The sequence below is a fragment of the Hordeum vulgare genome, chromosome 1H (assembly GCF_904849725.1).
Source record: "Hordeum vulgare subsp. vulgare chromosome 1H, MorexV3_pseudomolecules_assembly, whole genome shotgun sequence".
Lineage (NCBI taxonomy): Eukaryota > Viridiplantae > Streptophyta > Magnoliopsida > Poales > Poaceae > Hordeum > Hordeum vulgare.
This window is the reverse complement of record NC_058518.1, coordinates 399,462,213-399,534,301: the sequence shown is the minus strand read 5'-3', so window position 1 is coordinate 399,534,301 and position 72,089 is coordinate 399,462,213. Positions and strand designations below refer to the sequence as shown.

General features: G+C 46.9%; 1 protein-coding gene and 1 non-coding gene across 2 annotated transcripts; one reads left to right on the top strand and one right to left on the bottom strand.

Moving 5' to 3' along the window:
- The first annotated feature begins 44,726 nt into the window (after nucleotides 1–44,726).
- LOC123440378 (26S proteasome non-ATPase regulatory subunit 14 homolog) lies at nucleotides 44,727–47,327 on the top strand. The gene is made up of 6 exons (XM_045116952.1): nucleotides 44,727–44,968; nucleotides 45,076–45,253; nucleotides 45,627–45,708; nucleotides 46,414–46,590; nucleotides 46,680–46,847; nucleotides 46,954–47,327. The coding sequence occupies exons 1-6, from the start codon at nucleotides 44,839–44,841 to the stop codon at nucleotides 47,143–47,145; spliced, it is 927 nt and encodes a 308-aa protein (XP_044972887.1). The 5' UTR covers nucleotides 44,727–44,838; the 3' UTR covers nucleotides 47,146–47,327.
- A 4,846-nt stretch (nucleotides 47,328–52,173) lies between these two features.
- TRNAN-GUU lies at nucleotides 52,174–52,247 on the bottom strand. The gene has a single exon. It is a non-coding gene; the product is annotated as a tRNA-Asn (tRNA).
- Between the last annotated feature and the right edge of the window lie 19,842 nt (nucleotides 52,248–72,089).

The following is a 72,089-nucleotide window of genomic DNA, read 5'->3' as shown; positions in this document are numbered from 1 at the left end:
TTTCATTTGCTCTTTTATTTTTGAGTATTGAATTTGCACTAATGTCCGACTAAGTCCTTTCTGAATGAGTTTTTGTCGTGGTGGTGACACTTCGACCACCTCACTCGACCCCAAGGCTCCGAAGAAGGGCCAAGCAGAAGCTGATGTCACATCTTCCAAAGGTAACCTTCGCACTTGGCTTGATTTCACTTGACCATAATGTTTCTTCAATGGCTTTGTCCGAGTGACATTCCACTTTAATTCGTTGATCTTGACCTTTTGCAGGACTGCTTGAGGTAATCGAGCTGGACGGCGACGACAAGGCCGACCCACAGAACCCTCTAGCCGACAAGGACATTGTGATTTGGAACGCCTCCCCTTCCCGAGTGATCAGGGACTCTCTAGATAAGACTCCAGCCCCGATCATTGATCAGGGAGATACTCCGAGGGCCGGAACGGCACTCGCAGCTGGTTTGTTGGCCCCTTTATCGGTCTCTGCTTCTACCAGCCTCTTCATGCCGCACTATGTCCTAGAGGATCAGGTGAGCGCGAGCAAGAAAGCCCTGATCCAAGTGGAGTTGATGAACGACCGATTGAAGGAGGCATACGATATCAGCGAGGCTTTGAAGAAGAACATCCGAGTAAGTACCCTTGTAAGTACCAACTCCATTCGGGAAGTATGACTTGCATGTAGTGTAGCTTGCTTTTTATTTTTGGTCCTCGTTGGGTTTGCACGGGGCACACCCAGTGGTTGTTCTCGAGTTCAAGTGGGGGTGTGCTGAGCGCACCCACTATGTGTAGTACTCGACACTACCGTTGATTGTGGCAGTTAGCGGGAGTCTTAGAGTCTTTATATGCTCGATGTTGACCGTCGGGGTGTCGAACATGTTGCTAAGCTTGCAGAAGTATCTCATAGAACCCTTGCCGAAGTAGCCAGAGTGGTACTTTTCGAAGAGGATGCGGTGATGGTGCATGGACCAAAGCTTCTCGACATTGACCGCCGTGGTGTAGAACCTGTTCCCGAGCTTGTGGAAATGCTGCATGCGTACCTTGCCTAAGTAGCCGGCATGGCACATGCATCTTGACCATCTACCCTTCCAGTGAGGGCACACTGAGCACACCCACTAGGTGTAGTCCACGAGACTTCCGTCGACTATTGCAGTCGATGGGAGTCTTAGAGTTATTTATTTTTGTTTCACTCAACTGACCGAATAATTTCTTTCTTCATATCCGACTCACATTGTTTGTATCTCTTTGTTTCTCGTTGGCATAGTGTCTGCAAGCTCGGAGCTTGGTAGAACTCCGTGGAGAAGGAGATGTGAGACTTGAGGATCAGCCTGTAGGCCGATAAGGCCAAGAGCATGCGTTTGGAGTAGGAGACGGACTCACTCGGAGGTAAGCACATCTCATGTGACTGCCCCTTGGATCCCGTTTTTTCTCCCAATTCGACTGAACTTGCCTCGTTGGTTGTTCGTAGTGAAAACCTTCAACTTGTTCACATGATTAGGACTTCTGTTTCATTAGATGCCATGAAGGAGGACCTCGATTAGAAGGACACGGAGTTGTCATTTGCATGGAAGGAGGCCAATTCCAATACCAAGGGGGCCAAGGACAAGCTGAAGTTAGTCGGGAAGCTTGAGGAGGAGAACAAGACCTTGAAGGTTGCAGCGGAGAAGATTGTGGAGGACCTTGCTGAATTGAAAAAGCACTACGCTGAGTGGGAATCCAAGTACAAGCTGATTTCTTCCAAGGAACTCGAGCTAGAGCAATATGTTGAGGAGTTCGGCAACGAGATGAGTGAGAAGGTCACAGGTAAACCATCTACCCGAGTGATTTCTGCACTACTTTGGCATCTTGTTCATTACTGATTTTATTCACTCTTTCTTTTTCAGAATTCTACATCGACATCGAGTTTGAGACCGAGAGGGTTGAGAAATAGTTGGATCCATCTCGGAAACTCCTCAAGGACGGCTTGGCCCTTGTTGCTCCCCGATTGGAGGAACACATCGAGTTTGTGCTTGGCTAGCTTATTCATCACCGATGGGCCGCCATGAAGATTGACCAAGAGATCATCCCTAACGAGGAGCTTCCGAATGACTTGGAGTCCACATGGACCGATTGAAGGATGTTCCGAGCCGAGTGCAGGCATGAAATAAGTCGTCATCTCGTGTGGGATTGTGGGGCCGACATCGCCCTTTCCGTCGTCTGAATCCATTGCAAGGGCATGGAGGAGAAGAAATTGAATTCGCTCAAGGTCGCTAACATGAAGCATTCCAAGTTTGAAGACTTCATGGAGACGTTTCTCGAGGCTACCACTCGAATTGCAGACGGCATCGACCTCGACACCTTCGTCGAAACAACAGCTCCCCAATCATCCGAGTGATCCTCGGGAAAAACTTCATATTTGATTCGCCTAGGATGCTGAGTTGTTAATGTAACCGGTGAACTTAAGTGAGCCTAGGGCTCCTGGTATTTGAACTTTAGCTTTGAACAATATGCAATTTGCTTGCTTCATTTTCATTCGGCTTTTTCAATGTCTTCCACTCATCCCGTGAACCAGTTAGGCCACGTCCCTTGGTGAAGGTGAGACCTCATTCAGAGTATCAAGTAACTTAGGTGACCGTTGGACCGCGGCTAAGTCCTTGAGTGCGAGTTATGTTCGCACTCAGGTCGATTAGGACTTGGGCAACTTCAGGTTCACGACAATGTCTCCTATCAAGGAAGTCTTTCTCGCTCACATGTTCTTTTTTTGCTTAGACGACTACGGGATCGCGGCTAGGCCCCCGAGTGTGGAAATCTTCCACACTCAGGATTTTATTACTTAGACGAAGTCAGGTTCATAGCTAAGGTTCTTGAGTGAAGAAATCTTCTTACACTCCGAATGTTTAGAGCCCATGCGAAGTTAGGTTCATAGTGGAGCCCCAGAGTGAGGAAGTCTAACTCGCTCGGGACGTTATTGCTTAGACGATATCAAGGTCGCAGCTAAGCCCCAAAGTATGGAAATCTTCCACACTCAAGATTTTTTTAACTTAGCCAAAGTTAGGTTCGCATCTAAGGTTTCTAAGTGACGATATCTTCTTACACTCGGAACATTTAGAGCTCGGGCAAAGTCAGATTTACAATGGAGTCCCCGGCTGAAGAAATCTTCCTCACTTGGAGCATTATATCTTAGATGACAACAAGGTCACACCTAAGCCCCCGAGTGTGGAAATCTTCCACTCCCAAGATTTTTAAACTTAGACGAAGTCAGGTTCGCAGCTAAGGTTCTCGAGTGAAGAAATATTCTTACACTCGGAACCTTTAGAGCTCATGCGAAGTCAGGTTCGTAGTGGAGCCCCCGAGTGAGGAAATCTTCCTCACTTGGAACTTATAGCTTAGACGACAACAAGGTCGCAGCTAAGCCCCCGAGTGTGGAAATCTTCCACACCTAGGATTTTTTTTTAACTTAGATGAAGTCAGGTTCACAACTAAGGCTCTCGAGTGAACAAATCTTCTTACACTCAAAACGTTTAGACCTCAGGTTCGCAATGGAGCCCCCGAGTGAGGAAATCTTCCTCGCTTGGAACGTGATAGCTTAGATGACAACAAGGTCGTAGCAAGGCCCCTGAGTGTGGAAATCTTCCACACTCAGGATATTTTAACTTAGGAAAAGTGAGGTTCGTAGCTAAGATTCCCGAGTGAAGAAATCTTCCTACACTTAGAATGTTTAGAGCTCAGGCAAAGTCAGTTTTGGAGCAGAGCCCCCGAGTCAGGAAATCTTCCTCACTCAGAACCTTATACCTTAGATGACAGCAAGGTCACGGCTAAGCCCCCGATTGTGGAAATCTTCCAATCATGATTTTTTAACTTAGGTGAACTCGGGTTTGTGGCTAAGTTATTCACCCACTCGGGACAATGCGAAGTATGTTATGGAAATCAGCGGAGTGAAAAAAACTGAACTTTTGACAATTTTTGACAAAGTACAATAAAGGTGGACTTTTTATTCATCAAAATCACTTTGAAACTCATTAAATAAATGAAAAAGGGTTTTGTTATAAGTGAACTTACACTGCAGGTCCGCGTTCCAAGCTCGTGGCTCTTCCATGTCTTTCTCGAAGTTGTTGAGCCGATAGGCTCCATTGTTAAGAATTTTGGAGATTGCGAAAGGCCCATTCCATGGAGGCGTGATCTTGTGAGTTTTTTCTTATCCAGTCAGAGGACGAGATCACCATCCTGGAAGGTGTGTCCTCTGACCTGTCTGTCGTGGTAGCGCCTCAAATCATGCTAATAGAGTGTTGACCTACTGATGGCTAGCTCCCTTTCCTCATCCAGGAGATCAAGGTTGTATTGTCGTGCTTCTTCAGCTTCGGCTTTAGAGTAAAATTCCACTCGGAGGGGGGGGGATTGTGCAAGAAGTCACTCGGTAAGACGGCTTCACATTTGTACTCCAAGAAGAAAGGGGTGCGACTAGTGGACCGATTCGGGGTCGTTCACAAACCCCATAGTACCGATGGAAGTTCTTCGACCCAGGCTCCTACAACATACTTCATATCTCTCATGAGACATGGTTTTAGTCCTTATGGGATCATCCCATTCGCCCGCTGTGCTTGACCATTCGACTGCGAGTGAGCCATGGAGGCATAATCGACCTGTGTGCCTTGGGTAGAACGAAATTCACGGAATTCATCTAAGTCAAAGTTAGACCCATTGTTTGTGATGATGCTTGATACTTGTGCTCCTCGCCGGGTTTTCCGTGAAGAGGAACGGGTTAACACAACACAAAATGGGTAAGTATTTCCCTCAGTTATGAAACCAAGTTTATCGAACCAATATGAATATCAACCATAACCGTTTTTACAGAATGCACACAAAAGAACAAACAACTTGCACCCAACGCGGGCAAGAGGATTGTCAATCCTCTTGTCTTGTTATTTGCAAGCAAGTGAGGTGTATAGATAATTGTAGATGGTAAGATAAAATAAAAACAAGTAAATAACAACAAGGTAATGAAGTTTTTATTAATATTTTGTGAATAGACCCGGGGGCCATAGCTTTCCCTAATGGCATCTCTCATGGAAAAATAACATACAGTGGGTTGATGACGAGTTGATGGATATACTTCTCGCCCCTCGTTGGTTACCCCAAGTGGAAGGTGGAGATGTAGTTAGCAACAGATTTCCCTTACACGGAGACTGTAAGGTTTATCGAACAAAGAGGGCTCCTAGGCTCAACAAGTAGGTGTCTTCCACCCTGGCGCTAGCAGAAGACGTGGACCTACACACACAACAAATAACTTTGCTCCCAACGAGTACAGAGACGTTGTCAATCTCTCCGGCCTTGTAGTTTGCAAAGGATCAAAACACAAGCGGGAAAGTAATAGTGATTGCAGCGGAAAAGTGAATGAAAGCAGTAAATGGTGGAGGTGTAAACAATGATGGTGATATGGACCGGAGTCACATGATGTTCACTAGTGATGTCTCTCTCCCAAAAGACGATAAACAACTATGCTTGGGTAAACAAATCACAGTTGGGCAATTGGCAGAATTATGATCGCACCGCAATGCTGATTATGCTACTTGATAGTTAGAGGTTCAATAGTAATGGGCAGTACACCAAGACAAGTAGACCTCTTATTCATCATCATCTACTTACTAATCATCCACCTTGAGATATCTATCCAGAACATCTCGCCGGTATTAAGTTGCGAGCCCCACCCAAAGTGTAAACTCAACGCAACGGACAACTGCATTAACGAACTATGCATAAGGTAAACAATCCTTGCAACCATGGTCAGAAGCACCGTTGTTTTCTCCCTGGTTGTCGGGACGCCGATCCTAAGCCATAGGAATCCAGCCTATAACACATCGCATCTCTTTGCGGTCTCACGCACGGGTAACCCCACGGCTGCAGCCTTACCTTAGCCGGGACCGTTTGCGCCTTTTGACTCGCGTATGCAATTGTGTCGCTAGCAATCCAATGACAAAGAACCCGGATCGACATGTCTAGTCATAAACCAAAGTGGCAGTTCCGCACAGGGACAGGCATACATGACCCAGCAAAGCAGGTTTCGGTCACCAGTGAATGTAGACGAGTCGTAGCAAGCTACAAGGACTCCATTACATCGGTGACATTTCCCTAAAGGAGACAGACACAGCAGCTAAGAAGGACACACGCCGGTCAACCAATGTGTCTGGAGCAGTAGCGAGCTACCATGGCTTGTTGGATCACAAAGGGGCATTTCCTTGTAAGGAATGCTACTAAAGTTTACGGCTAGGTATTCTAACCCCATACATATCAAGTACGACACACGTACGCATGGCATACCGATATGTATAGATACATCGATGGCATCACAACATAACCATAAACATACAAGCTTTATTTAAGAGGCTCAGAAGAGCCACACATATAATATTACACAGTAGGGGTCTCACGACCCATCATAACAGTCATTCAGTTACAAGCCAGCGGAAGTGTTTAAACTGTCTGAGTATAGACAAGTGGAACTAGAAGGCACATGGCCTGACTATACTACAGACCCAACCTAGGGCCAGATCGTAGCTGGGACACCAGCTACTCGTCGTCGTCGATGTCTAGGAAGAACCCTCCATTAGGTTCGTTAACAACCTCTGCAACAATTATTAAACAAACATGAGTCGAAGGTACTCAGCAAGACTTTAGGATAACTATCTACTCATGCAATGTATCAATAAGGAATTGTGGGGTTTCATGCGGAAAGCCAGCATTTGACTCGTGGCTAGACAACTTGCATTTTAAAACAATTTTTGACAACTTGATTTCTCGCTTACGAGTCCACTAACACCACAACAATACTCTATCGTGGAATCATTCCGTCTCCATACGGAAATGCCGTCCACGACACACACGCTTATCTTGACAATTTTATGAGTAGCCATTGTAGTTATCTATGAACAACATATGTCTCCAAGTAGTCCATATTCGCGGACGCGGCTATTCGAATAGATCATAACCCTGCAGGGGTGTACTTCGTCACACACGCTCTCGCCACTTATCGCCATGTGCACGTCATGCACCTCGGCAACCTTCAAGCGGAAGCCCAGCGAGGGAGTCGGCCACGACCGTTAACCACGATAATACTTAGTCCAGGTTTATCGCCTATCTGAGGGTAACCCGCACGGAAGTCCGGCCGAGGTTTCCGCCACGGCCCCAAACGATGTGCGCAGGGTTCCCAAGCCCACCATCCGGGTGCCACTTGGTACACCGTGCCACTGCCTACCGCATCATAGCCCACCTCTCAGGTCAGCACTATGCACGGCCTCCAGCATGACTATAAACACCAGAAACTACTTGCAACTCCTGGACCGAGTACTAAGCGGTTAATAAGTCGAGAGGGTCAATTAAGTATCCCGACGTGTGGTAGTATCTAGTCTTGGGTTACATACACGGAACTCAGTTCCTAAGGACGGTTCCAATGAAACAACCCGCCATGTACTCCTACACAGCCTTTCACCGGTACCTTTACCAAATCAGGTTCAACACACAACCTTTACTTACTGAACGCATTCTCACAATTCTGTTCATCTCCCAGATGACAGACCATACACAACTCTAAGCATAGCATGCATAGCAGGATAAGGCACATCATGGCTCAAGCATCTACCAGGTATGCTAGGTTGCAAGGTTCAGCTATTTACTGTGACAAAGACAGGTCATGCAAAGGAAATGGGTTCAACTAACGTGGCAAAAGCATTTGAGAATTTGATCCTAATGCAATAAGTAAGTGCAGGAGCGAGAACATGGGATTTATCGGGATGATCAAAATGGTTGCTTGCCTTGTTGCTTAGAGGAGGGACAATATCCGTCAGTCGGATATTCGGTGGAATCCATAGGAGCGGAGCCTACCGAAAGGAATGACAACAATCAATAACAATCATGTGCAACAAGATGATGCATGAGCATGGCATGAGGATGCAAGGTGGTATACTATTATGGCTAACATTTATTAGGTTTGAAGTTGATTTGAATTAAACTCAAATATCACTTCAAACGAGGTATTCTCGAATACCATTTTAATTGATTCAACCTGATGCTCAGATCTACTTGTTATTTTACATGCATGGAAATGACGTGTTAAGTTGCTGGTTTGTGATTGAACAATGTTTGACCATATCATTTGAAGTGGAATTCAAATGATTTCCAAATTCCATCTCCAAAGTAATTATAACATTTAACTTATTCATTATTCTATACGTTTGGGTCCAGTAACATTTTCAAACATGTTTGAAAATGACATATTCATATTCCTTGGATTTTTCTGATACTTTTTCATATATAAATTATTTTCATTGGAGTTACAGATTAATTTCTATGATTTTTAGAAGTTTTGGCATTTCTCTGGAATTCTTTTAAATCAGAAATCCATTTATTGCGTCATAACTACATCAGCAATGCGTCAGCAGGTCAACTGACCTGGTCAGGTCAAACCTGACAGGGGGGACCCACTGGTCAGCGTCTCAGGAGCTAATCCCGCGCTGACCAGCCCCTAAGTGGGTTTGACCCACTGCTAGGGCCCACTGTGAGTGGCTGCTTAGTGCTAAACTACCGGGGTTAGGGTGGCCACGTCGTTCCCCGCCGGATACTGACCGGCGGCGACCAGATCCGCGGCGGAACTTCGCCGGAGACGCGCTAACTCGTGTTTTGGTGCTCGGAAACTGTGGCCGAGAGCACTGGGATGATCCCCAGGCTCGGCCTCATCCAGCACTTGCCTCAGGGAGGGCTATGGGTGGCCGGAGCATGCCGGCGACGAGCCGAGGCGGCTGCCGGAGCTCGGGTTCGTCGGTCCAGTGGGTAGGGGGCACGAATCCGAGGGGAAGAAGAGGGGAAATGATCGCAAGCTCATGGTGGAGGTGAAGCTAGGCTCAGACTGCTCGGGGAAGGGCTGTAGCCGGCTATCCACCGTCGATTTGCTGGTGGCCGAAGGTTGAAGACGATGGCGCTGGGGGCGTTGCAGGGCTCGGGGAGGCTTCGGCTTTTGCAGGAAGAACCAGCTCGTCAAGGCGGAGCTACTGGACTACTCGGGAGGAAGTTCCTGCGGCTAGGGGCACGGCAGCTCGAGCTCGAGCTCTTGGCAATGGCGGCAGGAGGTGGGAGGAGAGAACCCGAGAGGAGGGGGAAATGGAGCACGGGAACGGATAGAGACGCGCTTGGGGAGGATAACCCTGTTGTCGCACTGTCCTCGGGGGCACCGGAGGTCACCACGGCGAAGCAGGAGGTGGAGGAGCCGCCGTGGTCGATCTCTCCTCTACAAGAAGGCACAGGAAGAAGACGACCCTGCCCCTGATGGGCTCGGCCTCCTCAGGCGGCAGGTAGGTTTTTTCCCCCATTTTCTCTATTTGGTTTCTGTTTTAATTATTGACATTGCTTTCCATTTATTTTGGCTTCACAAGCAAACTATAAATAGTTTGAAAAATGTTGGGGTGTTAGTTGGAATATTTCCAATCACCCATAAAGTTTTCAGCATTTTTGGAAACTATATATTTTTGAATTCAACTTTAAAACTTGAAACCAGTAGTCTTTTGCATTTATTTAAAATGCCAAAAGTATTAAGAAAATGGTTTTCTTCATTCCTTATTTGTTTTCAAGAATTATCAGAAAAGTTGAACTTTTCTTGAGGCCATTTTGGGTTCATTGATTTGAATAAGTTTATAATTCCTTTGAATTTGAGAAGTGGCTAGGGTTTTTGAGTTTTCCTTCACCACTTGCTTTGTTCTTGTTGAAATTTTCCTAGATGCAATGCAAATAAGATATGAGCACAATGCTAACTTGATTAGGGTTTCAGGGATGTGACACTGGTGGCAACAAGCACATCCCCTAGTATCATGTTTCTGTCACTCAAGCTAGACATCGAGGGGCATGAACCAAAAATCATGCATAACGCTCCCTCTTGGAGTTACAATCTACTACTTGGCCAAAGAAATAAATAGCAACGGAGAACATGCATGAATCACTAAGGAACATAATATAAAAGGATAATCAAATATATAACTCATAACAATCTGAACATAATCTCATAATCCATCGGATCCCAACAAACCGAGCATAGCAATAGCAAGAGAATTACATAGATGCCTTGATCATGTAGGGCAGCTCACAAGGACTAACCATTGAAGCACAAGACTGGAGAGAATACATCACATAGCTACTGGCCATGGACTCATGGTCCAAGGAGGACTACTCACGACACGTCCGGGAAGCGTCCATGGAAGTAGATAAGGTCCCGGAGGTCAATCCTCCCTCCGGCAGGGTGCCGAGAAGAGGTCTCCTAACGCTCCCGATCTCAGAAGTGTTGTGGCGGCGGAACAATGGAGAAAATCGCGATTCCAGAAAGTCTGCAAGGGTTTCTTCTCGGGACTCTAAATATAGGCCAAAGGAGGGCACCGGAGTTGGTGGGACCCACCCAGGCGACTTCCTGGCGCGGCCTAGCGCCTGGCCGCGCCAGCAGGCTGCTTGGGAGGCCCCTCGTCCCCCTCTGGCCCATCTTCGGTGATCCGGAAGCTTCTGTTTCGCTGATTTTTTATATATTTTTTCTGGAATTTTTTGGGCTTCGAAAAATTGGGTAAAAGCCCCTGCAAGATAGACATCAGCAGAGAGAAACTGGCACTGGGTGCACTGAGTTAGTAGGTTAGTCCAAATATGTGTAAAATGATATAAAAGTGTAGCAAAACATATAGCAATGTTGTCCAAAAGATCATGGAATAAGCAGAAATTATAGATATGTTTGGGACGTATCAACATCCCCAATCTTAATTTCTGCTCGTCCTCGAGTAGATAAATGATAACACAATAATTTATGTGGTGATATGCTACACACATATAAGAACTTCAAAGTAAAGCAAGTAAGATATGCAATTCAAGTCAAGACAATAACAAGCAAGACTTTATATCTAATATTGAGTTTAGCAAAGTAAGAACATAAAGGTCCAAGAGCTCTCTCTATCCATGACTCGAATGTCTCCAAATGGTGTTTGCGTGCAAGAAGTGGGAGATGGGTTGAGATCATAAAATATTTTTTAAATTGAGAACTCAATCTACTTAAATTTCACACTTGGTCTCCTTCGGAATCTTATTTTGACTCATCCCCAGACCACTAGTCAGGCACAAGTCAAAATGATCCTCTCCCTTTCGACTTTGAGCACTCATGCAATGGATGAGCGTAAGAAAGATATGTTGGCACTTAGGATGGAAAATAGAATAATGATGGGGAAGGAAGACAAAAAGGTCTGAAAGGCTCACATCAATGAGGACAATCATAGGCGAGAGAAAGCGAAATGATAGATATGATGTGAGGAGTAGGGATTGCCATGTAACGGATGCACATATGAGCTAAGGTAAGCTCTCCAATGGAACTAGTGGGGGTGCATCCAACTTGTTTGCTCATGAAGACCTAGAGCTGTTTTGAGGAGGCTCATCATTAGAATATGCAAACCAAGTTCTATAGTTTAAGGGTCCCCACATAGTTATGCATGAATGATAATATCTATGTAGTACCAATATAGCAATGGAGTAAGAGTGTGGATCTTTCAAAAGGAATAGTAGTGTCGCCCCCTTCTCTCTTTTTATTTCTTTTTCTCTATTTATATTTTTTTGTGGCCTCTTTGGCTCTTTCTATTTATCTCTCATTTGTCCTCTTTGGGATCTTTTGTTTTGTCCTCTTTGGGATCTTTTCCTCACTTAAGGGCAACACTCTATGTTTTACATGAATAAAAATAAAAATCATCACAGTTTATAAGAAGTACTCAACATGAAGACAAGTGAAAATTATCATGGTGTATGCAAATGTATGCCTCTGTCAGTGTAGAAGGATATGCAATGATACTAGCGCGTCATGTAGCAATAATTTGGGCAAGGCCCAACTAGCATGCGGCTCTACGATCAAGCAAAAGCATGTATGACATGAAGATCAAGTCATGATATGGTGGATGTTGCATGGCAATGTATCTCGGAAAGGCTATGGAAATTCCTTAGTAGGTAGGTATGGTGGCTGTTTTGAGGAAAGATATAATGAGGCTTATGTATGACAGAGCGTATCATGTCATGGGTTTGGATGCACCGACGGAGTTTGCACCAACTCTCAATGTGAGAAAGGGCAATGCACGGTATCGAAGAGGCTAGCAAAATATGGATGGTGGAAATGCTAACAATCGAATACTCACATTAATCCGAAGAACTCATACACTTATTGTCAGTAACTCTCTATCTAGTAAGGAAATTCACAAATAGACAAGTACCCCGAGGAGGAGTATTGGGGGGTTTGGTTATCCTTGCTCATCCTCGACTCATGGAAACGTGAGGGTACTCTATATATTCCAACCCCTCCATAGGTTAGCGATCAATTTAGTAGCTAGAGTTCTCAACTAATTTTTAGTTTTTGAAAAACACACGGATTTCCCAAAATACGACACCTATCACTAATAGGCTCAAACTCTTGGCACCAATAGTCCAAACATCACTCAAATCAATACCACAAAACTATTGCAAGTTACTACTATACTTAAATAGGAACCTCGGTTACCTACTCATGCAAGACACACAACTCAGTGCAACGAGCCAACTCTCTAAGCAAGATAAGCATGATAACTCAAGAGAGTTCCAGAAGCAACCTAAATAAAAGCTCTTAAAAATATAAGCATGAAAACTAAGAGATAAGCATGACAGTAGCTACAAAAAGATGAAGAACACACAAAAAGGATAAGCATGAAAGCCTATGTTATGTTCTAGAGTGGAATGGAGCGTGTGTCTCTCCCAAACAAGGTAGGTTAGGTTCCGACTTGTTATGAACATCAAGAAAACTAAAACAAACTAAAAAGTAAAGAGCGATACGATCCAAGCATAGCACATGTCATATGAAGTGATAAAAATATAGCATGGAGATGGACGAACTGATGATTGTTGATAGAGAAGGGGATGCACGGAGGCATCCCCAAGCTTAGACACTTGAGTCTCCTTTGAATATTTGTTGGGGTGCATGGGGCATCCCAAAGGTTGAGCGCTTGACACTCCTGTATCTTCTTTCATCATCTCCCATCGCATACTTGAAAACTCCCTTCATATGAAACTCATCATAAGCTGATTAGAGTGGTTAGTACCCTTAATAAAATAATTCATTACCTTCTGGAATTAAAGATTTTCATGAAAAGCTACTACTTCTTATGAATGCCAAAAGGTTTTTGCAAATAAAAAGCAAGCTTAGGATTTGCAAAACAATGAAAACGCAAAACATGGCACAATATGTGAAAAACAGAACATCAGGTAGTAACTAATTTATTCTGGGCACTTCTGCAACTCAAATAAAAAAACTCAGAACAGATGCCATAAAGGCAATTATATAGAGCATGCTGTCAAAAACTTCACATCAAAAAGATTACCTCGTGATTTTTGGCAATTTTTTCCGTCAAGCAAACATAATCTGTTTCTGGACAGCAATGTCACAATTTTTAAACTTTCTTGCAATCGGAGGCTAAACTTGGCACAAATCTTAAAAATAAAGATACAATGATGTTGCTACAGTAGTAACACATCAATACCACTAAAACAGAAAGTAAAAAAAATTGGGTTGCCTCCCAACAAGCGCTTTCTTTTATGCCTTTGAGCTAGGCATAATGCAAGAAGGAGGATCAAGATTCTCCGAGGTCATCGGAATTATAAAAACCTTCAAACGGATCCCCAACTAGTTCATCCTTATTTTTCCTAGGGAACGGGTACGTACCTTTCGCTTTCCCACGTAAGCGTATGTGTCCTTTACCTATATCAATGAAGCCTCTCATGGACCTAAGGAAGTACCTTCCAAGCACTATATTTCCTTTGTTGGGATCCATGATGAAGAAATCAATTTTTGCATTCCTTTTAGAGAATGTAACCTGGACATCTTTTACCTTTCCCTGGATTTCAGAAATATCACCATTAGCATGTTCATGATAAGATGAAAAAAATTCCATGTCTAACCAGAGAGAATCATAAACAACTTTTGGCATTGTAGAAACCATGGATCCAATATCGCAATAAGCAAGGAAGTCTTGGTTAGAGATGTTAATTCTAACAGAAGATTCCCAGTCATCATCTATTTTCAAAATCGGTTCCTTATCAACCATGGGTTTCTCTCTTTCTCTTAAGTCTAGAGCATCTATTTTCCCTTAAATAGTAGCAAGTCTATCTATAATAGTGTCATAACCATGATTATAAACAAGATTACTAAATAGACCATGTATAATATCAAGAGCTCTTGCCTCATCACACTCTAAAAAAATCTCCTTTAGCTATAATCTCAAGAGAGTGTTCGTGCCATATAAAGAGACCATGATAAAAATTTCTAAGCACAATTTTGATAGGTATCCAAGGCATAATTCTTTTGTGTGCTTCAGAAATTCTATCTCATGCTTCCTTCATATTTTGCCCATTCCTTTGATGGAAATCTAGGACCTCACATTCCTTCCAAGCATCAAACCTTAACATGCTTGACAACTAAAAGCAAAGTAACTAATTTTTTGTGGTTTTTGGTATAAGACTCTAAAGCAAAAACTAAAAAGGAAACTAACAAGACTAAAAAGCAAAGAAAAAGGATAGCGTGCAACTCACCTATCTTGAAGACTCGAGTCCGCGGCAACAGTGCCAGAAATTTTCTTGATGACGAGTTGATGGATATACTTCTCGCCCCTCGTTGGTTACCCCAAGTGGAAGGTGGAGATGTAGTCAGCAGCAGATTTCCCTTACACGGAGACTGTAAGGTTTATCGAACCAAGAGGACTCCTAGGCTCAACAAGTAGGTGTCTTCCACCCTGGCGCTAGCAGAAGACATGGACCTGCACACACAAAAAATAACTTTTCTCCCAACGAGTACAGAGAGGTTGTCAATCTCTCCGGCCTTGTAGTTTGCAAAGGATCAAAACACAACCGGGAAAGTAATAGTGATTGAAACGGAAAAGTAAATGAAATCGGTAAATGATGGAGGTGTAAACAATGATGGTGATATGGACCAGAGTCACATGATGTTCACTAGTGATGTCTCTCTCCCAAAAGACGATAAACAACTATGCTTGGGGTAAACAAATCACAGTTGGGCAATTGACAAAATTATGATTGCACCGCAATGCTAATTATGCTACTTGTTAGTTAGAGGTTCAATAGTAATGGGTAGTACGCCAAGACAAGTAGACCGTTTATTCATCAACGTCTACTTACTAATCATCCACCTTGAGATATATATCTAGAACATCTCGCGGGTATTAAGTTGTGAGCCCCACCCAAAGTGTAAACTCAAAGCAACAGACAACTGCATTAACGAACTACGCGTATGGTAAACAATCCTTGCAACCGTGGTCACAAGCACCGTTGTTTTCTCCCTGGTGGCAACAAGCATATCCCCTAGTCTCATGTTCTTGTCACTCAAGCTAGACATCGAGGGGCATGAACCCACAATCATGCATAACGCTCCCTGTTAGAGTTACAATCTACTACTTGGCCAAAGCAATAAATAGCAACGGAGAACATGCATGAATCACTAGGGAACATAATATAAAAGTATAATCAAATATATAACTCATAACAATATGAACATAATCTTATAATCCATCGGATCCCAACAAACCGAGCATAGCAATAGCAAGAGAATTACATAGATGCCTTGATCATGTAGGGCAGCTCACAAGGACTAACCATTGAAGCACAAGATTGGAGAGAAGACATCACATAACTACTGGGCATGGACTGATGGTCCAAGGAGGACTACTCACGACACGTCCGAGAAGCGTCCATGACAGTGAAGAAGCTCCCGGAGGTGAATCCTCCCTCCAACAGGGTGCCGGGAAGAGGTCTCGTGACGCTCCTGATCTCGAAAGCGCTGCGACGGCAAAACGATGGAGAAAATCACGATTCCAGAAAGTCTGCAAAGGTTTCCTCTCGGGGCTCTAAATATAGGCCAAAGGAGGGAACCGGAGGAGGTGGGACCCACCCAGGTGACCTCCTGGCGCGGCCTAGGGCCTCGCCGCGCTAGCAGGCCGCCTGAGAGGCACGTGGCCCCCTCTCTCCCATCTTCAGTGATCCGGAGGCTTCAGTTTCGCTGATTTTTTATATATATTTTTGGAATTTTTCGGGCTTCGGAAAATTGGGTAAAAGCCCGTGCAAAATAGACATCAGCAGACAGAAACTGGCACTAGGTGCACTGAGTTAGTAGGTTAGTCCAAATATGTGTAAAATGATATAAAAGTATAGCTAAACATATAACAATGTCACCCAAAAGATCATGGAACAAGCAGAAGTTAGAGGTACGTTTGGGACGTATCATGGGTAAACAAATTACTGTTGGGTAATTGACACAAAAGTGGATAGTTATGCGATATTCACGGCAATGATCATGTGTATATAGGCATCTAATATGTCTCCAACGTATCTATAATTTTTTATTGTTCCATGCTGTTATGTTATTATTCTTGGATGTTTTATAATCATTTTATAGTAATTTGATATCATTTTTTGGGACTAACCTATTGACATAGTCCCTAGTGCCAGATGCTGTTTTTTGTTGTTTTCCCTTTGCAGAAAATCCATATCAGATGAGGTCCAATTTGCACGAAACTTTACGGAGATTATTTTGTACCAGAAGGAAACTTAGGGCCCAAGGATGAGTAACAGCCAAGGCCCACGGGGTCCACTAGACACCAGGGGCGCGAGAGGCCCTTGGCGCGGCTGGGTGTCTAGTGGGGCCCTAGGGAAGCTTCTCCACCGCCTATGAGATCTATAAATACCCCAATATTCAGAAAACTCTCGGGGAGTCAACAAAAAATCATTTCGGCTGCCGCAAGTTCCAGAGCCACGAAATCCAATCTAGAGCCCGTTCTGGAGAGGAACACGATCACGGAGGGGTTCACCATCCTCATTGGTGCTCCTCCGATGATGCGTGGGTAGTTCATATCAGACCTACGAGTCCGTAGGCAATAGCTAGATGGCTTTCTATCTCATTTTATTTCTCAGTACAATGGTCTCTTGGAGATCCATATGATGTAACTTATTCTTTTGCGGTGTGTTTGTTGGGATCTCATGAATTGTAAGTTTATGATTAGGTCTATGAAAACATATGCATGCTTGATTATTATAACCTTGTATTTCTTCTTCGATATTTGGTTTTTGTCTGGCCAACTTGATCTTTTATATTGCAATGGGAAGAGGTGCTTTGTGATGGGTTCGATCTTGCGGTGCTCAATCTCAGTGACAGAAAAAGATATGACACACATGTATCATTGCCATCAAGGATAAAACGACGGGGTCTATTCCTACATGAATAGATCTTGTCTACATCATGTCATCGTTCTTAAGGCATTACTCTATTTCTCCATGAACTCAATACACTAGATGCATGCTGGATAGCGGTTGATGTGTGGAGTAATAGAAGTAGATGTAGGCAGAAGTCGGTCTACTTATCTTGGATGTGATGCCAATATGCATGATCATTGTCTTGAATATTGTCATAATTATTTGCTCTTCTATCAATTGCCCAACAGTAATTTGTCTACCCACCGCTTGCTATTTTCTCGAGAGAAGCCACTAGTGAAACCTACGGCCCCAACATGTTGAACTTTGTGATATGTTGTGATATTCAAAAGTATTGAGATGTATCACAACAAAAGTAGTGCCAGAGCAATACGTTTGTTCTTCTGTGAAACCTATCACATCTCAATACCTTTGTTGAACTTTGTGATATGTTGTGACCAGGGGGCTGCCACACGCCCCCTGGCTGTCCCCAGCCGTCATGACCCGCGCCAGCCCACGGCGGGCCCGCCTCAGGCCGCCCCGGGCCCGAACCATCCCGCGCCCCGCTGCCGCTCCTCCCGCAACTCCCGCCGCCGCGGCAGGCCATCACCATCCACCGGAGCTTCCGCAGCCCCGTGCAAGCTCCATCGTCACATCTTCTCCTCACCGGTCGCACTGTGTTGCATGTGCTCATTGCCAACCCCCGCCGCCTTCAGCTCGCCGCCGCGCCCTGGCCATAGATCCGACGGGATCCGGTCTCCCTGCAACCGATCCGCCGGCCCTAGCCTTGCTGTCGGCCATATCCGGTGGGATCTGGCCCGCCCCGCCTCCGCACCTCTTCCTCCAGCCGCCATCGCCATTGGCCGCTGCTGTCATTGCCTCGAGCCTCCCCTGCCGTCGCTGGGACTGTCGTGGGTATAAGTCTGACAGTAGATGTATGGGGTACGAAAGGATGTGCAGAGCCTTAGCTACGGCGAGGTTGTATGAGTTCAGGCCCCTCTACGGTGGAGGTAAAAGCCCTACATCTCAGTGCTCTTGGGAGCTTGATGTCGAGTGGAATATGGATTACAGTGAATTGCTAACCCCTGCACCAGTGGGGAAGGGCGACTTATATAGAGTGTGCTGCCCTTCACAACGGTTCGGTGCGCAGGGGTAGAGTAGTGGTGATTAAATGTATACGTTACAGGTAACGTATGCCTTAAATGCTAATAAAGGTACGTGAAAGCGTATGACCGTTGCCCTCTAGGGGGGTTACGAAGTACATAGTGGAATCCAGTCGGTACGTTTGATACGCTCCGAATGCTCATTTCCGACTAGATGATGGAGGAATCGTCACCGACTGGATGATGGAGGAATCGTCACCGACTGGATGAAGGGAAGTCCTTAATTCAGTCGGAACTGACTAAGGGCCTTGTCCTTTATGAAGGGTAGTCTTTGGGTAGGACCTATAGGGCAGGCCTATGACCCTACCCTAGGACTATAACCCCATCATTAGTCCTCGAATGGATCGGGGTTGGAACGACGAAGCGACGCTTGGAGTACGGATCCGACTTGTATGGATGCGACTTTGGCGTTGTTTGCCTCGATCCATTTTATCCTCTTGACCAGTGATCCGAGTGGATATATCTGTGAAACGAACCGTCAGAAACCGAATGTTTCCGTGGAATCTTTTGACGTGACCGGTCAACTGACAGCGGCGGATTTTCTGGGATCCTCAAATTTCGGTTGCCGCGCGCTCAGCGGGGATGACGACATCGTCATCGTGTAGTATCTACCGCCTCGATTTCCGTGCCTTCATCTCCTCCACTAATATCGCAACAACCGGTCGAGGGATAAGATTTCGGGGCCACCTGCTAGTGACCCAGTCGGAACCTTATTTAAACCTCCCCAGCGAGGGTTTCTCGTTGCACTCGCCTGATAACTCGCACTCGCCCCGCTTCTCCCGTGACTTCCTGCGCATCCCAAGCTCCTTCCTTCTCCTCCTCCCTCGCAGATATGCAACCTCCACCATGACGAAGGGGCAGACGAGCAAGCTTGTGGCACGGAAGAAGAAGAAGGCGGCGGCTCCTGCTCAGAGGCGGCAGCGAGCACTGCCGGCGGGTTGGATCCAGGGGGATTTCCTCCCCTCCACGGTGATGGCAGCGGACATGCTAGAGCTGGTGGAGCAAGGCCTGATCGAGAACAAGTCGTGGAGACTGTCGGCGGAGGGCGAGACGGAGCCGGCGCCCCGAGAGGATGAGCGTGTCCTGCTGCTCAGTCACGTGTACCGAGGCTTCTCTCTGCCTCCTCATCCCTTCTTCAGAGGTATAATGAACCACTTCGGGGCGCAGCTCCACCATTTTCCTCCCAACGCAATAGCTCATCTCTCTCCCTTCGTCGTGCTTTCCGAGTGTTTTATCGGTTGCCCTCCTCATTGGGGGCTCTTCAAGCACATCTTCTCCTCTAGATCCCAAACCATCAAAAGACTTAGCCAGTCGGACGACAAAACTCATCTCCTCCAGCTCTGCGGAGGCTTAGGCTTCCAAAAGAAAAAAAAAAGTAGCTATCCCGCTCTTCAGTTGTCTGAATCCGTAAGGAACTGGCAGTCGACTTGGTTCTACTGCCAGGACGTCGCTTGTCCGAATGCTGCAACGGGACTGCCCCCTTTTAGCTTAGACCGACCGGCTCCGCCTAGGCAGCTTGCGCTCACGAAGATGGAAAAGATCCAGATTCAGCCTCTGGTCGACGCGCTGGTAGATGTCGTCCGCAAGGGAGTCACCGGCATAGATTTGCTGGAGGTTTTTCTGGGTCGGCGTATCCAGCCTTTGCAAGCTCGACATCACGCCATGTGGCACTACACGGGGCCTGAGGACTCCACTCGGACTCACCCTGAGTGCGTGACCGGGGAGGTTGTGACGGCGTGGGTCTGCGCCATCACAGGCGCCTGCGATAACCCCAGAGGAGCCCAGCGAGTGAAGCCCTTCCGCGCGGACAACCCTCCTCCGAATGAGGTGAGAATACCTTGCCGAGTGCTTACAATTCCCTTAGATTTGCCACTTTTTCTTGCATCACTGTCTGACGTCTGATGTTGTCGACTGTATCTTGTGCAGGCGTGGACCAACTGGTATTCCCCCGTCTCGAACGGGAATCCGGCTGAGGAAGAGGAAGGTAGCCAGGAAGGCAGCATGGAGAGCGCCGAGTATGTCTCAGACAGTGGAGAGACAGAGGAGGAGTCTGAAGAAGAGAAGGGGGAAGGTGAGGAGCAGAGCTCACCATGCCCACCACCAGAACCTCGAACTAAGCGTCGTCACGAACCTGTGACTTCGTCGGCTCCTCTAGCGGCCCCGAGTGCCCCGTCAGCTCCCGTGACTCCGTCGGCTCCTCCAGCAGCCCCGATTGCCCCGTCAGCTCCTCCCGTGGTTCCGAGCGCCTTGCTAGCTACTCCCGTGGCTCCGAGTGCTCGGAGCACAAAGAGGACCAGGGACGCTGCTGCTGAACCTGCGGGCCAACCTTCCAAGGTGGCCAAACCGAGTGGATCCAAACCTCGGAAGGCTTTGCCGCGGATGAGGATCGCCATTCCCGTTGCTTCAACGTGAGTGTTATGTTCTCTTATCTTCTCTCAGTATTTGATTGAACTCATGTTTATTGGTCGAGTGGATTTTACTCGACAGAGCTGCTACCTCCGCCACTTCTCCGCCACGCCAGGAAGACGATCCCATGGATACGGGCAATGTTGCCACATCCCAGCAAGGTACGTCGTGATGACTCTGAGAGCCCAAGTTATTGTTTCGCGAATTCTGTCTTTGATCTTGCCTTTTTTCTGTGGTATCACGTCGTTCAGTCGGGTTTCCTTCAGAGGTGATTCACGTGGAGGAGGACGACCAGAAGAGGTCCGAGCAAGCTGCGGTGCCTGTCCTTGAGGCTGTTCCATCTGCTACTACTCCCACCATGGACGCGCCGCCAGCCGAGACGATGTCGTCGACTGAAACGGCGCTCATCGCTGCTGAGCCGACTGGAGCAGGACTTGGGATGCCCAAGGAGTCTTTTGTGGTGCCAGGTTCGTCGACCGTCCAGTACGACGCCCAACGGCTCCCGGAAGATCAGGTGGGGGCTGCTAAGGGGGCCATGGTGCAGGCGGAGTTGATGGCGTGTGATGCCAAGAGAGCGTACGACTCCATCGCGTCTGTGTACAAGCGAAGCTTGGAACTCCGGGAAGATATCCGAGTAAGTGGGCTAGTAAGTATTTACTTTCCTCTTGTAACCCACTTGGTGTTTAAGCAATATACTCGGATGCAGTATGGTTATTTTGCAGTGGGTTCACTCTTAGTGAACCCAGTGGGTGTAGTCCCCGAGACTTCTGTCGAGTGCTTGCACCGGCAGTTGTCTTTATATACATTTTCTTTAACTTGATCAGATCAAAACTAATCTGTTGGAATGTTACCGGTGAGGGCACTCCGAGTGCACCTACTGGAAGTAGTCCCCGAGAGTAATTTTACTCAGGTCGGGTAGTAGTAGCCTCTCAGGCTTGTTTTTGTTATTTAAATCAATAGGGCGGACCTGTTTGAGCTTCATGGCAGTGGGGTCACTCTTAGTGAACCCACTGGGTGTAGTCCCCGAGGCCGCTGTCGACTGCTTGCGTCGGCAGGGGTCTGAAGAACTTCGAGCTTTTAATGTTGTCCTTGTTGAATTTGTCTGATCTTCTCTTGGCTCTGATTTGCACAAGACTTGCGAGATGGGATCAATGTACAACGCTCTGAAGGTTGAAAAGGTTCAGCTTGCTGCGGAACTGGAGGCAGCTCTTCATGACTTGGCTGGTGTGAAGGGCGCTCTGGCTGAACGAGAGAAGTCCTTGCAGGAGTCCCGTGAGGCAAACAAGGCATTGGTGGTCGAAATGGAGAAAATGGGGAAACAAAGGACCGAGCTAATGGGACAGATGAAGGTGATGAACAGGCGGTGCATATCACAGGAGAAGTACGTCAGCGACTGGGCAAGGAAGATGATTGCGCTTCTCGGTGGTAAGTTCTGTTTTTCCGAGTGCTTCTTGACTGTGTATTTCATTCTGCGCTTACTTTCTGCTCGTCTTGTCTTTGCAGATTTTTGTATGGACGCTGAAGCTGAAGCAGCTGACGTTGAGCGGTCAGTTATTCCGAACGTTCCACTCGGTGAGGACACCAATCTAGACCTGCTCCGAGCGCACATTTGCCTGGGCAAAGTGGGACCTTTCATAGGTCGACTGAGAGAGGTCGGCGGCCGAATCGACAAGGAGTTGTGGCCCGAAGACGAGTCCCGGCAAGAGATGGAAGGGTTGATGACTCGGCTGGAGGACGTCCCGAACCGAGTGCAGGCGTGGAAGAAGTCTGCTGCTCGCTGTGGTGCAGACGTGGCGCTGTCACTGGTCCGAGTGCACGGCAAGGAGGCTCGCGAAGAGAAGCTGAAGGCGCTGCAGGTTGCCAACACCAAGAAGCTTCGATTCGAAGATTTCATGGAGACCTTCCTTGAGAGCGCCACTCGCATCGCAGACGGGATCGACCTCGACACTTTCGTGGAGCCTGCCAGTCCCAGTGCCAGCCCTGACGACGCTTGAGAAAACTTTTACCTCAGTATGCCGAGTGTTACTTGTATCAAACTTTGGCCACTGCTGTTGGCCGTCACTTTCATGGTTCGGTGTGGATAAGCTTGATCTACACCGAACCGACTATCTTTAAACCAACTTTGAACCGAATATTTTTCTCGTGGTTTTTGCTTGGCGTTTCTTAGTGAAGTCGATGGCAAACATGCGGAGCATGTATTTTTCAGTTGTCTTGACATCTGCATGAGCCTCCGGGAGGGTGTGCTAAGCCTCCGAGTGGATCTCTAGGATACACTCGAAGGGAGTTCTTTGCTTAGGCGATTCGGTATCGCAGCTAAGTCTTAAAGCGTGAACGTAAGGTCACACTCGGAGCGAGTTGCTACTCATGTAATTGTCAGTTGTCTTGACATCTACATGAGTCTCAATGAGGGTCTGCTAAGCCTCCGAGTGGATCTCTAAGGTACACTCGAAGGAAGCTGTTTACTTAGGCGATTCTTGATCGCAGAGAAGTCTCCGAGTGCGACGTTTAGTGCACACTCGGAGAAAGTTTGTACTTAGGCGATTCTTGATCGCAGCTAAGTCCCCGAGTGCGACGTTTAGTGCACACTCGGAGAAATTTAGTATTTAGGCGATTCTTGATCGCAGCTAAGTCCCCGAGTGCGACGTGTAGTGCACACTCGGAGAAAGTTTGTACTTAGGCGATTCTGGATCGCAGCTAAGTCCCCGAGTGCGACGTGTAGTGCACACTCGGAGAAAGTTTGTACTTAGGCGATTCTAGATCGCAGCTAAGTCCCCGAGTGCGACGTGTAGTGCACACTCGGAGAAAGTTTGTACTTAGGCGATTCTGGATCGCAGCTAAGTCCCCGAGTGCGACGTGTAGTGCACACTCGGAGAAAGTTTGTACTTAGGCGATTCTGGATCGCAGCTAAGTCCCCGAGTGCGACATTTAGTGCACATTCGGAGGAAATTTGTACTTAGGCGATTCTTGATCGCAGCTAAGTCCCCGAGTGCGACGTGTAGTGCACACTCGGAGAAAGTTTGTACTTAGGCGATTCTGGATCGCAGCTAAGTCCCCGAGTGTGACGTGTAGTGCACACTCGGAGAAAGTTTGTACTTAGGCGATTCTGGATCGCAGCTAAGTTCCCGAGTGCGACGTGTAGTGCACACTCGGAGAAAGTTTGGGCTTAGGCGATTCTGGATCGCAGCTAAGTCCCCGAGTGCGACGTTTAGTGAACACTCGGAGAAATTTAGTACTTAGGTGATTCTTGATCGCAGCTAAGTCCCCGAGTGCGACGTTTAGTGCACATTCGGAGGAAATTTGTACTTAGGCGATTCTTGATCGCAGCTAAGTCCCCGAGTGCGACGTGTAGTGCACACTCGGAGAAAGTTTGTACTTAGGCGATTCTGGATCGCGGCTAAGTCCCCGAGTGCGACGCTTAGTGCACATTCGGAGAAAGTTAGTACTTAGGCGATTCTAAATCGCAGCTAAGTTTTTTTGTTTGAGACCGGAGTGTGCGACCGCGGAAGAATTTTGAATCTGCAAAAACTCAATCTGCTTTGTATTACTTCAATGATACTTGTTCTTTACATTGCTTCAGTCGACGGTCACGTGTAGAAGCGCTTCAGGAGATCTCCGTTCCATGCTCGCGGCTCGTCCGTTTCCCTGTCGAGGTTGTAGAGTCGATATGCTCCATTGTTCAGCACCTTGGAGATGATGAAGGGTCCTTCCTAGGCGGGAGCCAACTTGTGAGGTCTCTGCTGATCCACTCGGAGCACCAGGTCGCCTGCTTGGAATGTACGGCTCCTGACGTGTCGCGCGTGAAAACGCCGCAAATCTTGTTGATAAATGGTTGAGCGAGTCAGTGCCATCTCGCGCTCCTCCTCTAGAAGATCCACTCCGTCTTGCCTTGCTTGCTCTGCTTCAGCTTCGGAGAAGAGTTCAACTCGTGGAGCGCTTTGAAGCAAATCACTCGGAAGGACTGCCTCTGCCCTGTAAATGAGGAAGAACGGGGATCGCCCTGTAGATCTATTTGGGGTTGTGCGGAGACCCCACAACACCGAAGGCAGCTCGGTGACCCATGCGCCAGCAGCATGTCCCACTTCTCGCAGGAGTCGAGGCTTCAAACCTTGCAGAATAAGTCCATTCGCCCGTTCTGCTTGCCCATTTGTTTGGGGATGCGCCACAGATGCAAAATCCACTCGGATACCTTGGCATGTACAGAAACCTTTGAATCTGTCCGAGTCAAAGTTTGTGCCATTGTCAGTGATTATGTTGTGCGGCACCCCGAATCTGGAGATGATGTCCCTGACAAACTTGATGGTTGTAAGGGCGTCGAGCTTCTTGATGGGCTTGGCTTCAATCCACTTTGTGAACTTGTCGACTGCCACCAACAGATGTGTGAATCCCCCTTGGCCTGTCCTGAATGGACCGACTGTATCTAATCCCCACACTGCAAACGGCCAAACAAGAGGGATTGTCTTCAACGCGGATGTTGGCTTGTGGGACTTGTTAGAGTAGAACTAACAGCCTTCGCATCTGTCGACCATATCCTTCGCCATTTCATACGCCTGCAACCAGAAGAAGCCAGCTCTGAATGCTTTGGCGACGATTGCCCTCGAAGAGGCGTGATGACCGCAGGTTCCCGAGTGAATTTCTTCTAGGATTAACTGTCCCTCTTCAGGGGAGATGCATCGTTGAAGATCGCCTGAAACGCTTTCCTTGTACAACTGGTCGTCAATGACAGTGAACGACTTTGACCTGCGGACGATCTGTCTGGCTTGGACTTCGTCTTCTGGTAATTCTTGCCTCAGGATGTATGCAATCAACGGCACAGTCCAATCGGGGATGATAGCAAGAATCTCCATGATCAAATCAACCACAGCAGGGACTTCGACTTCAGTCGGATCTGTCGAGCTCTTTGGTTGTACTGGTTCCTCTGTGAAAGGATCTTCTTTGACTGAGGGGAGGTGAAGGTGCTCAAGGCAGACGTCACTCGGGACCGGTCTCCGAGTGGATCCAAGTTTCGCCAATTCATCAGCTGCTTGGTTTTTCAGTCGCGGAACATGGTGGAGTTCCAGACCTTCAAACTTCTTCTCGAGCTTCCTCACTGCATTGCAGTATGTGGTCATGGTGGGGTTCCTTACGTCCCACTCCTTCATCACTTGATTAACTACCAAATCTGAATCGCCGTAGACCATCAGGCGACAGACGCCGAGTGCGATGGCCATGCGCAATCCATAAAGGAGAGCCTCATACTCTGCCTCATTGTTGGAGGAATCGAAGTGTATCTGCAACACATACTTGAGTTTGTCACCTTTTGGCGATATGATCACAACGCCAGCGCCGGAGCCATTCAACATCTTGGACCCATCGAAGAACATTGTCCAATGAGCCGAGTAGATGTGGGTCGGTTGCTGTTGTTCTACCCATTCTGCTATGAAGTCAGCCAGAGCTTGAGACTTTATAGCTTTCTTGGCCTCGAACTTGATGTCGCAGTATAACATCTCCATCGCCCACTTTGCCACTCGGCCCGATGCGTCCCGATTGTGGAGGATTTCTGACAACGGAGCATTAGAAACGACAGACACCGAGTGGTCTTGGAAATAATGAGCCACCTTCTTCGTAGTCATGTAAATCCCGTAGATAAGTTTTTGATAGTGGGGATACCTCTGCTTGGAAGGAGTCGGGACTTCGGAGACATAATACACTGGCCGCTGAACCTTGTATGCTTTGCCTTCTTCTTCGCGTTCGACTGTGAGAACAGTGCTGACGACTTGATTTGTAGCCGCGATGTATAGAAGAAGGGGTTCTTTACTGAGCGGAGCAGTAAGAACCGGTTGGGTGGAAAGTAGGACTTTGAGGTTGTCGAATGCGATTTGGGCTTCATCTGTCCACTCGAAAGTATCGGATTTCTTCATGAGTCGGTACAGAGGAAGTGCCTTCTCGCCGAGTCGACTGATAAACCTGCTCAAAGCCGCTAGGCAACCTGTGAGCCTTTGAACATCGTGTATTCTAACCGGCCGCTCCATTCGGACGATGGTCCCGATATTTTTGGGGTTGACGTCGATCCCTCGTTCGGAAACGAAAAAATCGAGTAACTTTCCGCTCGGAACACCGAATGAACACTTGGCTCGGTTGAGCTTGATATCGTACCTACGAAGGTTGGCGAATGTTTTTGCCAAGTCAGTCAGCAGGTCGGAACCTTTGCGTGACTTGACTACGATATCATCCATATACGCCTCCACATTTCGACCGATCTGGTCAAGGAGGCATTTTTGGATCATGCGCATAAAGGTTTCTCCTGCATTCTTCAAACCAAATGGCATAGTGATGTAGCAGAAGCACCCGAATGGGGTGATGAAGGCTATTTTTAATTCATCGGGGCCATACAGACGGATCTGATGATAGCCCGAGTAGGCATCAAGGAATGACAAACGCTCGCAGCCCGCAGTCGAATCGACAATTTGATCGATGCGGGGGAGCGGGAAATGGTCTTTCGGGCAGACCTTATTGAGATGCTTGAAGTCGATGCACATTCGGAGAGACTTGTCCTTCTTGGGCACCATGAAGACATTGGCGAGCCACTCGGAGTGGTGTACCTCGCGAATGAAGTTGGCTACCAAAAGCTTAGCCACCTCTTCTCCGATTGCCTTCCTCTTGTGCGCGGTGGACCAACGCAGGCGTCCTCGGACAGGCCGAGCCGCAGGATCCACATGCAGTTGGTGCTCAGCCAACTCCCTGGGTACACTTGGCATGTCAGCGGGCTTCCATGCAAAAATGTCCCAGTTCTCACGGAGGAATTGGATGAGCTCGGCTTCCTATTTAGGATCGAGGGTGGTGGAGATGTTCGTCGGAGCAGCGGTGTCGTCCGCTGGGTGGATGCTGACCTTCTTCGTCTCTCCTGCCGACTGGAATGCGGACTCCGAAGCTGGCTTCTTTGAACACATCAAGTCAGCGGGGTCGATTGTCTTCTTGTACTCGTCGAGCTCGAGGACAGCCATCTGTTGATCGGCGATCCTCGATCCCTGCTGTAGACACTCCTCGGCCCGCTGCCGATTGCCTGTGATAGTGATCACACCTTTTGGGCCTGGCATCTTCAGTTTCAGGTACACGTAACATGGACGGGCCATGAAATGCGCATACGCCGGGCGGCCCAGAATCGCGTGGTACGCACTCTGGAAGTCCACCACCTCGAACGTCGGTTTCTCCTTGCGAAAGTTCTTGTCGGAGCCGAACACGACGTCCAACGCAATCTGGCCGAGTAACTTGGCCTTTCATCCGAGGGCGACTCCATGGAACTGCATGCTGCTCTCGCTAAGTTTAGACATCAGAATGCCCATCCCCTTGAGAGTGTCAGCGTACATGATGTTCAAGCCGCTGCCGCCGTCCATGAGGACTTTGCGCAGTCGGACTCCTTCCACCACCGGGTCGACGACCAGGGCCTGCCTCCCTGGGGTGGGTACGTGTGCTGGATGATCCGACTGGTCAAAGGTGATCGCAGTCTGAGACCATTTGAGGAACGTGGGGTTGGTCGGGGTGGACATGTTCACCTCCCTGTTCACCAACTTCAGTCGACTCTTGCTTTCAACGTCAGCAAAAATCATCAGCGTGGCATGGACTTGGGGGAACGGATCCTCCTTGTCCTCCTCATCTTGTTCATTGTCCTTTTCACTCGGCTACGCTTCGCCGAACCCCTGGATCAGGAGGCGACACTGCCGAGTGGTATGCTTCGGGAATATGGCGTTGCCCTCTTCATCCATCTTCTTGTGGACTGGACATGGCTGGTCCAGGATGTGGTTTCCGAACTACTTTTTCTTGGGGGTGAACTGAGCCTTCCCCTTGCCCTTGAACTTGGCATTGGTAACGGCTGCGGCCTCTGCCTGCGGAGTGGACGGAGCTTTCTGCTTCTGCTTCCGAGTGTTGTTCCCATCTCCATCGGCGGCTGTCTTGTGCTTGCCGCTACGAATGCGGTCCTCTTCTTCGCCATTTGCATAGCGTGCCGCTATCTCCATCATCTTGCTCATGGAGATGTCGCCTGTTCGACCGAACTTCAGGTACAGATCTCTGTACCGCACGCCTGCCTTGAAGGCGCAGACTGCTTGGTGCTCTGTGACGTTCTCCACCGTGTGGTAGAGGGTTGTCCAACGCTAGATGAAATCGCGCAGGGGCTCATTCTGCTTCTGGACACAGTGCTGGAGCTCCACGAGACCAGCAGGGCGTTTGCACGTCCCCTCGAAGGTCTTGATGAAGACTCGGGCCAGATCTGCCCAGCTGTAGATGCTTGAAGGAGCCAACTGGTTCAGCCACGCTCGTGCCGAGCCGTCGAGCATCAAGGGGAGATGTTTCATGGCGACCTGGTCGTCTCCACCGCCAATCTGGACTGCCACTCGGTAGTCGTCCATCCACGTTTCTGGCTTGGATTCTCTTGTAAACTTGCTGATTCCCGTTGCCAATCGGAAGTTGGGAGGGATGTCAGCAGAACGGATGGCTCGACTGAAACACTCGGGGCCAGAGACGATGGTCCTGCTTCCACTCGGACGGTCTATATCGTGTCCATCGCGGTGGGCCCGACCCCTGTCTACCCTCCTCTGGGTGATGTATCCTCTTGCGTCAGGCCTTGGATCATAAGTGTCACCGACCGAACGTCGATCATCATGATGTCGGGGCCCGTAGGGCCCACCCCATGGAGGGGTGCGTGAACAGTGACGATCTTCGGGATTCATGGAACGGCTGCCTCCCCTATGTCGCTGATGAGAACCGGGGCTATGAACTGACCGATGCGTGTTCGCGCGAACAGAACTATTGTGGATCCTGTTGTGCGACTGGGAGACCGCCAAATTTTGCTGATGCGCCGTGTGCAGCAGGGCACGGATCTGCTTGATCCATCCGCCAGCCTCTGAATCAGTCGGCTAGAGTGAATCGGCTATCTTGGCGGCGGCAGCCAGGTTGAGGACGGGTGTGCGGAACACCTCCACGTTGCTCTGACGAGTGCGCCGACTGGCAGAACGGCGGGGTTGACGGCGAGCGCCGGAGGTTTCGCCGACCTCGTGCTCGTTCCGGCCGGTTTGGCGGGGACTTTCATGGGAGTTGGCCATGTGCACTTCGGCTCCAAGCCCGCGACCCACGTACTCGGAAGGAAACTCAGTCGGAACTGAGTCCGAGCGCTGGGACGGCGGCACTACTACAACCGACTCGAGGACCGCCACTTGTGAAGACACGCTCTGGCGCGCCTGGGCGTGTTGCACCCAATGCTGGAGCCGTGGACGGTGAGACCGCTTGTTGCGGCGCGCGACAGGGGCGAAGGTCGACACCGGGGCCGACTGCTGGAGAAGAAGGATGCCGCGGGCGCCGACACGGAAGTGCGTAGCCCCGCGACTGGGGAGCGCCTCGACGTCGAGAGGAGCATCCCGAAGCCATGCCGAATCGTCGACGATGAAGGAGAGAGCGCCGAAGAGGATCTCATGACCCATGCACAAATCTCCACCGGACGACATGATGAAAAGATGTAGTCGCAAACTCGCCGAAAGTCGCTTAGATGCCTGCCCCACGGTGGGCGCCAAATGTCGTGGGTATAAGTCTGACAGTAGATGTATGGGGTACGAAAGGATGGGCAGAGCCTTAGCTACGACGAGTTTGTATGAGTTCAGGCCCCTCTACGGTGGAGGTAAAATCCCTACGTCTCAGTGCTCTTAGGAGCTTGATGTTGAGTGGAATATGGATTACAGTGAATTGCTAACCCCTGCACCAGTGGGGAAGGGCGACTTATATAGAGTGCGCTGCCCTTCACAACTGTTCGGTGCGCAGGGGTAGAGTAGTGGTGATTAAATGTATACGTTACAGGTAATGTATGCCTTAAATGCTAATAAAGGTACGTAAAAGCGTATGACCGTTGCCCTCCAGGGGGGTTACGAAGTACAGAGTGGAATCCAGTCGGTACGTTTGATACGCTCTGAATGCTCATTTCCGACTGGATGATGGAGGAATCGTCACCGACTGGATGATGGAGGAATCGTCACCGACTGGATGAAGGGAAGTCCTTAATTCAGTTGGAACTGACTAAGGGCCTTGTCCTTTATGAAGGGTAGTCTTTGGGTAGGATCTATAGGGCAGGCCTATGACCCTACCCTAGGACTATAACCCCATCAGGGACGAACTCGACCCGGATCAGCCCCGACCCCCGGGCCAAACGCCCATGCCTCCATCTTGGAACCCCTCAATCCCACTTCGACCGAGGTGGTTATTTTGGCAAAGTCCCTGAAACTGTCAATTTTATTTTCATGTTGGCATATTGCGAGTGTTGTAGAATTGCCTATGATCATCGGATGGAGATGCGTATTATATGAAATTTTATCTACTCATTGTGCTCTATATCATGGTTGCATTTTAATGCATGATAGGATTCATATACTTGACGTTAATTGTGTTTCAAAAGTGCATCTCATCATTAGGTGCATATTTGTTATTTCGTTCGATTTTGTGTGGATTGCATGTGGTGTCTTCATGGGTATTGCCCTATGTGATGTGTATTTTGATGCCATGCCTATGGTTGCTAAGTAGGAATTAATTTTCATGCTCATTTGTTGCTCTCAAATGGCTATCGCATTAAAACTGAAATCTGTTGAGTCTGTATTAAGCAACCCATGCCTCTTTTGATTGTGCCAAATAGTGTGGTTTGTAGAGGGCTATGACTAGTTGCTGTTAGTGGGGTACTCGTGCCATGTATGACATGCCTAGTTGTAGTTTTCATCATGTGAACAAGCTATGCTGATGTTGCTATTTTGAGATGCTGAAATATTTCTAAGTGTGGAATCTGTAATATTTTGTTGTCGTCTTGCCATGTGTTTTGCTAATGATCTACAACCCCTTTGGGGTTGGTGCAATGGAGTTAGTTGTAGTGCATAATGTCCTCTAGCATGCTGTTAAGTTTCATGCCAATATATGCCCTGTAACGTATAGTTTTACTGCCATCATGTTAAAATCTGCACTGTTAAAACTGTTATTTTCACTAAGTCTCAAACTCTGTGCAACTTACCATTTTGTGAGCTCATTTCCGAGTGATCCATGCTTCCATGCAACTTGAAATTAGTATATGATTGTTGTGCATCTTGTCCTATACTTCCCATGCCTTGTTTGAGCATTTTAGAATCATGTAGGTGTAAGTTTTGGGGTGAATAAAATGCCATGTTGCTGTTTTGGTAGACTATAGTTATTTCTTGTATTGTTTGTAGCTGTTGAACCGTTGCTCCGTTTTGATCGTGCCATATATGAAACTTGATTAGAATCTCATGTAGTTTTATAATATCTTGCCGCCTTCATTGTTTGGAATGCTTGTGGCTTTCATTTGCATGCATTTTGCATTCATGCCATATCATCTTGTTTTGATCATATCTTTTAGACCGTTGCTCCGGTTGAGATGTTCTATATATGTAAATCGACTAGAATAAGGTGTAGAATCACATGATCCACTTTATTTTTCTGTTTAACAAATATAAAATGTGTTTGGGACAGATCTGTACAGATTTCTAAATTAACACATGGGGTCATTTCGGAAATGTTATATGTTGTTTTCGACCTCATTTAATATGCCTAGGTAGTGTAGTTTATTTATGCTTCACCTCTTACCATGTTTAACAACATTTAACATAACGAGTACCTAAACTAGAGTGAACTAAATATTTGGACGTGGAGTTTTGTCAATATGCAACTCATTGCATATTGAGCTTCACTTAATGTGTGGTGTTTGATTGTTGTGAATTGCTTTGCCACACCATGCATAATTAAATAGACATGCATCATATTTAGTTGTGCATCATGTTTTGTATATGCGTGGTGTTATCATGTGTTGATTGTTATTTTTGGATTGTTTCTTCTCGATATAGATCCGCAAAGCGTCAGAGTGTGAGGATCTGTCCGGCTATGTTGGTTCGTCTGCTTCACGGATTCATTCTTCTTCCAAGTGGGATCACAGGCAAGATGACCATTTACCTAGATACCATTACTATCATTGCCATGCTAGTTTTCCCATTTCTTTTGCTATGTCCCATGGCCTACAACTTAAATGTCAGCCTCCCAACAATGCCATGAAAGGCTCTAACCTTTCCACAACCCAGCAAACCACTACTTGGCTATGTTACCGCTTGCTCAGCCTTCTTATAGCATTGCTAGTTGCAGGTGCAGTTCCTTCCATGTGAAAACATGGGTTCCTTGTTATATCACCATATTATTGCTAATTAATTTAGTGCACCTATATACTTGGTAAAAGGTGAAAGGCTTGGTCCTCTAGCCTGGTGTTTTGTTCCATTTTTGCCGCCTTAGTTTCAGCTACCGGTGTTATGTTCCATAATTGAGCGGTCCTAACATGCTTGGGTTGTTATGGGGACCCCTTTGATTTTCGTTTTGGGATAAAACTCGTCTGGCAAGACCCAACATTGGTACTATTTTCTTAATAACAACTAAAATATGCATAGGTTTAGATCACCCCATGGATAATTAATCACCCCCCCCCCCTGTGTCAGTGCTCCTCGTGAGTGTTAGTCCACCCACCTAGCAATCGGCGGTGCCACCTCGGGGCAACTCGAGGCATTTTCAGGCTATCGTCCACTTTGCATAGACGGATGACGCCCGTAGATAGAGATCACGCGGCTCTAGATGCGGATCTGGCTCACCGGGTGGCCTTGCTGGACTTGTTTTACTCTTCTCGAACGTCTTGTGCGAGGGATTCTGATAACACTTTGGGCTATCTCGAGGTTGTGGTTTTCCAGTAGGAAATCGAGAGATCACGGGTTTTCCGTAGTCGAGGTTTCCGAGGCAACGAGTGGTAGTTTGTGATGGACCAGCTGGAGCACCCCTGGAGGGTTAAATCTTTTGGAAAGTTGTGCCTGCGGTTATGTGAAAAACTTGGAAACTTTGTTTAACATCCAGTTCTAGATAACTTGAACTAATCTTAATTAAAATATGCCAACTGTGTGCGTAACCATGATTGTATCTTTCTCGAGCTCCTTCTCCGAGTAAGGACACGGTGAGGTTATGATTGACGTAAGTAGGTGTTCAGGATCATTCTTTTGATCATTATTAGTGTTGGAATTATGCCCTAGAGGCAATAATAAATATAGTTATTATTATAATTCCTATATCAAGATAATCGTTTATTATCCATGCTATAATTGTATTGAATGAAGACTTATTTACATGTGTGGATACATAGACAAAACACTGTCCCTAGCAAGCCTCTAGTTGGCTAGCCAGTTGATCAAAGATAGTCAGTGTCTTCTGATTATGAACAAGGTGTTGTTGCTTGATAACTGGATCACGTCATTAGGAGAATCACGTGATGGACTAGACCCAAACTAATAGACGTAGCATGTTGATCGTGTCATTTTGGTGCTACTGTTTTCTGCGTGTCAAGTATTTGTTCCTATGACCATGAGATCATATAACTCACTAACACCGGAGGAATACTTTGTGTTTATCAAACGTCGCAACGTGACTGGGTGACTATAAAGATGCTCTACAGGTATCTCCGAAGGTGTTCGTTGAGTTAGTATGGATCGAGACTGGGATTTGTCACTCCGTGTGATGGAGAGGTATCTCCGGGCCCACTCGGTAATACAACATCACACACAAGCCTTGCAAGCAATGTGACTTAGTGTAAGTTGCGGGATCTTGTATTACGGAACGAGTAAAGAGACTTGCCGGTGAACGAGATTGAAATAGGTATAAGGATACTGACGATCGAATCTCGGGCAAGTAACATACCGAAGGACAAAGGGAATGACATACGGGATTATATGAATCCTTGGCACTGAGGTTCAAACGATAAGATCTTCGTAGAATATGTAGGATCCAATATGGGCATCCAGGTCCCGCTATTGGATATTGACCGAGGAGTCTCTCGGGTCATGTCTACATAGTTCTCGAACCCGCAGGGTCTGCACACTTAAGGTTCGACGTTGTTTTATGCGTATTTGAGTTATATGGTTGATTACCGACTGTTGTTCGGAGTCCCGGATGAGATCACAGACGTCACGAGGGTTTCTGGAATGGTCCGGAAATGAAGATTGATATATAGGATGACCTCATTTGATTACCGGAAGGTTTTCGGAGCTACCGGGAATGTACCGGGAATGACGAATGGGTTCCGGGAGTTCACCGGGGGGCAACCCACACCGGGGAAGCCCATAGGCCTTGGGGGTGGCACACCAGCCCTTAGTGGGCTGGTGGGACAGCCCAAGTAGGCCCTATGCGCCATAGGAAGAAAATCAAAGAGAAAAAAAAAGGAGGAGGTGGGGAAGGGAAGAAGGACTCCACCTTCCAAACCAAGTTGGATTCGGTTTGGAAGGGGAGACCTTCCCCCCTTGGCTCGGCCGAAACCCTTAGGGGTCCTTGGACCCCAAGGCAAGGCTCCCCCTCTTCCCCCTATATATACGGAGGTTTTAGGGCTGATTTGAGACGACTTTTCCACGGCAGCCCGACCACATACCTCCACGGTTTTTCCTCTAGATCGCGTTTCTGCGGAGCTCGGGCGGAGCCCTGCTGAGACGAGATCATCACAACCTCCGGAGCGCCGTCACGCTGCCGGAGAACTCTTCTACCTCTCTGTCTCTCTTGCTGGATCAAGAAGGCAGAGATCATCGTCGAGTTGTACGTGTGCTGAACGCGGAGGTGTCGTCCGTTCGGCACTAGATCGTGGACGGATCGCGGGACGGTTCGCGGGGCGGATCGAGGGACGTGAGGACGTTCCACTACATCAACCGCGTTCACTAATGCTTGTGCTGTACGGTCTACAAGGGTACGTAGATCACACATCCCCTCTCATAGATGGACATCACCATGATAGGTCTTCGTGCGCGTAGGAAATTTTTTGTTTCCCATGCGACGTTCCCAACAGTGGCATCATGAGCTAGGTTCATGCGTAGATGTCTTCTCGAGTAGAACACAAAAGTTTTTGTGGGCGGTGATGTGCGTTTTGCTGCCCTCCTTAGTCTTTTCTTGATTCCGCGGTATTGTTGGATCGAAGCGGCTCAGACCGACATTACTCGTACGCTTACGAGAGACTGGTTTCATCGCTACGAGTAACTCCGTTGCTCAAAGATGACTGGCGGGTGTCAATTTCTCCAACTTTAGTTGAATCGGATCTGACCGAGGAGGGCCTTGGATGAGGTTAAATAGCAACTCATATATCTCCGTTGTGGTGTTTGCGTAAGTAAGATGCGATCCTACTAGATACCCATGGTCACCACGTAAAACATGCAACAACAAAATTAGAGGACGTCTAACTTGTTTTTGCAGGGTATGCTTTTGATGTGATATGGCCAATGATGTGATGTGATATATTGGATGTATGAGATGATCATGTTGTAATAGATAATATCGACTTGCACGTCGATGGTATGGCAACCGACAGGAGCCATAGGGTTGTCTTTATACTAATGTTTGTGCTTGCAGATGCGTTTACTATTTTGCTAGGATGTAGCTTTAGTAGTAATAGCATGAGTAGCACGACAACCCCAATGGCGACACGTTGATGGAGATCATGGTGTGGCTCCAGTGACAAGAAGATCGTGCCGGTGCTTGGTGATGGAGATCAAGGAGCACGTGATGATGGCCATATCATGTCACTTATGAATTGCATGTGATGTTAATCCTTTTATGCACCTTATTTTGCTTAGAACGACGGTAGCATTATGAGGTGATCTCTCACTAAAATTTCAAGACGAAATTGTGTTCTCCCCGACTGTGCACCGTTGCTACAGTTCGTCGTTTCGAGACACCACGTGATGATCGGGTGTGATAGACTCAACGTTCACATACAACGGGTGCAAAACAGTTGCGCTCGCGGAACACTCGGGTTAAGCTTGACGAGCCTAGCATGTGCAGACATGGCCTCGGAACACATGAGACCGAAAGGTCGATCATGAATCATATAGATGATATGATTAGCATGGGGATGCTTACCACTGAAACTATGCTCAACTCACGTGATGATCGGACTTGAGCTAGTGTAAGTGGATCATGAACCACTCAAATGACTAGAGAGATGTACTTTTTGAGTGGGAGTTTAGCGAGTAATTTGATTAAGTTAAACTCTAATTATCTTGAACATAGTCTAACTCCACTTTGAATATATTTGTGTTGTAGATCATGGATCACGCGACAGTCACCCTGAATTTTAATACGTTCGTAGAGAAAGCTAAGTTGAAAGATGATGGAAGCAACTTTGTAGACTGGGCTCGTAATCTTAAGCTAATCTTACAAGCTGGGAAGAAGGATTATGTCCTTAATGTTGCGCTAGGAGATGAACCACCCGCTACGGCTGATCAGGATGTTAAGAATGCTTGATTAGCACGTAAGGAGGACTACTCAGTAGTTCAATGTGCAGGCTTGTATGGCTTAGAACCGGGACTTCAACATCGCTTTGAGCGTCATGGAGCATTTGAGATGTTCCACGAGTTGAAGTTTACCTTTCAGAAGAACGCCCGGATCGAGAGGTATGAGACCTCCGATAAATTCTATGCTTGCAAGATGGAGGAAAACTTGTTTGTCAATGAACATGTGCTCAAAATGTCTGGGTACTCAAACCGTCTAGCTGAGCTGGGGATTGAACTCCCGCAAGAAGCTATCACTAACAGAATCCTTCAATCACTGCCGCCAAGCTATAAAGGCTTTGTGTTGAACTACAACATGCAAGGGATGAACAAGTCTCCCGGCGAGTTGTTTGTGATGCTGAAAGTCGCAGAGTCTGAACTCCGTAAAGAGCATCAAGTGTTGATGGTAAATAAGACCACTAGTTTCAAGAGAAACGACAAAGGCAAGAAGGGTAATCCAAAGAAGAGCGGCAAGACTGTTGCCAATCCGACGAAGAAACCCAAAGCTGGACCTAAGCCTGAAACAGAGTGTTACTATTGCAAGGGTATGGGTCACTGGAAGCGCAATTGCCCCAAGTATCTGGCTGATAAGAAGGCGGCCAAAGAAAAATCAGGTATATTTGATATACATGTTATTGATGTGTACTTAACCGGCTCTCGTAGTAGTGCCTGGGTATTCGATACCAGTTCTGTTGCTCATATTTGCAACTCGAAACAGGAATTGCGGAATAGACGAAGGCTGGCAAAAGATGAAGTGACGATGCGCGTAGGAAATGGTTCCAAGGTTGATGCAATCACCGTCGGCACAGTTTCACTTCAGTTACCATCAGGATTAGTTATGAACTTGAATCATTGTTATTTAGTTCCTGCGTTGAGCATGAATATTATATCTGGATCTTGTTTATTGCGAGACGGTTACTCTTTTAAGTCACAGAATAATGGTTGTTCTATTTCTATGAGTAACATCTTTTATGGTCATGCACCCAATGTGAGAGGATTGTTCATATTGAATCTTGATAGCGATACACATATGCATAACATTGAGACCAAAAGAGTTAGAGTTAACAATGATAGCGCCATATTTTTGTGACACTGCCGCTTAGGTCATATTGGTGTAAAGCGCATGAAGAAACTCCATGCCGATGGACTTTTGGAGTCACTTGACTTTGATTCACTTGACACGTGTGAACCATGCCTCATGGGCAAGATGACTAAAACTCCGTTCTCCGGAACAATGGAGCATGCAAGTGACTTGTTGGAAATCATACATACCGATGTGTGTGGTCCGATGAGCGTAGAGGCACGCGGCGGATATCGTTATTTTCTCACCTTCACTGACGATTTGAGTAGATATGGTTATGTCTACTTAATGAAGCACAAGTCTGAAACATTTGAAAAGTTCAAGCAATTTCAGAGTGAAGTTGAAAATCATCGTAACAAGAAGATCAAGTTCCTACGGTCTGATCGTGGGGGTGAATATCTGAGTTTCGAGTTTGGTGCTCACTTAAGACAATGTGGAATTGTTTCACAGTTGACACCGCCTGGAACACCACAGCGTAATGGTGTGTCCGAACGTCGTAATCGTACTTTATTAGAGATGGTGCGATCTATGATGTCTCTTACCGATTTGCCATTATCATTTTGGGGTTATGCATTAGAAACAGCTGCATTCACTTTAAATAGGGCATCATCAAAATCCGTTGAGACGACACCATACGAACTGTGGTATGGCAAAAGGCCAAAGTTGTCGTTTCTTAAAGTTTGGGGATGTGATGCTTATGTCAAAAAGCTTCAGCCTGAAAAGCTGGAACCCAAAGCGGAAAGGTGCATCTTCATAGGTTACCCAAAAGAGACAGTTGGGTACACCTTCTATCTCAAATCCGAGGGCAAAGTGTTTGTTGCTAAAAACGGAGCTTTTCTCGAGAAGGAGTTTCTCTCGAGAGAATTGAGTGGGAGGAAGATAGAACTTGACGAGGTTGTCGAACCTCTCATCCCTCTGGATGGTGGCGCAGGGCAAGGGGAAACCTCTGTCGTTGCGGCACCAGTTGAGGAGGAAGTTAATGCTGATGATCATGAAACTCCGGTTCAAGTTTCTGTGGAACCACGCAGGTCGACGAGACCACGTGCTGCTCCAGAGTGGTGCGGTAATCCCGTCTTATCAATCATGTTGTTGGACAACAATGAACCTGCAAATTATGAAGAAGCAATGGTGGGCCCAGATTCCAACAAATGGCTAGAAGCCATGAAGTCTGAGATAGGATCCATGTATGAGAACAAAGTGTGGACTTTGGAAGTACTGCCTGAGGGCTGCAAGGCTATTCAGAACAAATGGATCTTTAAGAGGAAGACGGACGCTGACGGCAATGTGACCGTTTATAAAGCTCGACTTGTGGCAAAGGGTTTTTCACAAGTTCAAGGAGTTGACTACGATGAGACATTCTCACCTGTAGCGATGCTTAAGCCCGTCAGAATCATGTTAGCAATAGCTGCATTTTTCGATTATGAAATCTCACAGATGGATGTCAAAACGGCGTTCCTTAACGGTTTCCTTAAGGAAGAGTTGTATATGATGCAACCCGAAGGTTTTGTCGATCCTGAGAATGCTAACAAGGTGTGCAAGCTCCAGCGATCCATTTATGGACTGGTGCAAGCATCTCGGAGTTGGAACAAACGCTTTGATGAGGTGATCAAAGCATTTGGGTTTATACAAGTGGTTGGAGAATCTTGTATTTACAAGAAAGTGAGTGGGAGCTCTGTGGCGTTTCTAATATTATATGTGGATGACATATTGCTGATTGGAAACAAATTAGCGTTTTTGGAGAGCATAAAGGATTACTTGAATAAAAGTTTCTCTATGAAGGACCTAGGAGAAGCTGCTTACATTCTAGGCATTAAGATCTACAGGGATAGATCAAAACGCCTGATAGGACTTTCACAAAGCACATACCTTGATAAAGTTTTGAAGAGGTTCAAAATGGAACAGTCCAAGAAAGGGTTCTTGCCAGTTTTACAAGGTACGAGATTGAGTAAGACTCAGTGCCCAGCAACTGATGAGGATAGAGAGCATATGCGCACCCTCCCCTATGCTTCAGCCATAGGTTCTATCATGTATGCAATGTTGTGCACTAGACCGGACGTTAGCCTGGCCATAAGTATGGCAGGTAGGTTCCAGAGTAATCCAGGAGTGGATCACTGGACGGCGGTCAAGAATATCCTGAAGTACCTGAAAAGGACTAAGGAGATGTTTCTCGTGTATGGAGGTGACGAAGAGCTCGCCGTAAAAGGTTACGTCGATGCAAGCTTTGACACAGATTCGGACGACTCTAAGTCGCAAACTGGATACGTATTTATTCTTAATGGGGGTGCGGTAAGCTGGTGCAGTTCCAAGCAAAGCGTCGTAGAAGATTCTACATGTGAAGCGGAGTACATGGCTGCCTCGGAGGCGGCTAAGGAGGGTGTCTGGATGAAGCAGTTCATGACGGATCTTGGAGTAGTGCCAAGCGCACTGAATCCAATAACCTTGTTTTGTGACAACACGGGTGCCATTGCCTTAGCAAAGCAACCACGGTTTCACAAGAAGTCCAGACACATCAAACGACGCTTCAACCTCATCCGCGACTACGTCGAAGGAGAGGACGTAAATATATGCAAAGTGCACACGGATCTGAATGTAGCAGACCCGCTCACTAAACCTCTTCCACGGGCAAAGAATGATCAACACCAGAACTGTATGGGTGTTAGATTTATTACAATGTAATTCGCATGATGATGTGAGGGCTAGATTATTGACTCTAGTGCAAGTGGGAGACTGTTGGAATTATGCCCTAGAGGCAATAATAAATATTGTTATTATTATAATTCCTGTATCAAGATAATCGTTTATTATCCATGCTATAATTGTATTGAATGAAGACTCATTTACATGTGTGGATACATAGACAAAACAATGTCCCTAGCAAGCCTCTAGTTGGCTAGCCAGTTGATCAAAGATAGTCAGTGTCTTCTGATTATGAACAAGGTGTTGTTGCTTGATAACTGGATCACGTCATTAGGAGAATCACGTGATGGACTAGACCCAAACTAATAGACGTAGCATGTTGATCGTGTCATTTTGGTGCTACTGTTTTCTGCGTGTCAAGTATTTGTTCCTATGACCATGAGATCATATAACTCACTAACACCGGAGGAATACTTTGTGTGTATCAAACGTCGCAACGTGACTGGGTGGCTATAAAGATGCTCTACAGGTATCTTCGAAGGTGTTCGTTGAGTTAGTATGGATCAAGACTGGGATTTGTCACTCCGTGTGACGGAGAGGTATCTCGGGGCCCACTCAGTAATACAACATCACACACAAGCCTTGCAAGCAATGTGACTTAGTGTAAGTTGCGGGATCTTGTATTACGGAACGAGTAAAGAGACTTGCTGGTAAACGAGATTCAAATAGGTATACGGATACTGACGATCGAATCTCAGGCAAGTAACATACCGAAGGACAAAGGGAATGACATACGGGATTATATGAATCCTTGGCATTGAGGTTCAAACAATAAGATCTTCGTAGAATATGTAGGATCCAATATGGGCATCCAGGTCCCGCTATTGGATATTGACCGAGGAGTCTCTCGGGTCATGTCTACATAGTTCTCGAACCCGCAGGGTCTGCACACTTAAGGTTCGACGTTGTTTTATGCATATTTGAGTTATATGGTTGGTTATCGAATGTTGTTCGGAGTCCCGAATGAGATCATGGACGTCACGAGGGTTTCCAGAATGGTCCGGAAACGAAGATTGATATATAGGATGACCTCATTTGATTACCGAAAGGTTTTCGGAGTTACCGGGAATGTACCGGGAATGACGAATGGGTTCCGGGAGTTCACCGGGGGGGGGGGGGGGGGGCAACCCACCCCGGGGAAGACCATAGGCCTTGGGGATGGCACACCAGCCCTTAGTGGGCTGGTGGGACAGCCCAAGAAGGCCCTATGCGCCATAGGAAGAAAATCAAAGAGAAAAGATAAAAAAAAGGAGGAGGTGGGAAAGGGAAGAAGGACTCCACCTTCCAAACCAAGTTGGATTCGGTTTGGAAGGGGAGACCTTCCCCCCTTGGCTCGGCCGAAACCCTTAGGGGTCCTTGGACCCCAAGGCAAGGCTCCCCCTCTTCCCCCTATATATACGGAGGTTTTAGGGCTGATTTGAGACGACTTTTCCACGGCAGCCCGACCACATACCTCCACGGTTTTTCCTCTAGACGTATCATCGGGCTCTCCTCCCATCCCTCTGTCACGAACTGTCGTAGCCCCTCTGTTCTTCCTGCATTAGCTCATATTTGAAAGTACTCTTCCCGCGCTCCCGAGCCGTGTTTCCAAACTCCAACATAATTGGTGAATGGTCAAAAGTAACCCCGGAGCGATGAGCCATAGAAGAAAGAGGGAAACGGGCCATCCAATCAGCATTTGCCAAAGCTCTATCAAGTCTGCACCGCATGTAGCTTCCTCTAGTTACGTTCTTCTCAAAGATCCAAATTTTTCCCTTATAGCCTAAATCAATCAACATACATATATCCATAGCATCTCGAAATGCTTGGATCTGAGCATCGCTACGTTCTCCCACTCCTTCATGTTCATTAGGACGTAACACTTCATCAAAGTATCCAATACAAAGCCAAGGAAGAGAGCTCAAAGTACTAATGTTTTTCAAAACATCCCATGTTTGGTGATGCAAGTGTGTTTGCGCCTCTCCATATACCCATGGCATACTCCACTTCTCCTGACCACTCTCCTCAACTAGAACATCTAAATGATAACCAGAATAACCAAAAATCTCAAGCTTTATTGAATTGTTCCAAAAGAGACCAATACCTCCACTCCTGCTCTAACTATCCACATCATAAGTATTATCATAGCCAAGAGTACAAGCTAAGGCTTCTACCCTATCCCCTTTATTTTTTGTTTCTACAATGCACAAGAGGGTAGGGGAAAATTGCCTCATGAAATCGCGAAGCTCGCGAACGGTCGTGGCTTTCCCCGTGCCACGACAGTTCCAACAGAAAGCACTCATTGGCCTCGGCGCCACCACTCGGGGACCACCAACTTATAATCTTTGCCATGCCTTCCATTCTTAGCTGTGGTATTCTTCTCTGAATCCATTAGCGTCTTAGTCCTTTTGTTTTCCTACTTGCTGCTCGGACTTGAAGGAACTGTCGTGGATAAAAGTGCCAAGACGCTGTTAGGTTCAGAAGTCGAGACAACTTGACTTGTTACCGGCTGTGCATTTTGGATTGCTGCCGGTTCTGATCCCCTTTTCCTGTTGTTCTATGACTCGTCCATCTCCAAGTCCTGATCTTCATAAGAATCATCCCAATACCGTGAGTTGTTCTATGTGTTGCGTCCTTGGCCTCCAGAGGGACCGCTGTTCCCACCTCCTCTTCGGTTTGTGACTTCACCATGACCACACCTAGTCCTCATAGCCCAAGATGCCTTTAGATCCTTGAAGATCAGTGCTGAGGATGGGTGGACTCCGTTGCCATGCTCGTTGTAGAGGTGACCCAGCATTCCGCAAACGGCACACGAGTGAGACAACTTCTCATATTTGACTCCATAGATTTGCCTCTTGCCATCAGGATCATGGATACTGCGTTCTTTAGAGGTTTAGTGGCATTGATTCTCACCCAAACACGGTGGAAGTTCCCCTTAAAAGTCCTGTGATTGTGGCTCCGTGAATAGCACTTCACCGATCTTCGGCCCTAAAGACGGAACGAGATGAGCATAGAACTGCGACATGTCATGAATCTGCACCCAGATATCAATGGTGTCGAGCCTCACGGTAGACAACTTCGTCACTCCATCATACGGCTTAATTATGATTGCATCACCCCTGAAGTGCCACAGTCCCTCCATTGTGACACGCTCCCAATCCCCTAAGCATGAGAACTGGAGTGTATATGTTGTCCTCCAACGGCCTAAACTTCGTCGGCTGCGCAAGATCCCAGGCGGATCTCAAATTCAGAAAGAACCAGTATTGGCTGTAGGTTTTCTGAGAGTGAACCCTAGAGAGTGCCATCCACCGGACTGCCTCGGGCGGGGCCTCTTGTTCATTGAAGATCACATCATCCAAATCCTCTCCTATGAGCCCTAGTTCTTTCATCATCTTCTCCACATCATCTGTCTCAGTTAAGCTTGAAGCCGGTGTATGGCGACCTCGCTCGAAGACATCTTGTAAAACCCTAACCCGATTGATACAGTCTATCGGGCCTTGTTGCAGCAATCCGAGAAATCTCAATCTCCCGATCCGCGATGTTGATGAGGAGGCGTTAGACCGCCCCCTAATCAATCACACGAGACGAACGGGTGGAAGACGGGGCGGGGAAACCGATCTCGACGGCGGCGACAGATCGCCCCAGGAGGACAAAAGCCCTAGCTAGAGGGAAAAAAAATTGCTTGTCTTTTTGACTAAAACTGTTGAATTGTTAATCTACCACACAGGACAATAAAACCAGAACGGAACGACGGTTCCGAAACCGGACGGGAAACAGCACATGAACCTAATTGGGCTGGCTCATGTACAGCCCATTGTCTGTGTCCCTCACAAAAACTGAACTAATTGGCAGCCCAACTCGCCTGTGTGAAGCAACCGCGGCGAGAAGCAAAGGAGGAGGCGCGATCCGAAGGCGAAGGCCAGCTGAAGCCATGGAGCGGCTCCAGAGAATCTTCAGCGGCGCGACCGGGATGGGGCAGCCGGGGACCGACTCGCCGCTGCTCGACTCCTCCGAGCAGGTCTACATCTCCTCCCTCGCCCTCCTCAAGATGCTCAAGCACGGTCAGTCGATAACCCTAACCCTAGCCACCCTTCCCCTCTCCACGCCCCCGGATTGGCTATCGCCCGCCAGGGTTCGAGATCGGCCTCACGCGCTGCTGCTGATGCAGGGAGGGCCGGCGTGCCCATGGAGGTGATGGGCCTGATGCTGGGCGAGTTCGTCGACGACTACACGGTCAGGGTGGTGGATGTCTTCGCCATGCCGCAGAGCGGGACCGGGGTCAGCGTCGAGGCCGTCGACCACGTCTTCCAGACCAACATGCTCGACATGCTCAAGCAGACCGGAAGGTATACTAACTTGGTTGCATACCTCTCCTGATTATAGTATTCCTTCACTTTACTCTGATCTCTGCTTAATTTCTGCTAGTGTTGGAATTCAGTTAGTCATGGCTTGCTCTGTTACATTTCGTTTCAAGAAAATCAAGCTTTAGATTTGATTCTTTTCAAAATTTACAGGTTGCTAAATGTACATAATCACTTCTCATGCAGCGCATGATTCCTATCTAGGTTTCTACATATGTTATGTTTACTGCCAGCCAGTTGATTTAGTAATAATATTGGCCATGGCTTTAATATATCTTTTCCCTTACGAACATTCGATGATCAAGTGTGATCTTTGCTCAGTCAAATAATTATATTAATACTTATGTTGCTTTTACAGACCTGAAATGGTGGTAGGCTGGTACCACTCGCATCCTGGATTTGGTTGCTGGCTTTCAGGAGTTGACATCAATACTCAGCAGGTCTATGCAGATGTCACCTATTTTTGTAATGTTCCTTTGTTGCATTGTAGAATCGTTGTTTGACAAACATATATGTTATTTTTGCCATAGTTCCCACTGTACTGCATTGTAATTCACTAATTCATGCTCACATATCATATACTGTTCTCCATTTCATCATAAAAATTATATTTTAAAACTTGTTTTGGCAAAAAGGGTACACTGGTTGTCCAGCAGTCCCACCATACTTTATGCCAACTCATCAAAATATATGTAATAAAAATTTAATAAATATGGAGTGTAACAATCTAATTTGTTTAAGTGAAGCAAAACAATTAAAAGATAGTATATGCTCTGTTTCGGTTGTCATATGTTTGCTGCCTAGGTACCAATATCTCTGTGGTAGCCAACCCTGCCACAGAGGCTAGTCTAATGAGCTTCACGTACGCATTGTCTCCCCAAGTGCAAACTCTGAAGCGACTTGAGTTTAATTGTACACATCTGATCTGGAATAGAACAGGAAAAGGGAAAAGGTCCCATCATAAGAGGCGGTGATATATAAGTTTGCAACGAGCCTCAAAGCCTAATTTTTTTTGAAGTAAAAAAACTACTCCAATTTTACTCTTGTTTTTTCACAAAGGGCGAAATGTACTCTTATGTAAATATTTCTGCTGAATTGACTGGGTATGCTTGTGATATGTAACATCTTAAAACATGGACATGCAGAGTTTTGAAGCGTTAAACCCCAGGGCAGTTGCTGTTGTGATAGATCCCATCCAGAGTGTCAAGGGGAAAGTGGTCATTGATGCATTCCGTCTCATTAACCCTCAGACCATGATGCTTGGCCAGGAGCCACGGCAGACAACATCGAATGTTGGGCACCTAAACAAACCATCTATTCAGGTAAGTACTAGCGTACTGCATAATGTGGGTCCTTCTGAACTTGTCTTTATAATTTATCATAAATGTTTGTGTTATCCCTGTGTTGCCAGGCACTTATTCATGGGCTGAACAGGCACTACTACTCTATTGCAATCAACTACCGGAAAAATGAGCTTGAGGAGAAGATGTTGCTGAACTTGCACAAAAAGAAATGGACAGATGGGTTGATTATAAAGAAATTCGACACCCACTCAAAGACCAACGAGGAGACTGTTCAGGTGTGTAGCATTCTACTTCCTACTTGCTCTCAGAAGATCCGTTTAGTTGATGCTGCAAACTGAACTACTCTTTGTGGTCTGTTAATATTTGCGTCACCATGTGCAGGAAATGCTTAGTCTGGCCATCAAATATAACAAGGCAGTGCAAGAGGAGGATGAACTGCCGCCTGAGAAACTGGCAATAGCAAATGTCGGGCGGCAGGATGCAAAGAAGCACTTGGAGGAGCATGTCTCGAATTTGATGTCATCGAACATAGTCCAGACCCTAGGGACCATGCTCGACACAGTGGTCTTTTAGTAGTCGTCGTTCCAACTCTATATACAGAACTGTCTGTTATTTTTGTTGGTCAGTCTGTCATAATGCAGTGAGGCAGTGTTAGATTTTGTTTGTCTGGTGTAGCACCATGCGGCGAGACTATCTTCTGTATGGCATACCGTTAATCTACTAGTCCTATTAATTAAAGGAAACACTTCCCGTCATACGACTGATCCTTACAAATCGTCAGACCAATGTTGCACCGCCGATCTGTTGTACGGGTCACTACAAAAAAGAAAATGAAAAAAAAGTGTGTACTTACTGGTCTTCTCGCTCTGGCTATGCATGTTGTGAGACATTTCTGCCGGTTGGCAATTCGGCAACTTCTATTCTTGTTCTAAATACCTGCATCACTGGAGCATGTTGCTAGTTTGACGCACTGTGGTGATAAATGAAACCTGCCTGACCAAAATATTTCTGGCATCAACAAAACATACAGATAATTTCTTGTTAGGTTCAGTGCATAACATTACCATCACTTTGGGGTTAGGAGAAGAAAATAAATGCATTTTGTTTCCTTAAGTACAAAAGATTGTGCTGCGACCAAATCGTTTATTTGGATGTTCAAGATACAAATGAACAACTTTGGCTGGCCAAGTGGATCATGTCACCGTTTATTTGGATGATTGAAGATACAAACGCACAACTTTGGCTGGCCGAATGGATCATGCCACTGGAGGACTAATCATACTTCATACTCCCTCCGTCCTAAAAAAACTGTCTTAGGTTCGTCTACAAATGAATGCATCTAAATGCTAAAATGTGACTAGATACATTCGTATCTAGATAAATTTAAGACAATAATTTTGAGATGGAGGGAGTACATGATATACCGACACGCCATTTTTTCTTCTGGGCCCGCAGTTTAGTGACATGGTTGGCGGCAAACTTGAAATGCAAAAGCAAAACGTGGCTCACACTTTAGTGACATGGCCCAGTGGCAAATCTGTAATGCAGAAGCAAGCAAGCATTTGTTTAGAACTTCAGTGAAAATTTTAAATATCGCTAGAAGGAGGGCACTTCAGTGACATGGCCCAGTGGCAAATCTGTAATGCAGAAGCAAGCAAGCATTTGTTTAAAACTTCAGTGAAAATTTTAAATATCGCTAGAAGGAGGGCACTTCAGTGACATGGCCCAGTGGCAAATTTGTAATGCAGATTTAAATATCGCTAGAAGGAGGGCACTTCAGTGGCATGGCCCAGTGGCAAATCTGTAATGCAGAAGCAAGCAAGCATTTGTTTAGAACTTCAGTGAAAATTTTAAATATCGCTAGAAGGAGGGCACTTCAGTGACATGGCCCAGTGGCAAATGTGTAATGCAGAAGCAAATTTGTTTAAAACTTCAGTGAAAATTTTAAGATGGAGGGAGTATTAAATGTCGCTAGAATGGATCATGTCACTGGAGGACTAATCATACTTCATACTCCCTCCGTCCTAAAAAAACTGTCTTAGGTTCGTCTACAAATGAATGCATCTAAATGCTAAAATGTGACTAGATACATTCGTATCTAGATAAATTTAAGACAATAATTTTGAGATGGAGGGAGTACATGATATACCGACACGCCATTTTTTCTTCTGGGCCCGCAGTTTAGTGACATGGTTGGCGGCAAACTTGAAATGCAAAAGCAAAACGTGGCTCACACTTTAGTGACATGGCCCAGTGGCAAATCTGTAATGCAGAAGCAAGCAAGCATTTGTTTAGAACTTCAGTGAAAATTTTAAATATCGCTAGAAGGAGGGCACTTCAGTGACATGGCCCAGTGGCAAATCTGTAATGCAGAAGCAAGCAAGCATTTGTTTAAAACTTCAGTGAAAATTTTAAATATCGCTAGAAGGAGGGCACTTCAGTGACATGGCCCAGTGGCAAATTTGTAATGCAGATTTAAATATCGCTAGAAGGAGGGCACTTCAGTGGCATGGCCCAGTGGCAAATCTGTAATGCAGAAGCAAGCAAGCATTTGTTTAGAACTTCAGTGAAAATTTTAAATATCGCTAGAAGGAGGGCACTTCAGTGACATGGCCCAGTGGCAAATGTGTAATGCAGAAGCAAATTTGTTTAAAACTTCAGTGAAATTTTTAAGATGGAGGGAGTATTAAATGTCGCTAGAATGGATCATGTCACTGGAGGACTAATCATACTTCATACTCCCTCCGTCCTAAAAAAACTGTCTTAGGTTCGTCTACAAATGAATGCATCTAAATGCTAAAATGTGACTAGATACATTCGTATCTAGATAAATTTAAGACAATAATTTTGAGATGGAGGGAGTACATGATATACCGACACGCCATTTTTTCTTCTGGGCCCGCAGTTTAGTGACATGGTTGGCGGCAAACTTGAAATGCAAAAGCAAAACGTGGCTCACACTTTAGTGACATGGCCCAGTGGCAAATCTGTAATGCAGAAGCAAGCAAGCATTTGTTTAGAACTTCAGTGAAAATTTTAAATATCGCTAGAAGGAGGGCACTTCAGTGACATGGCCCAGTGGCAAATCTGTAATGCAGAAGCAAGCAAGCATTTGTTTAAAACTTCAGTGAAAATTTTAAATATCGCTAGAAGGAGGGCACTTCAGTGACATGGCCCAGTGGCAAATTTGTAATGCAGATTTAAATATCGCTAGAAGGAGGGCACTTCAGTGGCATGGCCCAGTGGCAAATCTGTAATGCAGAAGCAAGCAAGCATTTGTTTAGAACTTCAGTGAAAATTTTAAATATCGCTAGAAGGAGGGCACTTCAGTGACATGGCCCAGTGGCAAATGTGTAATGCAGAAGCAAATTTGTTTAAAACTTCAGTGAAAATTTTAAGATGGAGGGAGTATTAAATGTCGCTAGAATGGATCATGTCACTGGAGGACTAATCATACTTCATACTCCCTCCGTCCTAAAAAAACTGTCTTAGGTTCGTCTACAAATGAATGCATCTAAATGCTAAAATGTGACTAGATACATTCGTATCTAGATAAATTTAAGACAATAATTTTGAGATGGAGGGAGTACATGATATACCGACACGCCATTTTTTCTTCTGGGACCGCAGTTTAGTGACATGGTTGGCGGCAAACTTGAAATGCAAAAGCAAAACGTGGCTCACACTTTAGTGACATGGCCCAGTGGCAAATCTGTAATGCAGAAGCAAGCAAGCATTTGTTTAGAACTTCAGTGAAAATTTTAAATATCGCTAGAAGGAGGGCACTTCAGTGACATGGCCCAGTGGCAAATCTGTAATGCAGAAGCAAGCAAGCATTTGTTTAAAACTTCAGTGAAAATTTTAAATATCGCTAGAAGGAGGGCACTTCAGTGACATGGCCCAGTGGCAAATTTGTAATGCAGATTTAAATATCGCTAGAAGGAGGGCACTTCAGTGGCATGGCCCAGTGGCAAATCTGTAATGCAGAAGCAAGCAAGCATTTGTTTAGAACTTCAGTGAAAATTTTAAATATCGCTAGAAGGAGGGCACTTCAGTGACATGGCCCAGTGGCAAATGTGTAATGCAGAAGCAAATTTGTTTAAAACTTCAGTGAAAATTTTAAGATGGAGGGAGTATTAAATGTCGCTAGAATGGATCATGTCACTGGAGGACTAATCATACTTCATACTCCCTCCGTCCTAAAAAAACTGTCTTAGGTTCGTCTACAAATGAATGCATCTAAATGCTAAAATGTGACTAGATACATTCGTATCTAGATAAATTTAAGACAATAATTTTGAGATGGAGGGAGTACATGATATACCGACACGCCATTTTTTCTTCTGGGACCGCAGTTTAGTGACATGGTTGGCGGCAAACTTGAAATGCAAAAGCAAAACGTGGCTCACACTTTAGTGACATGGCCCAGTGGCAAATCTGTAATGCAGAAGCAAGCAAGCATTTGTTTAGAACTTCAGTGAAAATTTTAAATATCGCTAGAAGGAGGGCACTTCAGTGACATGGCCCAGTGGCAAATCTGTAATGCAGAAGCAAGCAAGCATTTGTTTAAAACTTCAGTGAAAATTTTAAATATCGCTAGAAGGAGGGCACTTCAGTGACATGGCCCAGTGGCAAATTTGTAATGCAGATTTAAATATCGCTAGAAGGAGGGCACTTCAGTGGCATGGCCCAGTGGCAAATCTGTAATGCAGAAGCAAGCAAGCATTTGTTTAGAACTTCAGTGAAAATTTTAAATATCGCTAGAAGGAGGGCACTTCAGTGACATGGCCCAGTGGCAAATGTGTAATGCAGAAGCAAATTTGTTTAAAACTTCAGTGAAAATTTTAAGATGGAGGGAGTATTAAATGTCGCTAGAATGGATCATGTCACTGGAGGACTAATCATACTTCATACTCCCTCCGTCCTAAAAAAACTGTCTTAGGTTCGTCTACAAATGAATGCATCTAAATGCTAAAATGTGACTAGATACATTCGTATCTAGATAAATTTAAGACAATAATTTTGAGATGGAGGGAGTACATGATATACCGACACGCCATTTTTTCTTCTGGGACCGCAGTTTAGTGACATGGTTGGCGGCAAACTTGAAATGCAAAAGCAAAACGTGGCTCACACTTTAGTGACATGGCCCAGTGGCAAATCTGTAATGCAGAAGCAAGCAAGCATTTGTTTAGAACTTCAGTGAAAATTTTAAATATCGCTAGAAGGAGGGCACTTCAGTGACATGGCCAAGTGGCAAATCTGTAATGCAGAAGCAAGCAAGCATTTGTTTAGAACTTCAGTGAAAATTTTAAATATCGCTAGAAGGAGGGCACTTCAGTGACATGGCCCAGTGGCAAATTTGTAATGCAGATTTAAATATCGCTAGAAGGAGGGCACTTCAGTGACATGGCCCAGTGGCAAATCTGTAATGCAGAAGCAAGCAAGCATTTGTTTAGAACTTCAGTGAAAATTTTAAATATCGCTAGAAGGAGGGCACTTCAGTGACATGGCCCAGTGGCAAATGTGTAATGCAGAAGCGAGCAAGCATTTGTTTAAAACTTCAGTGAAATTTTTTAAGATGGAGGGAGTATTAAATGTCGCTAGAAGGAGGGCTTGAACCTCCGACCTTGTGGTTAACAGCCACACGCTCTAGCCAACTGAGCTATTCCAGCTGTGTTGCTGAATGAAGTATACTCCAACTAATCTAATATACGGTGCATATTGCATAAATAGTGTACAGTGAAATAAATATTCGGCCTGGAAAGTAAGAACGAATAAAAGTTAGACAATGAAGCTGTTCTCCAACAATTCGTGTTGACGAGGAAATGTAGAACAAAAGTACAAGGTCTTAGGTACAAACTTTGGGTGATGTTCATGGGGCTTTAGGTGAAACAATGTGCTAACTCTGTTACTGGAGTAAAACAAAGTTTGGAAGTGTTGTGAAAGATATAGAAAAAAAACCGTACCTAACTAGAAGAACTTAAGATGATGAACCCTGACAAAATGGAGATACGGAGAACTTATATATAAATGAACGAACTGCTATATAGAAGGAACCACTCGAGGAGCTATGTACAATACTGCAGGTGCCATGCCCCGAGCCTTAGCAAGTTTTGTGAAGAACCTTTTTTAAGGGTTGAGATTGAATTTTTTTGGGTATTGTATCCCTTGCAAATTGGGTGTTTTGTCCTTGCCCCCTCCCCCTAATCACCGTCTAGCTCCGTCGCTGGAGGGAACTTATGTGAATGCAGCTCTCGCGTGTTACTTGGTTCAAGGATGTGACCACAATACAAAATATTTCCACGCCAAGTCTGTGTGGCGCGCTAGGAATAATCGTATAAAGATACTTGAGGGCATCGATGGTGTTATCCATAACAGTAAGGCGATGGGTGCAGCGGCAACTACATAGGATATTTTCATGGGTGAAAGTATTTTGTACTCCTCACCTATCATAGATCTTTTTTTTGAAATAACACCTATCATAGATCTTATTTCACCTTTGGTAGGAGAGGACACAAATGATATGTTGTGTGGCATTTCATGGAGAAGGAAATATCATGCACTCTTTTTCAGATCGGTCCTCTTACGACACCATGTGCAGACGGGTTTCGAGCATGATATATTAAGCGCAACTAGTCTAGGTTGAAGGAAAGTGTTATATCCATTGTTAAGATTTTTTTTACATACGGGAGTAATGCCACCTAAGGTAAATGATACAGTGATTGTCATGATTCCAAAAATTCAGAACCAGTGAAAGTTACTAATTTTTGACCTATTAGCTTATATAATCTTATGTACAAAGTAGTGTCGAAATGCTTGGTTAATACGCTTAGACATGTTTTGGATGATATTATCTTCCCCTATCAAAGTGCTTTTATCCCAGGTGGTATGATTATTGACAATGCGTAGATAGCCTTTGAATGCAACCATCGTATCAAACAAGAGAAGGATCCGAGTGTGACGCCTTCGATTTGATCGTACGCTAATCATACACGAAATGCGTATGACCAAGCCCAAGGACTCACTTGAAGATATCACAACACAACTCTAGACACAAATAAAAACATACAAGCTTCATATTACAAGCCAGGAGCCTCGAGGGCTAGAATACAGAAGCTTGATAAACACACGAGTCAGTGGAAGCAACAAATATCTGAGTACATACATGGAACATGGCAATGCCTTAGATAAGCCTAGCACAAAGGATACAACGATCTAACGAGGCGAGGCCTCCTGCCTGGGAACCTCCTAACTACTCCTGGTCGTCAGCGGCCTCCACGTAGTAGTAGGCACCGTCGGGGTAGCAGTCGTCATCGACGGGATACACCATCTCCTGGGCTCCATCATCTGGTCACAACAAACGAATCAAGGGGAAAAAGGAGGAGCAAAGCAACGGTGAGTACTCATCCAAAGTACTCGCAAGACTGACATCAGAACTGTGCTAAGTATGCGTCAGTATCAAAGGAAAAGGCGGTTTTCTGTTGACTGACTGTAGCAATGCGAGAATAGAGAGAGGGGACTAGTCCTATCGAAGACTAGCATCTTCAGCGTCTTGCGGCAATAAACGAGAGTAGAGCAAGTAACACAATTATATAGTCATATTGTTGCAGCAATATAAATTAAGGTCACGCCCAGAGATTCTTCCTCAACTCCCTACGAGGAAGCAATCCTGGAGCAAACATTCCAGTTAAGTAACATTTGTAGTTGTATAAGATCGAGGCACAACTCCAAATCGTCATGTAACTATGGACATGACTATTCAAATAGTTAATTTTATCCCTGCAGGGGTGCACCACAGTACCCAACACGCTTGACAAACTCTGGCCGGACACACTTCCCTGGGTCATGCCCGACCTCTTAAAATCAACACGTCACAACCCTACCTAGGTTCAACAGAGATGCGAGCCCACCGGTCTAACTCCTAGCACGCATGATTCATGGGCCCGTCACCCATTGCGCTCCTTCACATTGCGAGGGCAGCCGATGTCAGTCCTGGCACCTCTTATACAAGAAAGATGCTTATCCAGACCACTCAGGCGCGCGCCGCTCCATTGCTGACATCTGAAGAGCTTCGTCTGATACCACGACGTCGAGTACCCATAACTTCTCCCATGTGAAGGTTAGTGCGAAAAAGGTCTCCAGACCAACTCAGATCAAATACCCAAATCCATTAGCATTTTAATTAACTCATCATCACATCCACGCGGGAATCCACCCGCAACACACAATTCATCAAGTTCCTAGTAACAAGGTCAAGTAGTTATGCGGCTGTAACATCAGAGGGATCCGAGGTATCACCCTCGATGGATTCCGAACGATGTAACCGTTAAGGTGGCCAAGGAGGATGATGGGGGGATAAACTCGGGGTAGTCTCATCAAGCCTACTCCTTCACACTTCGGCATAGAGTGGGGCGAAAGCCTCCTCAGATATCGGCTCCTCCTGGCCGGCTGTGTAGCCCGCACCGGCTAGGAATGTTTCCATCTACTCTCTGGCCGGGTGGCTAGACGCGAGCCGGCTGGGGAGCACCCGTCCCATCAATCCATATGATGCGACGGAGGCCTTCGATTAAAGGCGAAAGTACCTCAGCTTAGGTACGATGGAGAGGGATACGCGTGGCTACAGTGGTGACAGCCATACTGCTGACTTGTGCCGGCTACGACACGTCAACCATGTACAGTACCCGCACGCCACCACCCACTCCATTACGTGGCTCGGCGTGGCTACAATGGAGGCAGACGTACCGCTGACCGGTGCTGGATCCCGCAAGATGACAGCCATCTTACCACTCGCGCCCCGCATGTGGAGCACACACCAATCCCATAGGCCAGTCGGCGGGTCCCAGAGCCTGATGGGACCCTTCAGCCGACGTCCCCCACCAGCGACAAGACTGATCAACTACGGGCCCTCTAGCTAGCCGGAGAGGCTGCCAGCCGGGCCCCCCACATTTTACCTTATATCCATTTTGTAGTCCATGTGGTTCATCTATAAAACCCCCTAGCCCCCCTCCATGCAGATGGTCGGCCATTCTTACGCACACACACACACACACTCATACAAGAGAGGTAGACTGCAAGCCGGCTGTTCCTTCTTCCTCCTCCGTCGAACAACTCAAGGAGCACATTGTAGTTCTCTTGGTTCATCAACCACTCCGGCAGGACTAGGGGTGTTACCTCCCACGGAGGGCCCTGAACCTGGGTACATCATGCGTCTTGCATTGCTAGTTACCAATCCCGTTCTTGGAGCCCGCCGGTGTCCTTTCGGTCCCAACCACCCTCTATAAGCCTACCTATGGCATTTGACATGAGAAAACGACGACAGTTGGCACCCATCGTGGGGTCGTCCGCGACACTGGTCGGAGTTACGCTGCGGACGAGACCCTTCGCCAACCCCACCGGACGCCTCATGTCCGGACTGATCAGCACGCCAGTGGAGCCTGCCCTCGCGGAGGCTTCCACGGTGTTCATCCTCGGCTTCGCCTGCCCCGCAGGCCCCTCCGTCGAGCCCATCAGCAAGCCGCGCAGTGACGGCGTCATTCCCGATGTCGATCACCTCTTCGCCCTCTCCGACAACCTGCGCCTCACGACGAGCCTCACCACCTCGATGCCCTCTGCATGCACTTCAGCAAGCTCGGTCTTGACGATGTGCCTGTGCACGATGAGTACCCTAGCGACGTACTCGACTGCAGCGATCCACCAGCGTTCGCGGGGGTTCTCACCGCGTGCGACACCGCTGACTCCTCCGTCCTCATGGAGGTGATGGTCACGGGCTCCAGCACTAGCACGGGCCGTGCCAGGGCCGTGGCGGCTATGGCTGTGCTTCGTCCGGGCCCTTCTGACCCGCTTCACGCAACTCTCGCCGGCCTGGACACTCACCTCGCGCCGACTGACAATCTGGCGTCAGCTAGAGTTGAGCTGGAGGAGGCTCGCAAACAGCTGCTTGCGGAGGGCACCACCCTCGCAACTGCCAAGCGCCGGATGGAGGCTGCGTAGCGCGAGTACAATTCCGCTTACGGCTTCACCCCGTCCGCCGGCGGACCCAGCCGACGCGGTGACATCAACGATCACGGTCGGGTTGTTACTGAAATCCTAGGCGACAAGCTCCCATCTACGATGCCCCCACGGCCAACATGTGGGCCGCCCAGGCGGCTCTTGATGAGATGGACGCCTTGGAGGGCGAGGAGCATGCGCGGCAAGAAAAAACGTCAAGGACCTCTTCGCCGCTGCCAACGAACAACAGGGTCGCCTTGACCCTGACCATGCTTTCTCCGTGTCGCCTGGTTTCGACTACGAGGGTTACCAGGTACCTAGCGGCCGTCAGCAGGCTCAGCATTCTTCCTCCCCTCACGGCTCCGCCGGGGGGCCGAGGGGTGTCGTGGTTGGCGTTCCCACCACCAGAGCGAACATCAGGTGGTTTCCAGCCATCTCCATGAGCAGGCTGGAGATGACGGCGGCTTTGTCCACGAAGTTCCCCCGCGTGAGTGAGGGAGAAGGCCTGCACACCCGTGCCTCCTGTCCAACCTGAGCTCGTGGCTCGGCTCGCTCCTCGCGTCCCCCGCAACAAGAACGACGCTCGCACTCGCCTCGACCGGCTGGCGCAGTCGGCCCTCTTGGAGGAGGAGGGTCCCATTGGTCCGGCGTGCTTCGGCCCGGGATCCACGGGGAGCCATTTCCTTTGGGCTTCACCCTTCCCCGCGATACTCCAAAATACAACTGCTCTGCACCTCCGCCAAACTGGAGGACTGGCTGATCGACTACACCAACGCAGTCGGCATCTCCATGGGCAACAAGCGCGTGGCCGTCCGCTACGTGCCACTCATGCTGATGGGCTCGGCTCGGACCTAGCTTAACAGCCTGCCAGCCGGCAGTGTCAACAACTGGGTTGATTTCGAGTAGGCCTTCGTCCGCAACTTCACCGGCACCTACAAATGCCCCTGCCGCCCCCGCGAGCTAGCCATGTGCATCCAGAAGCCCGACGAGCCCCTCTGACGGCTCTACGCTGGACCGAACTGCGCAACTCCTGTGAAGGTGTGCACGAGGTGCAGGCCATCCGGTACTTCATTGAAGGCTGCCGAGATGGCACCTTTCTTAAGCACCAGCTCATGTGCTTTGAGCACACCTCTTTGGCGGCACTCATGGCCAAGGCGGACAAGTACGCCACTGCCGACTCTGCGATGTGGATCAAGGTCAGCGTGACGGACAAGCATGTCCCGCCGCCGGCTACAACTCGGTCGTCTGGCGACAACCGTGGCGAGTAGAAAAACAGACGGATCAGCTAGACCCGCGACGTGGGAGCAAGAAGGTGGCGAACGTCGAGGAAGAGTAGCCGGTTGCGCAAGGTGGCGCTCAACAACAACAAACTGATACGTCTCCATTGTATCTACTTTTCCAAACTCTTTTGCCCTTGTTTTGGACTCTAATTTGCATGATTTGAATGGAACTAACCCGGACTGACGCTGTTTTCAACAGAATTGCCATGGTGTTGTTTTTGCGTAGAAATAAAAGTCCTCGGAATGACCTGGAAATTTGCGAGGCTTTTTTGTGGAACATATAAAAAATATTGGCGCAAGAATTACCTGGAGGGACGGAGCCAGGAGCCCACAAGCCCAGGAGGCCGGGCCCCCCTGGCCACGCCTAGCAGACTTGTGAGGCCCTCGTGGCTTCGCCGCCTCCAACTCCAGCTCTATATAGTATCTTTCGCCCGGGAAAAAAATCAGAGAGAAGAGTTCATCGCGTTTTACGACACGGATCCGCCGCCACCACCCGTTCTTCCTCTGGAGGGCAGATCTGGAGTCCGTTCTGGGCTCCGGAGAGGGGACATCGTCGCCGTCGTCATCACCAACCATCCTTCATCGCCAATTCCATGATGCTCTTCACCGTTCGTGAGTAATCTCATCGTAGGCTTGCTGGACGCTGATGGGTTGGATGACATCTATCATGTAATCGAGTTAGTTTTGATGGGGTTTGATCCCTAGTATCCACTATGTTCTGAGATTGATGTTGCTACTACTTTGTTATGCTTAATGCTTGTCACTAGGGCCCGAGTGCCATGATCTCAGATCTGAACCTATTATGTTTTCATCAATTTACGTGTCTTCTTGATCCTATCTTACAAGTTGTAGTCACCTACTATGTGTTATGAACCGGCAACCCCGGAGTGACAATAGCCATAACCACTCCCGGCGATGACCATAGTATGAGGAGTTCATGTATTCACTATGTGCTAATGCTTTGTTCCGGTTCTCTATTAAAAGGAGACCTTAATATCCCTAAGTTTCCATTAGGACTCCGCTGCCACGGGAGGGATGTACAATAGATGTCATGCAAGTTCTTTTCCATAAGCACGTATGACTAAATACTGAATGCATGCCTACATTACATTGATGAACTGGAGCTAGCTACATATTACCCCATGTTATAACTGTCACATGATGAATGTCATCCGGCAGAATTATCCATCACCGATCCAATGCCTACGAGTCTTTTCCTACTGGTCCTTGCTACGTTATTGTTACCGCTACTGCTGTCACTGCTGCTTCTGTTACCGCTACTGCTGTCACTACTACTACTGTTACCACTGCTACCGTTACTATCACGCTACTCTGCTACTGAAACTTTGCTACAGATACTAAGTCTTTCAGGTGTGGTTGAATTGACAACTCAACTGCTAATACTCGAGAATATTCTTTGGCTTCCCCTTGTGTCGAATCAACAAATTTGGGTTGAATACTCTACCCTCGAAAACTGTTGCGATCCCCTATACTTGTGGGTTATCAAGACTATTCTCTGGCGCCGTTGCCGGGGAGGCATAGCTCTATTCTCTAAGTCACTTGGGATTTACGTCTGTTGATCACTATGAGGAATCCGAGAGATCCAAAAACTAAAGTCTTGCCCTCAACTACGAGGACAGGTAAGGAACTGCCATCTAGCTCTGCACTTGGTTCACCTTCAGTTATGAGTAAGTTTGCGACACCACCACTTGCTAGAAATTCTGATATGTCGCCTGTGCTTGATGATGCTACTTCTGCTATCCATGATGCTTATGATGATGCTTTGCTTGATACTTCTTTTCCACTGGGTGCATTCCTTGATGCACAAATTGCTAGAGTTGCTGCTGAATGTGATGATACTTCTGAAACTGCTGAAATTATTGAAGTAGAACCTGTTGTTTCACCTGTTAGAACTAGCTCTCCTAGATATGAATTGCCTGATATACCTGAGGGTTATGTTATGGAGGGACAGGTAGCTGAGGACTTTCTTGCTTGTAAGGATAGCTATGATCTTGAAAATTTATTGCGCAAGTGGAAAGAAAAATCTCTGAACGCTAGAATGAAATACGATCCTAAGTTTGCTACTTTGCCTATGTTTGTTATTGATAAGGATTATGATTTTTGTGTCGATCCTGAGTTAATCACTTTGGTCGAATCTGATCCTTTTCATGGTTATGAGTCTGAAATGGTTGTAGCACATCTTACCAAACTGCACGATATAGCCACCCTATTCATGAGTGAGTAAAAGATTCGCCACTACTACATCCTTAAGTTGTTTCCTTTCTCTCTAAAGGGTGATGCTAAGACTTGGTTCACTTCTCTTGCCCCTGGTTGTGTGCGTAGTCCCCAGGATATGATTTATTACTTCTCTGAGAAATATTTTCCTGCCCATAAGAAACAAGCTGCCTTGCAGGATATATATAACTTTGTGCAAGTTGAAGAAGAGAGTCTCCCACAAGCTTGGGGGAGGCTTGTCCAGCTACTTAATGCTTTGCCTGATCACCCCCTTGATAAAAATGAAATACTTGATATCTTTTATAATGGATTACCGATGCTTCTAGGGACCACCTAGATAGTTGTGCTGGTTGTGTTTTCAGGGAACGAACTGTGGAACAAGCTGAGATTCTATTGAATAATATCTTGAGCAATGATAATGCTTGGACTATTCCCGAACAACCTCCGAAGCCAACTCCGAAGAAAAGAGGTATTCTATTCCTCAGTCCTGAAGATATGCAAGAAGCCAAGAAATCTATGCAAGAGAAGGGCATTAAATCTGAAGATGTCAAAAATCTACCACCTATCGAAGAAATACATGGTCTTGATAACCCGACACAGGTAGTGGAGGTAAATTCTCTTCATAGATTCAATGAGAGTGATATTCCTTATGATAAACCTGCTAGCTTATGCTTAGATGAATTTGATAACTTTGTTGCCAAACAACAAAGTTTCAATGATTATGTTAGCAGACAATTGAGGCAAAATGCTCGTATGATTGATCATATAAGTGCTTGTGTGGATAGAAATGTCAATGATCTTAAGCTTTTGAGTGAACATGCCTCTATGGTCACTACTCAAGTAGAACAAGTACTTAAGGCTCAAAATGAGTTGCTCAATGAGTTGAATGACAATTCTGTTAGAGTCATCACTAGAGGTGGTAGAATGACTTAGGAACCTTTGTATCCTGAGGGCCATCCTAAGAGAATTGAACAAGATTCTCAAGGAGTTAGCACTGAGGCACCTAGTCATCCTAGAAATAGGAAGAAAAAGAAAGATGATAGGAACTTGCATGCTAGCAAACCTGCCGCTGTTACACCTGAGAATCCAAATGATATCTCTGTTTCTGATGCCGAAACACAATCTGGTGATGAACATGAGACTAGTGATAATATCGATAGTGGTGCTCATGATGATGCTCAACCTGGCAATGATAAGGATGTGGAGATTGAACCTGTTGATCTTGATAACCCACAACCTAAGAATAGGAGATATGATAAGAACGACTTTATCGCTAGGAAGCATGGTAAAGAAAGAGAACCATGGGTTCAGAAACCCATGCCCTTTCCTCCCAAACCATCCAAGAAAAAGGATGATGAGGATTTTGAGCGCTTTATTGAAGTGATTAGACCAGTCTTTCTGCAAATGCGTTTGACAGATATGCTCAAAATATCTCCTTATGCTAATTACATGAAAGATATTGTGACCAATGAAAGGTGGATACCTGAGGTTGAGATTTCCACCATGCTTGATAATTACACCTTCAAGGGTGGAACTCCTAAGAAACTAGGTGATCCCGGAGCGCCCACTATACCTTGCTCCATTAAAGGAAACTACGTTAGAACTACTTTATGCGATCTTGGAGCCGGTGTTAGTGTTATGCCTCTCTCTCTTTATCGTAGACTTGAATTGGATAAGTTGACACCCACTGAAATGTCTTTGCAAATGGCTGACAAATCAATTACTTTTCCTATCGGCATTTGCGGGGATGTGCCTGTTGTGGTTGCTAACGTTACTATCTTAACGGACTTTGTTATTCTGGATATTCCCGAGGATGATGCCATGGCGGTCATCCTTGGAAGACCCTTTTTAAACACTGCAGTGGCTGTTATTGATTGCAACAAAGGCAATGTCACTTTCCGTGTTAATGGTAATGAGCATACGGTGCACTTTCCGAAGAAACAATATCGAGTACATTTCATCAATGCTATTGAAAAAACTTCATCAAATCTTATTGGAAGCTTTGAATGCCCTATACCTACTATCAAGATGAAGTATGATTTACTTGTTGGGGATATGCACATCCCCATTGAGGTAACTTAGTGATTATTCATAAATTCTCCGGTTTTATGCGAGTCGGAAAAAGTTTGTCAAGGAGACTTGATCAACCTCATTGACGGATTTCTTTTGATGACCATGAGATGGATGAATCTAAGATTCACAACCTTCTGCCCCCAACTTTTACTTTCCGTTGTTTAGAAGAAAAATGATAAATTTAGCTTTTTTTTCTTGTTTTCTGCCTTTTGCGTCCCTTAGAAAAGTGTCCCGAAAATAAAAGTTCTCAGAATGCCCTGAAAATCAAGTATGATTTTTTCTGAAATTTTTGAAAAATTCTGAGATAGAGAGCTAGTGAGGGGATGCACCAGTGGGCCACAAGCCCAGGAGGCGCGGGCACCCCCCTGGTCGCGCCTGGCAAGCTTGTGGGGCCCACGTGCCCCCTCCACTTATTCCAGCTCCCATCTCCTTCTCCTACCTCTAGAAAAATCACTCCACAGCTCAAACCCGTGTTCTTGCTCTTCTTGCTGCATTTTTCGATCTCCTTGTGCAAAGCCCCATTCACCAAAATGTTTTGGGGGATTGTTCCTTGGCATGTGACTCCTCCATTGGTCCAATTTGTTTTTGCTCTAGTGCCTTATTCATTGCGTATTTTTGTTGTCTTGGTGGCCATGTTCTTGAGCTTTACATGTTAATTTTAGTTGGTCCCAAGTAGTTTTGATGCATGATATGGATTCTAGGCACTTTGCAGGAGTAGTTGCTATGAGTTTTGTTAAGCCTTGCTCACTTTTCTTTTGAGTCACTAAAAATTTCAGAAATTTTCAGAGAAAGAAAAGGGAAATGATGAGGAGGTTCCTAAGAGGCTCTTCAAGCTGTGATCCCAAGGAAGATGACAATGAGAAGAAGAAACCCAAGTATCCGGTCCCCCGAGTTGCAGAAGTTCGAGCGTGCGAGTGGACAAGCGATGTGTTCTTACATGCCGCCGGTCTTTATGAGGATTTTTGTTACTTGGTGGAGAACGCAAGCCTTACCGCATTTGTTGAAGATAAGTGCCCACAATACCTCCTCCTCACTAATATTTTCATGCAAAGCTTTAATTTCTATCCAAGGAAGAGTCCTCCTATGGTTGAGTTCAAGTTATATGATATCCCCAGCGCATGTCACTTCAGGATTTTTGCAATGTTTGCAAATTACCTTATGTTGGGGATATTCATGAACCTCGTCCATGGGACTTGGAGGCTTTCATTGATACTATTGCTGTAGGAGAGGAGAGATGAGTATCTTGCACTAGAGTTGCTAGCATACATTTTCCCGTGCTTCGGTATTTCTCTCTATTCGTGGGAAAATGTTTGATTGGCCGTGGGAAAGATGGGGCTCTTAGCTCCCCAGATCTTGCGGTTTTGCGCGAAGCTCTTTACAATGATAAAACTTATAGCTTGGGCGCTATAGTGGCTCAACGGTTGAACACGAACCATACTAAAGGCGCTGTTTATGGAGGTATCTATGCTACCCGTCTTGTTAAACATTTTGAGATGCCTATTAGACTGAACGAGGAAGAAGAGATGCTTCTTCCTGAGAGATATCTAGATTATCATAGTATGGTTCGCCATGACTTTCTTGATAAAGATATAAATAAGAGGATGATTTATAACCTGGTATTTAGCCAAGGTACTTGTGAGACTATTACTTTCCTTGCTCCTTATTTGTTCAACCTTCATCTAGGCAGGTACATTATTATGCCCTCGGACATCTACGCATATTGGGGCATAGCGCCACCACAGGCGCACGTGCCCGAGCTTCTAGTCGAGTACGAGACGCCAGTTTATCAGTGGGAGCCAGAGGAGCTCACCCAGTAGTGGCACCCTCAGTACACTCCGGAGTACCCCGGAGACGGTTACTTCCCACCTTGGGAGTAGACCAACTTAGGCCAAAAGCCTAAGCTTGGGGGAGTACGTGTTTCTCACCGACTTTATATTCATGCTCACACTTTCACTTTGATAGTCGGTGTTCACACCTTGCCACTGTATCATCCTTGCTAGTTTATTTCTTTTTCTCGTTTTCTTCTTGTGTGTTTGTTTAGATTGAGAAAAAAGTTTAGTTGTAAGTTTACTTCCCAGCTTGCTTAGTGGTGTTTTAAAAGGAAAACCCAAAAAGATTTCTCGTTCTTCTTTTGCTTGTTGGGAGCTTTCCCATGTAAATAGTTTTCTTTTTCTTTGGGTCAAGGTAGAAGACCATGGTTAAAATGTTTAGTGGCTCTCACATGCATATCTGTTTATCCGTCGAAGAGCCATATTACTTTGTCTTCTCCTTTGTGTTTGCTTGCAGATTCCAGCCTAGTCCAATGCACGAACACTCTCATTATTATTCACCTCATTCGGTCATGCAAGTGAAAGGCAATAACGACGATACATGATGGAGTGACTGAGCCTGGAAAAGCTGGTATGAACTCGACCTATTTTGTTTTTGTAAATATGACTAGCTCATTGTTCCTAATTCAGCTTTGTTATGAGAGAAACATGTTTGCAATGACAACTTAGAGATCATAGTTTCTGATGCCATGCTTAATTAGCTAGGAGCTTATAATGGTTTGTCTTGGATGCCAACATGAATTTCAAGATGATTATGATGTAGTATGATAGGATGGTATCTCCCTTTGAATGATTCAAGTGGCTTGACTTGGCACATGTTTACGCATGTAGTTGAAACAAAATCAACATAGCCTCTATGATATTCATGTTTATGGTGATTTATATCCTACTCATGCTTGCACTCAATGTTGGTTAATTTCAATACATATTGATGACTGTTGTCGCTCTCTAGTTGGTCGCCTCCCAGTCTTTTGCTAGCCTTCACTTGTACTAAGCGGGAATACTGCTTGTGCATCCACTTCCATAAACCCAAAGTTGTTCCATATGAGTCCACCATACCTACCTATATGTGGTATCTACTTGCCGTTCCAAGTAAATTTGCATGTGTCACTCCCTAAACCTTCAAGAAATAATCTGTTTTGCATGCCCGAGCCGCTCATGTGGTGACAAGGGGCGGTCAGTATCTTCCTTGCTAAGCGTGTTATCCTCGATACGTGTTTATTCACTATCACTCACGAGAAATGGGCCGGTAATTGGAATTCCCAGTTCCATGCTCAAATCGAAAATATAATTGCAAACAAAACTCCCCCTGGATTGTTGTTGGTATGGATGGCACCCGAGGATTCGGTTAGTCATGGAGTGTGATTGATCGGTGGTGGGGAGTCAAAACTTTACTTTTCTATTTGGGAACCGCCTATAATATGTGTAGCATGGAAGATGGTGAAAACTTTTGGTCATCGCGTTGACAATGAAAGCATGTCACCCAAAATTATTTATCTCTGCCTTAAAAGCTTGAGCTCTGGCACCTCTGCAAATCAATGCTTCCCTCTGCGAAGGGCCTATCTATTTATGTTTCTGTTGAGTCATCCTCTCCTTATAAAGGCACCAATTAGAGAGCACCTCTGTCATTTTTATGCTTTTCTTTTAATTGTTATTGAGTATGACTGTGACTGGATCTTCTTTGCCATGAATTACAATGTTCAGTCAACCCTTGGTCTTTGAAGGTGCTCTGCATTTATGTTTTGCGGTCTCAGAAAGAGCTAGTGAGATACCATCTGTTCATACCGCTTCATGATTGTTTTGATTGAAGTTTTGACGTTTGAAACTTATTATTATTGCTCGCTAGTTGATTTTGCCATTGATATGAGTTTACCATGAGACCTAAATGTCATTGCTTTTGTGGTTAGCTTATGATCTTGCTGAAAATCTGAATATGAGTTAAAGATAATTACAACAACAAGATCAAACAGAGTTTGTAAAAGTTTTTCTTTTGTCTCTTTCAGTTTGTCAACTGAATTGCTTGAGGACAAGAAATGCTTTAAGCTTGGGGGAGTTGATATGTCTCCATCGTATCTACTTTTCCAAACTCTTTTGCCCTTGTTTTGGACTCTAATTTGCATCATTTGAATGGAACTAACCCGGACTGACGTTGTTTTCAGCAGAATTGCCATGGTGTTGTTTTTACGCAGAAATAAAAGTTCTCGGAATGATCTAGAAATTTACGAGGATTTATTGTGGAATATATAAAAGATATTGGCGCAAGAATTACCTCGAGGGATGGAGCCAGGAGCCCACAAGCCCAGGAGGTGCGGCCCCCCTCGCCGCGCCTGGCAGGCTTGTGAGGCCCTCATGGCTCCGCAGCCTCCAACTCTAGCTCTATATAGTCTCTTTCGCCTGGAAAAAAAATCAGAGAGAAGATTTCATCACGTCTTACGACACGGAGCCGCCGCCACCACCTGTTCTTCCTCTGGAGGGCAGATCCGGAGTCCGTTCTGGGCTCCGGAGAGGGGAAATCATCGCCGTCGTCATCACCAACCATCCTTCATCGCCAATTCCATGATGCTCTTCACCGTTCGTGAGTAATCTCATCGTAGGCTTGCTGGACGGTGATGGGTTGGATGAGATCTATCATGTAATCGAGTTAGTTTTGATGGGGTTTGATCCCTAGTATCCACTATGTTCTGAGATTGATGTTGCTACTACTTTGCTATTCTTAATGCTTGTCACTAGGGCCCGAGTGCCATGATCTCAAATCTGAACCTATTATGTTTTCATCAATATATGTGTGTTCTTGATCCTATCTTGCAAGTTGTAGTCACCTACTATGTATTATGACCCAACAACCCCGGAGTGATAATAGCCGGAACCACTCCCGGAGATGACCGTAGTATGAGGAGTTCATGTATTCACTATGTGCTAATGCTTTGTTTCGGTTCTCTATTAAAAGAAGACCTTAATATCCCTAAGTTTCCATTAGGACCCCGCTGCCACGGGAGGGATGGACAATAGATGTCATGCAAGTTCTTTTCCATAAGCACGTAGGACTAAATACGGAATGCATGCCTACATTACATTGATGAACTCGAGCTAGGTACAAATCACCCCATGTTATAACTATCACATGATGAATGTCATCCGACATAATTATCCATCACCGATCCAATGCCTACGAGTCTTTTCCTACTGGTCCTTGCTACGTTACTGTTACCGCTACTGCTGTCACTGCTGCTTTTGTTACTGCTACTGCTGTCACTACTGCTACTGTTACCACTGCTACCGTTACTGAAACTTTGATGCAGATACTAAGTTTTTCAGGTGTGGTTGAATTGACAACTCAACTGCTAATACTCGAGAATATTCTTTGGCTTCCTCTTGTGTCGAATCAACAAATTTGGGTTGAATACTCTACCCTCGAAAACTGTTGCGATCCCCTATACTTGTGGGTTATCACGAACCGGCAAGAATGCGTGCAGCCCAAGCTCATCTTCGAGCAAATTCTAGACACACCGTGCAAAATGCACACTGGGGCGAAGCCGGCGACCCACACGCTCCGACAGTGCAGCTTCTCACAGCGTCTGGCTCGGGGCAAGTGCCTGCGGGCTCCCCCGGGGCTGGCTCCTGGACTAGGTTCGGCTCCATCTGTGCCTCCACCCAATGAAGGTCGTCTCCATGATAAGTTCCCCGACCAAGACGGGGCCTACGTCGTCTTCACCAGCAAGGGCAACGACAAGCACAACCAGCATCAACGCCGACATGAGGTGAATGCCACGGTCCCCTCGGTTCCACAATACATGCATTGGTCCAAAAAGCTAATTACATGGAGGCGGTCTAACCATCCCGCGGTGATGCCGAACCCTAGCACATACGCGCTCGTCCTCGACCCCACCACCGCCTCCAAGAGACTCACCTGCCAGTTCTCATAGGTGCTGGTCGATGGCGGTAGCAGCATCAACATCCTCTACCGCGACACCCTGCTCAAGCTCGGTCTCAAGGAGAAGGACATGCAACCGACCAGGACTGTCTTCCACGACATTGTGCCGGGACAGTCTTGCTCGCCCACCGGCAAGATCTAGCTGGACGTCCTCTTTGGCGACAAGGCACACTTCCGCTGCAAGCCGATCTGGTTCGAGGTGGTGAACCTCGACAACCCCTACCACACACTGCTGGGCAGGCCAACACTCGCCAAGTTCATGGTTATCCCCCATTACGCCTACCTCAAGATGACGATGCCTGGGCCCAAGGGCATTGTCACTATTGTCGGCAACTACAAGAAGTCAGTCGAGTGCGCACGCGTCATCAACTGGTTGTCTGAGGCGCTGGTGATTGCGGAGGAGAGGAGGCAGATCGACTGGCTCGTGGCTCAAGACACCGAGCAGCCGGCCGTGCCGACTCCCCTATCCCAGTCGACCAGCAAGGCCACGTTCGAACCATCCAAGGAAACCAAGAAAGTTCCACTCGATCCGGCCAACCCCAAGTAGTGCGTCACCATTGGCGCCAATCTTAGACCCAAATAGGAAGGCGAGCTCGTCGACTTCCTCCATGAGAATCAAGACATCTTTGCATGGTCCCCCAAGGACATGCCGGGAGACCCGAGGAAGTACGCCGAGCACAAGCTTCATGTGCGGCCAGATGCAAAGCCGGTCAAACAACCTTTGCGCCGCTTCGCTGAGGGGAAGCGGTGCACAATCGGAGAAGAGATCGCTCGGCTACTTGCAGTCGGCTTCATCATGGAAGTTTTCCTCCCGGACTGGCTGGACAACCTAGTCCTGGTGCTGAAGAAAAACAAAACATGGTGCATGTGCATCGACTACACAAGCCGGAATAAGGTGTGTCTGAAGGACCCTTTCGCTCTACCACGAATAGATCAAGTGATCAACTCGACGACCGGATGCGATTTGCTGTCCTTTCTAGACACCTATTATGGCTCACAGGATCAAGCTGGACCCGGCCGATCGGCTCAAGACCTCTTTCATCACCCCCTTCGGAGCTTACTGCTACACGACGATGACGTTCGGCCTGAAGAATGCAGGCGCCACCTTCCAGTGCTACATGCAGCAATGCCTCCTACCGCAAATCGGCAGGAACATACACGTCTACGTCGACAACATCGTCGTGAAAACCAGGAAGCATTTCAGTCTCCTTGACGATCTGCGGGAGATCTTCTCCAACTTGCGCGAGTACAAGATCCGGCTCAATCCGAAGAAGTGTGTCTTCGGAGTACCAACCGACAAACTCCTGGCTTTCTTTGTGTCGGAGTGCGACATCGAAGCCACCCTCGAGAAAATCAGAACCATCGAGCGCATGGCCAAGCTGGCTCGACTCCTCGATGTCTAGAAGTTTTCCGGTTGCCTGGCATCCCTCAACCGGTTCGTCAACCAGCTGGGTGAGAAGGCGCTGCCACTCTACCAGCTGATGAAGAAGACTTCCTAGCTCGAGTGAAATGATCAAGTGGATGAAGCATTCCACGACCTCAAGCACATGATCTCCAGCACGCCCGTCTTGGCCGCTTCGGCTGAGAGGGAGCCCATACTCATCTACATCGCAGCAACCACACATGTGGTCAGTGTCGTCTTGGTGGTGGAGCGAAAAGAGGAAGGAAAGGTGCTGCCGGTTCAGCGCTCTGTCTACTATGTGAGGGAAGTCTTGTCCGCCTCCAAGTAGAACTACCCCCACTATCAAATGATGTGCTATGGCGTGTACTTTGCGGCCAAGAAGCTGAAGCAATACTTCCAAGAGCATGCCATTATGGTGATGGGCACGACTCCACTTTCAGAAATCATGGGCAACTGTGATGACACTGGCCGGATTGCCAAGTGGTCTATCACTATAGCCGACCACGACATCCGCTACGAGACGCGCACTGCCATCAAGTCTCAGGTGGTGGCCAATTTTCTTGTTGACTAGGCTAAGACCCAGTTCCTACCGCCGCCTCCTGACTCCACACACTGGCGGATGCACTTCGACGGCTGGTTTGGGAGCCGACATTGTCGTGTCGTCCCCGAAAGGGGACCATCTCAAATATGCTCTCCGCATCCACTTTGCCACCTCAAACAACGTTGCCTAGTATGAGGCGCTCGCACACTGCCTCCGGCTTGCTAGAGAGATTGGCATCCGACGGATTCTTTCCTTCGGCGACTCCGACCTCGAGGTGTAGCAAGTATTTGGTGAATGGGATGCCAGGGACGCCAACATGGCCAGCTATCGCTTCCTCATCCAGCAGCTCAGTGGCCCTTTCGAGGGCTGCAAATTCCATCATGTCCCCCGAGTGGACAACGAGGTGGCGGATACGCTCGCAAAAATCGGCTCCACCAGACAGGCAATCCCAGCCGACGTTTCCCTTGAGCAGCTGCACAAGCCTTCCATCAAGCCATCTCCAGAGTTGTCGTCGATCTCTGTGCCTGCGGACCCAACCGGCCCGACGACTTCGGGTCCGGAGGCCCTGCCGGCTTGATCGACTCCGCCCGCTCTACCGGCTCTGCCCATGCCGTCTGTTACGACGAACCTCAAACCCAGTCGTCTCAACACCAGTGGGTGGTCGTCATGGAGATGCATGGCATGCTGGCTGCCGCGTCGATACCAGAGACAAGAGGTTTCGTATCCGGGGCTACAACGATAAACACACGGGGTATAGCTGCCCCTGGCATTCAAGCCGAGCTGGAACCGGCTCCTGTGTCGGCTCCCACATGGGCCCAGCCCATCCTGGCTTTCCTCCTTCATGGGGATCTCCCTCCCAACGAGGCGGAGGCGCAGCAGATTCAATGCCGATCTCCCACCTATGCCATCATCAACTGCGAGGTGGTTCGACGCAGTGCAACTGGTGTATTCCAACACTGCGTCGAATCAAATAAAGGGCAAGGAATTCTCAAGGACATACATCAGGGCGAGTGCGGGCATCATACCGCCCCCAGAACCCCGGTGGCCAAGGCGTTCTGCCACAGATTCTACTGGCCCACGACCCTGAAAGAGGCCACAACCTTGGTCGACAAGTGTGAAGGATGCCTTCGCTTCAGCACGCAAAGCCACTTGCCGGCCACGACTCTCGAGACCATCCCCCTCTCGTGGCCCTTTATCGTCTGGGGGCTCGACATGGTAGGGCAATTCAAGATCGCCCGTGGCGGTATGACGCATCTCCTCGTAGCCGTCGACAAATTCACCAAGTGGACCGAGGCCAATCCTATCAAGAAGCTTGACGGTCCCACAACCGTTAGGTTCATCAAGGACATCACCGTACGCTATAGCGTCCCCCACAGAATCATCACCGACAATGTCACCAACTTCGCCAAAGGTGCAATGGCGCTCTTCTGCGCCAAAGAGGGCATCCAGCTCGACCTTGCATCATTCACGCACCCGCAGTCAAACATCCAGGCGGAAATGGCAAACAACCTAATCTTGGCCGGCATCAAGCCAAGACTCATGGCGCCACTCATCAAGTCAACTTGCTGCTGGATTGAAGAGTTCCCGGATGTGTTGTGGAGCATCCGCACCACGCCGAACCGGTCAACCGGCTTCACGCCATTCTTCCTCGTCTACGGGTCCGAGGCGGTCATCCCCACGGATGTCAAGTTTAACTCACCTCGCGTCACCCTGTACACGGAGGCGGATGCGAGAGAGGCAACAGAAGACGGGGTCGATCTACTCAAGGAGGCACGGGAGCTAGCCCTGAGACAATCGTTCATCTGCCAGCAAAAGTTAAGGCACTACCACAACAAAAGGATCAGGCCCCTCTCTTTCCGAGAGGGGGACCTGGTACTGAGAAGAATCCAGCAGACGGTCGGCCAACACAAGCTCTCTTCCCCATGGGAGGACCTTTCATCATCAGTAAGGCGTTGCACAACAACACGTACTATGTGATAGACGCCTAGAACATGTAGAACCGCAAGAGAGATGCCTCCGGTGAAGAAACGGAGCGTCCTTGGAAACGCGACACTGCTTCGCCCGTTCTACTGCTAGAACAAGAGACAAAAATGTGTACGTATGTATCCTTTACCCTTTTGGTATACAATGAAAGCAGGGGATGCCTCAAGCCAACACTTGGGGCCTACCTTTTCCATTTCCTAAAAGAGTTGTCGCTTTAAGAGTAAGTTCCTCGATCCGACTCCTCGGGCTCAGG

What these genes read in the sequence shown, in the direction of transcription:
- LOC123440378 (XM_045116952.1), top strand. Translation starts at nt 44,839, where the DNA reads ATGGAGCGGCTCCAGAGAATCTTCAGCGGCGCGACCGGGATGGGGCAG. An exon ending in TTGACATCAATACTCAGCAG is followed by an intron (nt 45,709 to 46,413) that starts GTCTATGCAGAT and finishes ATGGACATGCAG; the next exon opens with AGTTTTGAAGCGTTAAACCC. An exon ending in TAAACAAACCATCTATTCAG is followed by an intron (nt 46,591 to 46,679) that starts GTAAGTACTAGC and finishes CTGTGTTGCCAG; the next exon opens with GCACTTATTCATGGGCTGAA.